Source organism: Salvia hispanica, chromosome 3 (genome assembly GCF_029641045.1).
Source record: "Salvia hispanica isolate PSC_SH4W2 chromosome 3, Shi_PSC_v1, whole genome shotgun sequence".
NCBI classification, from domain to species: domain Eukaryota; kingdom Viridiplantae; phylum Streptophyta; class Magnoliopsida; order Lamiales; family Lamiaceae; genus Salvia; species Salvia hispanica.
Window position 1 is genome coordinate 42,178,349 of NC_142694.1, and position 52,867 is coordinate 42,231,215.

A 52,867-nucleotide genomic window follows, 5' to 3' on the forward strand; every position below is an offset into this window, starting at 1 on the left:
TTTTTACAAAGTTATTTTACCTACCTTAGTCCTTATATAAATTGCATTAGTAGTGAATAATTATTCAAGTGCAGCCTTTTATTAAACAAAATAAAATTAGAAGAGCATCATAAACAACATATCTTTCTAGTCAAAGCTTGGGCTGTATTCAATATTCATATCTTTGAGTGTTGGAAAATGAATTTCGTGGAAAATTGGCAATTATTGAATACAATCAAGGCGTTGACTCGGAAGACTCGTATTTTTTGTGATTTTCTTTGAATTTGAACAAAATTTATGAGAGAATTTGTTTTGCCTTCTTATCTATATTAAATTTATGGGTTAGTTGTCAATACAATATCAAATTTGATCAAATTCTAATTTGTACTATCATGCCTATCAAATTTTGAATGATAAATAAGTAAGTTTCAAAATTTCAACGGTCTCATTTTGACCAAATTTGTTTTATTTTTTATTTTTAGCTTACTAAGATTAAAATGGAGTCGTTTGGTCGTCCATGGACACCCAAAATCAATTGGTTGATTCTTCCTAAAATGAATTGTGAAAACTTGTATGTTGAGTGGTTGGGTTGGATTGTGTTTTGAGTAGAGTAGTAGACCATGGATGCCTAGATAGACATAAGTGTTGGAATCAAATTAATGATTCACCTAAATCACACATGTCGAATACGATTGATAAACATAAAGCGAAAGCGTACACGGATTCGAATTCATGATGTTGTTGATGATTCTGAAGTATGAAAATTAGTCTTCCAAGTGACAACGCTCCCCACAGTCTCTGTAATCTGTAGAGTCTGGATATTACGTCTAATCAATAGAAATGAGAATCTATTGACCTATTTATAGAGTTGCACTTGGGGACCATAACCATGTATTTAGAGAATAAGTCCCTAACTTTATTATAACTTTAATTTCACCCATAAAAAAATTAAAGTTATCCAAAGTAGTATCTGCACAATAGTCCTCATACTTTTATAGATAATCGTTTGACCCCTATAAATTATATAACCTTAGTAGATCACGTAATCAGGTCAATCAATAAATAGTCATAAATATTATACAATCTTTAGACTATTATGTTGGACCATATTAAAATGTTCCAACAATAAGTCCATGGAAATAGTTGCATTGATCTACAAAACTCCTACTTATGAAATAACCTAATATTCGACTATTCGTAATATATGTCATATCTTAATAAAATATACGCACTTTCTCCGTCCCACAGAAGATGACCCATTTTTTTTTGTCCGAATCAAGATGACCTTTACTAATAGTAGAAAAGGAAAGCTTGGATACTCTATGACAGTGTTCAGTCATTGACTTGGAAGACTTATATTTTTTATTTTAATTACACCAAAAGAGGACTGCTGAATCTGATATGCAAACTAGAAAATATAAATGATGGATGTGGTTGCTGCTACCATCATTATCAGCATCAGCAAACGTCTCAAATATATATAGAGTGAAATTAGAGATATATGAGTGTTATGAAGAAGGATCATAGTGTTAATGCTATGATCATTTTGAGCATCAGCATATTGTTGATGAGTAATGTAGTTGCAGCGAATGCTTCAAACTCGAGCAGAGAATTGGAGGCGTTGATGGATTTTAGGTGGCCTTATATCAACTCCACTGCTCATCATTGTCACTGGAAAGGCATCACTTGTGATGATCACGGCCGTGTTGCAAAGATAAGCCTGCAAGGAGGAGCAAGCATTGGTGAGCCTGTTCTTCACTATCTTGGCTATTTGGATCCGCTTGTTTTTACATCACTCACTAGCATTCATCTGAGCTCGTGTGGTCTCTATGGAGTTATCCCACCACACATAGGTTACCTCTCCAACCTATCTTATCTCAATTTCTCCAATAATCTACTATATTCTGAGTTGCCTCTTTCATTGTCAAATCTGAGTGAGTTACGCGTTCTAGACATTTCTTATAACTATGGCATTTATGGTCGCATTCCACCTGACATAGGAAGCTTATCCAAACTTACTCATCTCTATTTGAGTTTCAATAACATCAATGGCTCTTTGCCCTCAACTATGAGCCAATTAACAAGATTGGAAATCTTGAAATTGGATGGCAATAGCTTGGAAGGTGTTTTCGAAGCAGGAATACACATGCTTCCTTGTATCAACACCATAGGGCTAAGGAGGAATTCAATCCAAGGAAGGATACCTTCTCAGTTGGGAAATGTTCCAAATGCTATGTTTCTCAATATCATTCTTTCTTCGAACTATCTTATTGGTGAAGTCCCTATATCTCTTTCAGGTTTGGAGGGTATTGATAGGAGCCCAACACCACAGCCCAACGAAGACAATGCAGATAGTCCAGAAGTCACCCTAACAAACCCAGCACATCAGCCCAACGAGATGAGTGCCGAAACCACTGAAGCAATCAGAGACCAAGCCCATAAAGGAAAGAAGAAGGCCGACGCAAAGAAGCCCAACATCGTCTCAAGGCAGCAGCCAAAGAGGAACCGTTCAAGACCAACTAAGTACAAGGATTTCGTATCCAAGTGATACTAGTTTAGTTGTTATCTGTTAAGATTTGTTTCCCATTTTGCGCTCAGTTGTTTAGATTAGATAGAGTCAAATCTTCTCGGGTTTTCTTCTTGATTCTTTCCCGAGTCGTAAGTCCGAATCAAGTAGGGGGAATTCTATAAATTATAGAATTCCCATAGATTGAGTCATCGAGAAACAAGGAATAAAATACTTCTTCTCGAAACCCTTGGCTACTTTACTTCCTTCATTTAGGTTGTTTATCTTTTCGTTCTTCCATATTTGCTCTAATTGATCGGATTGGGAACTTGGTTCATATTATCTGGTGCCTTCATTTCGATCTCTCCCTCCGCAAATCACACACCCGGACGCTATGTCCACGTCCAACGATGCATCGACCGACTATTCCATTCAGGAACTAGGTCAAATGATGTTCGACATGTCTTCTCGTATGGCCGGTTGTGAGAAGAAGAGCATGTCGGATCAGTTCAAGCACGAGGCTTTTGCCCGTCAGCAGGCGCTGGTGAACAAAAATCTTGACGATAACATGTCCAAACTCCTCATCGCCGTGGAGAAGTTGGGCTCTAGATCAACCGATGAGGTCCGGCAGCCCGCACCACCGACTCGAGGGTGGAAATTACCGCCCTCTCGAATCACCAAGCCAGCAACTTTCGATCCGGAGGCATGGCCTAAGTTGAAGTTCGACCCTCCAAGATTCGGCGGTGACAACGTCAACCTATGGATTAAACGAATCCAAAAGTTCTACAACCACACTTTCACTCCACTGTCAGACCGCTTATACCTTACTGAATTCTTGTTGGATGATGCGGCTGCGGAGTGGTTCGGCTACTGGGAAGCCAATAACGAGGATAAAACTTGGGATGACTTTCTCATGGACGTCAAACTGCGTTTCGATCCGGAGATCTATGAGGACTATGTGGGTCGTTTGGCATCCCTGCGTCAGACGGGCCATCTTGATGAGTATTTGGCGGAATTTGAGCCTATTCTCCAAAAGGCAGGCAAGATCGGAGACAGCACGCTGACTTCCTTATTCGTGGCGGGCCTATCGGCGAAGCTAAAGACGGAACTGTTAACTCGTCGTCCAGCATCTTTGAGCGATGCCATGGCCTTGGCACAGCAACTCTCTGCTTGTCACGCAGTGGCAATCTCCTCAGAACCTCCAGGACGGTCTGCGAACCTGTTGTACGACTCCAAATCGACGGCGAAATCAGTCCATCACCACACAAAAGTGTTGGAACATCCGCGTCCTACTAGCAACAGCGCCATCAGGCCAAACAGGGAGGGGCGACAACAGCGTGACTACCCGGTCCTTCGCATCAGTGCGGCAGAGAAGGCTGACAAAATGAAACGTAATGAGTGTTTTTGGTGCCCAGAGAAGTGGTCCCGCGCCCACGTCTGTGCTAAAAAGTTCTATGCATTCATGGGCGAGGACTCGGAGGAGGACGACTCTGAAATACCAGCGGAGAACACTTCGGAGGATGACGCAGAAAACATGGTGATAACTGGTGATATCTCCAGCATCCATGTTATTGGACCGAAGCTTCGCCCGCGCTCTATCCGCATCACGGGGAAAGTGCACGATAAGCCGGTGTCCGTACTGATTGACGGCGGCAGTACCCACAACTTCATCAAGCCCGCCGTCGCGGAACAGCTAAGTCTTCCTGTGCAATCTATTACTCCGTTTAGAGTCTTTGTTGGCAACGGTGCATCTTTACGTTGCAATTATGCGTGTTTGAGCACCCCTATTTCTCTGCAGGGTCACGTTTTCGACATCGATCTCTTCATCCTACAGGTGGAGGGCCCGGACATTATTTTGGGGGTCCAATGGTTACAAGATTTGGGGGACGTCACGAAAAACTTTCGGACACTGACTATGTGCTTTGATTGGAAAGACAAACAGGTTCACTTACAAGGCGAAGCTAAACCGCCGAAGTCCATCTCCTACAACAGTTTGTTCACACTCATTGGGACCAACCCGGATTCTGAAATTTTTGAGATCGTGCCCCTGCACCAGACATCAGGACCACCGCATCAGGCGACGGAAACTGATCCGTCACTATTGCCTGTTTTGGAGGAATTTAACGTGGTATTTGACATGCCGTCGGGCCTTCCTCCGTCCCGCCGCTGGGATCATAAAATTCACTTGCCAAGGGCCACAAAACCCATCAACGTTAGACCATATCGATATCCTTATTTCCAAAAGGCGGAAATCGAGCGGCAAATCCGCGACATGCTTCAACAAGGAGTAATCCAACCGAGCACGAGCCCTTTTTCATCACCGGTCTTGTTGGTCAGGAAGAAGGATGGATCCTTCCGGTTTTGTGTGGATTATCGTGCCCTGAACGCAGCAACAACCCCGGATCATTTCCCAATCCCAACGGCAGACGAGTTGTTTGACGAACTTCATGCAGCGACGGTATTCTCGAAACTGGACCTTCGTTCGGGATACCACCAAATTCGTATGCACGTGGATGATGTCCACAAGACGGCTTTCCGAACTCACGACGGCCACTTTGAGTTCCTTGTGATGCCATTCGGCCTAACGAACGCCCCGTCTACGTTCCAAGCCGCAATGAACGCCATTTTCCGGCCATTCTTACGTAAGTTCGTCATTGTTTTCTTTGACGACATCTTGGTTTATAGCTCGTCAGCAGAAGAACATGTTGCTCATCTAAGGGAAGTCCTCTCCACGCTGCAATCCAACTCTTTTTTTATAAAACGCTCAAAATGTGCGTTCGGTGTTTCCTCAATCGAGTACCTTGGTCACTTCATCACTGCCGGACAGTTGAAAGCCGACCCGTCAAAGATCGAGGCAATGCTTGCGTGGCCTCAACCTTCAACTATTAAACAATTGAGAGGTTTTCTTGGGCTCACCGGGTATTATCGTCGTTTTGTTCATCACTACTCTATTATCGCCGGGCCTCTAACAGAACTCCTCAAGAAAGATTCTTTTATTTGGAGTGCGGCAGCAACAAAGAGCTTTGAAGATTTAAAAACTGCCATGAGCTCAATGCCCGTTTTGCAATTACCCGACTTCTCCGAGCAATTTGTGGTGGAGACGGATGCATCAGACTTTGGAATTGGGGCTGTCTTGCTTCAAAAAGGACACCCCGTCGCCTACTTCAGCAAGAAGCTGGGCCCACGTCGCCGTTTGGCCTCCACATACCACAAAGAATTGTACGCAATTGTAGAAGCCGTGCAAAAATGGCGGCAATATTTGCTAGGTCGTGAGTTTGTGATTCGTAGTGACCAACGCAGCCTGAAGGAGCTTTTATCCCAAGTGATCCAAACGCCCGACCAACAGTTCTATGTCCGCAAATTGATGGGTTTTAAGTTCTCCATCGAGTACAAATCCGGTGCATCCAACAAGGTGGCGGATGCCCTCTCGCGCCGTGACGAGGAAGTCATGGATTGCGATCTGCTATCATTATATGCTCGCCCTGTCCCAGCAATCATGGAGGTGTTGCTGGCTGAAAATTCGACATTACCAGACCTCGTCGCACTCCATGAATCAGTAGCAGCGGGCTCAGCTCCAGCTCACATCACTGTGACGGGTGGGATGTTATTTTTCAAAAGACGGATCTTGATTAGTCGTGAATCAGCGGCTCGCTCGGCAATTTTGGATGAATGCCATGCAGCACGGACTGCTGGACACCCGGGAGAAGCTCGCACATTTGCTCGGGTTGCAGCGGTGTTCTACTGGCCCGGTTTGAGACGTGACGTCAAGGACTATGTAGCTGCCTGTTTCACTTGCCAATCGACTAAGTATATAAGGGACAAACCGAATGGGCTAATTCAACCTTTGCCTATTCCGGGCATGGTATGGGAAGCTGCCTCAATGGACTTCATTATTGGGTTGCCGCCGTCGCACGGATATACCGCCATAATGGTCGTCGTCGATCGCCTTTCCAAGTACGCCCACTTCGGGGCTCTCAAAGCTGGATTTGACGCCCAACGTGTGGCACGATTATTTGTTGATACGGTGGTGAAGCTCCATGGCTTTCCCGCGCGTCTGCTCTCCGATCGTGACTCCATTTTTATGAGTGACTTTTGGAATGAATTATTGGCGTTAAGTGGGACAAAGTTGCAATTCACCACGGCCTATCATCCTCAAACAGACGGACAGTCCGAAGTCACAAACCGCGCCTTGGAGCAATATTTAAGGGCTTTCACCTTTGACCGCCCAGCCAGGTGGTTCGACCTACTACCATGGGCTGAATTGGCAATGAACTGCACCACCAATTCCAGCATCGGCATGTCTCCGTTTCAAGCCTTGTATGGCCGGGAACCACCAAATTTGTTTGCCACATATTCTAGGCCATCTCACAATCCCACTGTAGCTGACCTCCTGGCAGAACGTGAAGAGATTCTGCGTTTATTAAGGGTCAGGATCGAGCGAGCTCAGCAGGCAATGGCGAAGTTTGCAAACCGCCATCGCAAGGATGTCGAATTCCAGGAGGGCGACCGGGTCTTGCTGCGTCTCCAACCATATCGGCAGATTTCGGTGGGGAAGCCTTTATCTAACAAGCTGGGACGCCGCTACTACGGCCCCTATGTGGTAACTGAACGAATAGGCAAGGTGGCCTATAGACTCCAGCTTCCCGTGGATAGTAGAATACATGACGTGTTCCATGTTTCCCTGTTGCGGCACTTTGTACCATCGTTGGATGCCTCGACAGACCTTCCTGCTGAATTTCGAAGAAGCAGCCCTATGGATACTCCGATTCGTGCCACTGACTCTCGCACAGTACTTGTTAATAGGATCCCAGAGGAGCAGTGGCTAACTCACTGGGCATCGGCTAAATCCTCTTCTCCGACTTGGGAATCAACTACATTACTTAAGCGTCACTTCCCTCACCTTCACCTTGAGGACAAGGTTGCTTCTATGGGGGAGGGAGTTGATAGGAGCCCAACACCACAGCCCAACGAAGACAATGCAGATAGTCCAGAAGTCACCCTAACAAACCCAGCACATCAGCCCAACGAGATGAGTGCCGAAACCACTGAAGCAATCAGAGACCAAGCCCATAAAGGAAAGAAGAAGGCCGACGCAAAGAAGCCCAACATCGTCTCAAGGCAGCAGCCAAAGAGGAACCGTTCAAGACCAACTAAGTACAAGGATTTCGTATCCAAGTGATACTAGTTTAGTTGTTATCTGTTAAGATTTGTTTCCCATTTTGCGCTCAGTTGTTTAGATTAGATAGAGTCAAATCTTCTCGGGTTTTCTTCTTGATTCTTTCCCGAGTCGTAAGTCCGAATCAAGTAGGGGGAATTCTATAAATTATAGAATTCCCATAGATTGAGTCATCGAGAAACAAGGAATAAAATACTTCTTCTCGAAACCCTTGGCTACTTTACTTCCTTCATTTAGGTTGTTTATCTTTTCGTTCTTCCATATTTGCTCTAATTGATCGGATTGGGAACTTGGTTCATATTATCGATTTGTCCAATAATAATTTAGAAGGTGAGATTCCAGCCAACATATGGCGTAAGTTTGGGATCGAATCGTTCCGCGGGAACCCCAATTTACATCTTCCAGAGGAATCCATGATTCAAGAAAAACGGGACAATTCAAAATTAATTCTTGCTGTGGTGATGGTATTTGTCTGTGTGTTTCTGTTTACAATTTTCTTGGGACTCTTTTTGTTGAGAGAAAAGGCAGTAGTTGCAGCCACACCTGAATTAGGACATGGAAACATATTCAAGATATGGAATTTCGATGGCAACATGGCATATCAAGACATCATCGAAGCAACACTAGACTTTGACTTCAGATACTGCATTGGAACTGGTGCTTACGGAAGCGTCTATAGAGCAGTATTGCCCACTAGAAAAGTTGTTGCAGTTAAAAAGCTTCACGGATTTGAAGGAGTTAATCCTTCTTTTGACTCCTCCTTTAGGAATGAAGCCGAGGTTCTCTCACAGATTCGCCATCGCCATATTGTCAAGCTTTTTGGTTTTTGTCTGCACCAACGGAGCATGTTTCTCATCTACGACTACATGGAAAGAGGAAGCCTCTTTAGCGTGTTGAAGTATGATGATGAAGCCGTGGAGCTGAACTGGAAGAAGAGGGTAAATGTGGTGAAGGGCATTGCCAGTGCCCTATCTTACATGCATCACGATTGCAGCCCTCCTATTCTACACAGAGACGTATCGAGCAGCAACATACTCTTGGATTCAGAGTTTGAAGGCTGTTTATCTGATTTTGGGACAGCTAGATTGTTGGATCCAGATTCTTCCAATCAGACTCTACTTGTGGGAACTCGGGGCTACATTGCACCAGGTGTGCATACCATAACATAGTTTCAAGTAATTTTTATTATGACGATGACATGTTTGTTGGATGCAGAGTTGGCCTTCACAATGGTTGTTACAGAAAAATGTGATGTGTACAGCTTTGGAGTTTTGGCATTGGAAGTCATGTTCGGAGATCATCCGGGGGATTTCGTTTCCTCCATGACGACGATTAAAAGATCCACACAGTTTGCTCAAAACATGATGGTGCAACAACTCTTGGACAAGAGGCTACCATCTCCGGACGAAGATGTAAGATTGTCGAGGGAAGTGGTTGGAGTGGTGAAAACAGCATTGAAATGCATCAGTTGTGATCCAAAGCTGCGGCCGTATATGAAGGAGGTGTCTCAGGAACTCGCTAAGCACCCACCACGGTTGACAATGCCATTCCGCTCCGTATCAGTGCTACATCTCATGCATTCAGATTGAACTCACAGCTGCCTTCTTCAAATTTACAGATGCTCAGTTGCCATATGAAAATGCCTCTGTTTTCCTCTGTTTCCTTAGTCTTTTCCTTCTTCCTGAACAATGCTGTGTTATTTTCCATAGTCATGATCAAATGTATGTTGGAATTATGTATATTATTGGGACTCTTAACATAATTTATGTGATTTAAAACTGTCACATTTTATAGCAGGGAACTTAACTAGCTCAACCATATGGAGTGTTGGTTCCACCAGATACATTCTTTTACTCTGTTACTCTACAAACCATTTATTTTACTTAGCTTAGTCCTATGTAAATTGCATTAATACTAAAAAATTATTATAGGTGCATGCTTCTAGAAAAAAATTTGTTAAAATTAGAAAATCTTTATAAACACAATATCTATCTTGCTACAAAATTTCCACACTTCCCTAAATCCATAACGTGGAGGTGTTTTATTTCAATTGGGATCACCTAAGAGCATCCGCAGCGGTGAGAAGGACGGTGTTCGTTCGTCCGTGCCGCTGGACAGAGCTCGTCCGTCCGTCGCTGGAGCTCGTCCGTCCGTGCCGCTGAGCAGCCCTACGTGGCACGTTCTGATTGGCCAACGGCATAGCCGTTGGCAAATTCGTTTTTTTATTTTTATTTTTTTAAAAATTCAAAATTTATTTAAAAAAATGTTTTTAAATAAAAAAAAATATTTTTCCACTTCCCAAAAAATTATATCTGTTTTCTACTCACTTTTAATTTATTTTTCAATTTTTTTCCCCCAAAATTCACATTTTCATCTATAAATACTCCCACTTCAAAAAAAAATCACATTCTCATCTATTCTATCATCATTCATCTACATTCTCTCATCTTTTTTCCTCATACTCTCTCATCTAAATTCCCACCACACTACACAATGTCCAGCTCCGGCGATCACCCCTCCGGCAATCGCGGTTGGAACCACGATTGGTTCGACTCCGAGGCCGGATATAGTCCGGAAACCCAATTTACGGCCCCTCCTCAAACCCAAGGTTCACAAGCTCCGGGTGGCTACCGTCCTTACCCGTTGCACGACCTAAACGCCCCCGGGTTTGGGTGGGCACCCGAACCCGGATCGGGAGGGAGTAGCAGCTCTACTCCTACTTCTGTTCCTACTCCTACTCCTCCTGTTCGTGGCACCCGCACCCCATACACTCCGGGTGAGATGATGGCGATGTTCTAAGCATACTTGGCAGTCTCCGAAGATCCGGACATCGGTACGAACCAAACCGGGGATACGTATTGGTGGCGCATCACTCGCCTCTACAATGAAACCCGGCCGGCGGGAACCATCTATCGCAATGATAGTATGGTTCACAATTGCATCTACAGATGCAACGAGACAATCGGGAAGTTTAAGGGGATTTACCTCCAGGAAGAGCGGTCGGCGGGGAGCGGCACGAACGAGCTCGAGTTCATCATTGCCGCCTTGGCGGCATACCAACGGGAGGAGTTCAAACCGTTCAAGTACCTTGATTGTTGGCAGGAGGGGCGCCTACATCCGAAATATAGGGGCGGCATAGTAGCATCCTCCTCCAGCTCCTCCAGCAAACGGTCCAGGTCGGTTGTCCTATCCGACGGCGCCTCCGATGATGTGGCTACCCAGCTTGCCGGAGCTAACTTGGGTAGCCCCGACGCTGGCCCGAGCAGTTCCCGCCCGCAAGGAATGAAGAAGGTGGCGGCCAACCGCCCCCGCCGTCGTGCCTCGACTCCATCCTCCCCCGCTCCCTTTGTGCCTCCTCCACCCCCGAACAACACGTTGTGGGCCATCTTGAGTCAACTCTATATGAACGATACGTCTCAGATGACTCCGGATCAACTTGCAACACATGAGCAAATGATCCGGGGTCTCAAGAGGCAATTGGAGTTAGAGGAGTAGTCTTCCATGCGTGTAATTTTTAATTTGTAGGATTTTAATTATGTATTTTTTTATTTTCTAGGATTTTAATTATGTACTTTTATTTTTTAGTATTTTAATTATGTAATTTTTATTTTTTAGGATTTTAATTATGTAATTTTTATTTTTTAATGTATTTTTATAATGTTGAAATGTTTTTAATAATTGGAGTATTTAAATTGAATAATAGAATGGTGGGACTCTTGAGCTTGTCCTTAGCTAAGAGCACGGATGTGGGTGTTGTGCTCTTAGCTAAGGACAAGGAGTAAAAGTGGGTCCGGGCCCACCTCCGTGCTATGGGGATGCTCTAATACTTTCCCTACTCCACCTCTCACAAACATAAAATATGATGGTGGCCCCTCACTTATGTTTGTGAGGGGTGGAATAGGAGATGGAGTAGGGAAAGGATTAGGTGATATCAAGTGGTTTTATTGTATTACAAGCACTAAGCCTATAGCTAAGTTGGTGGAGCACCTTGTTTACACGCGTGCCAATAATTCAAAATATGTATCTTATTCAAACATCGACGTCATACTCTATAATGTATGAGGTGCTGAGTTCGAGCCCTCTTGACCTCAGTTGTAACTTCCTCCTTCATATAGGAGTTAATTTATTTTTTTTTAAAGAACTAAGTAATTATTTGTATTTCTATTTTGGAAACTTTCTCGATCACTTTTTTTATTCTCATCTATTTTTTTATTTGCACTTTCTCTCATACTTTACCAGTCATGAAGTATAACTCATATCCTACACTAGTGGGACTATTTTTCGTATGGACAGAGAGATTTTAAGTAAGCTAATAATAACTCAATAAGTTGGACTTTTCTATTTAGGAAAAAATATTATCATTATAGAGAGTGATTCAATTTGAAAACTATCTTAAAATAAAGAGTGATTCTAATGTATTTTGTGAGAAAAAGACGTCGTTTTGAACATTTTGGCATGCCACTCTTTAGATTTTGTGGAAAATTGGCAACACGCCAAAAGTTCATACTACATTTAAAATTGATGGCCGGATTCCGCCTAAAACGCCTCTTAGATTATTGGTGTAATTTTCTACTACCAATGATAAAATTTATCAAAGCACCTAAATACAACTTAAATTTATTTTTATTAGTACTATTTCATTCCCTCACTTGAAATACAATCATCCATCTGAAGCCTCATCAAAACAACATACACCATGATGTTAAATTTGTTTACTTTCGATATACAATATACATGCAAAAGGACTTGAGATGATGTCTACTCTACTCCATAAAGTTGAGAAAACCCCATTAGATGAAAAACATTTAAATCATGGGGGACCCCATTTGAAAATTTGAACAAACATTTCGTACGATATATATGTCGTCTTCTTCATGAGAGAATTGTCGATGGGACTTATCTTTATTATAGTAGTAATAAAACAATTAGAAAATGGAGAAAAGCTGCAAAATGGATAATGGGCAATTGACTATAATCTGTGAAAAACTAGTAGGATACCATTTTGTCTATTGTCTATGAAAACGAGACTATTTTGCCGGTCACGGGATTTTTAATTAAATCATGAATATTGTGCATACACAAAAGCTAATCTTTTTTAGTGAAAACTTTTTATAATTAAACTCATCTACACGATTTGATTGTGTACATATGAAATTTTCGTCATATGTTTCAAGCACCTATTTTCAGTGAGAATCATAATTGAATATGTAATTTTTTTCATATATTATAAGCAACAATCATATATAATCAATTTCATATTTCAATTGTTTTAAATTATGTTTTTGATTGATTTATTTATTTTTTGTTTTGTATTTTGTCGTATTTGTATTTTACAAATTTTGCAATAGCATACAGTACTATTTTACTTACCTTTATTACAAGAATAAAAAAATATACTACTAACTCCATCCTACATAAAGGGAAATTGGTCTTAAAAATTATCAACTTTTCAAATTGTGTGAATCTCTCACACTAAAGTTTTCAGCATAAATTTTGTCTATGTTAAATGCCAAAAACCTACGTGTAATAGTTGGAGCTACATTCCATTTTGTACGGAAGATGAAACGAATGATGATATGAATACTCTAAAATTAGTATCGGTAATTCACGTAGGCAAAATTTATGCTGAAACTTTAGTGGGAGAAATTCGCACAATTTGAAAAGTTAATACTAATTTTAAGACCACTTTTAAAGATTGGGGGAAATATTGGAGTACTAAATTTTTGTTAAAATACATGATTTCTCTGTTTAATTCCCCTTACATAAATAGTCTCAAAATTTTCTTTTGTCAAAAGGCAAGGAACTCTCTCTTCAGTGTCTTCACATGACATTAGTTATAATAAATGATGAAAACAACAAAATAGTTCATGTAAATTGGCAGCTTGAGCTACTAGTAGTGTATATTTACCATTGTTAGAAAAGAACAAGAAAATATTGTTGTAAAATGATTGCCCAAAGCTTTAATTACTGCATTTAATATTGCAGAGCTATAATAAAAACGGTCACCAGCCCCACCAATTTGTTTGTGGCTGCAAAACTGCAATTATTTCTGCTACTCCAAATGGGCCTATTTTCTATCTACCTTTTCTTGGTTTTATTTTCAATTTCAACTATACAAAAATTGGCATTCAAAAATAAAAAAAAATTAAAAAATTTAATTATCTGAATGAATTTAATTTTCTTTGCATTGAATATTACTACTATTGACTTATAAAAATAAGACATTGGGACTAACAAAATGAAGAGTTTGAGTAACACTAGGACCTTATTTTCATTAACCAGTTTTCAAGAAATTGTACAGAGAAATCAATGTTCACGACTATTTAAACGGTTTTACTATACACTTTAATTGTTAAATAATATTAACACAGTCATATACGAGTACTATAATCTTCCTAGTTCCTAACGAGTGTTCTATATTAAAATAGTTTTGTTCTAGTTTTTTTAATTTAAATTTTCATTTTTTACCATAAATAAAGGGTGAAAAGAATAAATTAGTCCGCCTTCTTTGCATGTGAACGAAATCGAACCTCTTCTGCGAATCCATAAGAACCATTAGTAAACTTAATTTTTTAGCCAAATATATATGATTTGCATTATTTCAAATTTACAAATAGGAATATAATCAATTGCTAATTAATTATCAATCTCAAATTGAGATCAATTTTTAATTATTAAATTAGAAGATCTTGTTGTTAATATAATGCCAAGTGTAATATATTTTAAATTTAAATAATTATTAATTAAATTAAAATGGTATTAATGTCAAATCCTATATGTAGTAACTAACTACTTTCTCTCTCCTCAAAATCATCTCAAATCTTTAAATTTATGTAACTCTCTCAATTTAAATTATTTTTTCGCAAAAAATATATCAAATTAAAGATAATTTAATAAGGATTCCAACGAGATCTCAATTGCATATGTTCCGACGATGTTCGGGTGATGAAATTTGATAAATTATATTTCAATTTTCGTACATGTTGATAACAACTTTTATCAACAAATGCAACAAAAAATCTCAATATATTGTAGGCAAAATCTCAATATTATGCATGTTCAATCTCAATAAAAATGTGTTGATATTTTCTTGTCCTTGTATTGATATTCTAATGTCATATTGTTGATATTTGTATTACACAATATTGATATAAAAAAACACCCACGAAAATTATCATATGATAACATAATGACGATATTATCCTTTTGTTGATATTTTGTCTACTATTTATTGAGATTTGTGAGCTTTAATCTCACCCACTCATTTTAAAATCCAAGGGTGGAGATTTAATCTTAATTTTGGATTAGGGTGTTATAAGCATTAGAACAAGACCTTTACAAATAAACCAATCTCATAATTTGAGCCACGTCTCTACTTTTTTATTCATTATATTTCATCTATCTTCAGTTTTCATACTAGTTTTGATATTTGTAAATCGAAATAAATGCTAAAAAAGTTCAAAATTTACTTAATTAAAATAAAAAATAAAGTCATAATTTAAATCTAAAACTTCTCAACTAAAAAAGTATGTATTGATCAAAATTAATTTGATTTTATAAAAATTTACAAATTCTGATTAATTTAAATCCCTAAAATTACTTGAAGCGAAAATATAAATTCAATCAAATCGCCCCATCGGCCGCCCCCATCCGATACCCTACAAGACTGCCCCGTCTCGTCGCCCCGCCACAATAGTGGCTGCACACTCAGCATTCCCACTTACTAATTTCTCAAACTCTTGAGCCATTACTCTCTCATTGACCCAAATCTTCCACCATTTTTTAACTCTATAATAACTTTACTTTCAACACTTCATACATCCAACTTCCCACCCATCTCTTGCATTGTGTATTTGTGTTGCATAGTTTTGTGCATTTGCAATTTAGCCCACAAACAATATTAAATAGCATCCCATGTGGTTGAGGTTCTTTTGTTTAGGTAGAAGTGTAAAAAAAGAGCCAAAAAATTTCTTGACTTGACCTATTCAATGTGCTCTAGCAGTAGTTATAGCTTTTATTCCAACCCTTATCTCTCTTTCACTCTTCTTCTCCTGCAAACATACTTTTCCTACATTTCTTCCACTCTTTGTCTCCTTCTTTCTCTCAAGAAAATGACTAAAGATGAAGACTTTAATCTCCTCAAAATCCAGGTAATTTCTTTGTAATACTAACATTCAACTTTTCAAAAAGCAACTTATTTTAGTGTTAAAGCTTTGTGCCTTTTTTTTTTTTTTTAATATTACAGACATGTGTGCTTAGAGTGAACATACACTGTGAAGGATGTCAGCAGAAAGTGAAGAAAATTCTTCAGAGAATTGAAGGTTTTTGCTCTTTTTCTCATCTCATTTTTTTTTTTTTTAGAGTTAAAAATGTTGTGCTTAGTTACATCATTTTCTCCCAATTCTCCCTAAATTGTCTTTCATGTTTTAACGTTCGTTGTTGTTTGTAGTCACATGTCTTATTTCCTTACATTTTTTTATGAATAAAATATCTGCCTACTTCAAGTAAATTTTAAAAAATCCCCTATTGCATTCATTTTGCTAAATAGTGCAATTAACCTAAACAAGAGTTAATTGGTTGCAAATCCATAAACTACTCGTGAATTTCGTTATTTCGTAGTATGATAAAACCGCCTTTACAATTTCTTGGTCAATTCCGCAACTTTTACAAATGTTGATTATATCATTATTTTGACAATTTTCTCAATTGTATTAATAGCAAAAAAGTCCGTCATTTAATTACGCTTAGTTCGTTTTGAGCAATTTTTTTTTCAAAATACCCAAAGATAGAGTTTTAAAAGACAAGAAAATATTCTTAATTGGTCACTTATTCACCTCACACACCTCTTTTTCCCTCTATCACAATAGCAAAATCACACACACCCCCTTTTTAAAAATTGTACTATATCAAAATTTTAACATTTTTTTCAATTGTCCATAATTTCGGATTTGGGGGAGATTATGTATGATATACAACGAAAAAATGCTATATGGGCAAACATTCGACTACTTAATACATTTTAGTTACGCGTTACATTAATAAATTCAGACACGAAACAATGAAACAATATGTCCCATTTCAGGTGTGTACCAAGTAAAGATAGATGCAGAGCAACAGAAGGTGACTGTTTCCGGCAACGTCGATTCGGCAACTCTGGTGAAGAAACTGGTGAAAGCTGGCAAACACGCCGAGCTCTGCTCCCCAAAATCCAACCAAAACCAGAAACAGAGCAAAACCGCTCCCACCAAAGAAGACAACAACACCCCCAAATCAAAGAAACCGCACGTCCCCAAAAACAAACACAACAACAACGATGATCAACAGCAGCAGGAGGAAGACGAGATGCAGCTGATCAGAGACAAGATCAACCACCTCTCCCTCCTCAAGCAGCAGGCGGACGCTGCCGCGGTCAAGCGCAGCAATGCCGCCGATTCCGGTGCTAGGAAAATGAACAACGCTGTTGCCGGTGGTGCTAGTAATGGTAAGAAGGGGAATCAGACTACTAACATGAGCACAAACACGAACACGAACATGTCTGGGAATGAGTTGAGTGCGATGATGAATTTCGCGGGTTTTCATGGAAATGGGAGTGGGAATAATGGAATGTACGGGGCCCAGCGGCCGAGTAATTTTAATTATTCGGCCGTGCCAGGAGGGGAGTATGCGTACCATGTACCGGCCTCGGGGTTTGTGAACTTGCAAGGCCGGTATGGGGGTTTCCAGCACCAGCACCAGCAGCAACAGATGTTGTACAATCAGAGCGCGTTTGTGCCTCCGAGCACCAGTTATTACTATAACTATGGGCCGGAGGCGTACGTCGGCGGTGATTATGGTGGTGGTGGTGGTGATCGTGTGTTTGGTGATGGGAGTGAAGGGGGTTGTAGGGTTATGTAGTTTTGAATCATTGTTGGATTTAGTTTTTTTTTTTTTTTTTTTAATTTGAGTTTATTTATATGTTTGTTGTAGTGTGGACTATTTCTTGATTTTCTAGTATGTTTTGATTTTGAGTTTTGTTGGACTATTTGGGTTTCGATGTTATGATGGAGATGATAGTTGCTAAAAGAAGAATTTATTATTACCTGATTTTGTAACATCTTGTGTCGTGTTTAGGAGTAATCGATGAGTGTTGTAGAGTTGCATAGACTTGTCCGTCCTTAATATAGATTGGAGGTTCAACTCCAGACTTTTGTTGCTTTAGATCTTTGTTAAGATGTCTAAAAATCAACAAATGGATAGTTACTTGGTTTCCTAGTGTTGTCATGTTCTTGAACCAAAAAAAATTAAAGGTCACACCTAATTATATCATCAAATTATTTGGCCCTAGTAATAACCAATTTTAGATGTATTTGGGCTTTGCAAATTGCAAGGTGTGGAAATGGATAAGAGTTGTCATATTTGATGGGCTTTTTAGTTGTATTTTGGGGTTTGTTGGGCTTGGCGTCAAGGCCATCTTCAAGAATCCATATATGAGGTCTCAACCCAATATATGGTTCCATTGCTTGGAAATGTACCGGCAAAAGCTTATCTAATATTTATAGATACATACTTAGTATTTCTTTTTTATTTTATTTCTGTTCATAATACTTTCATGTCACACTCAATTATTCCGTAGTACTATAAATTTATTTTCAATTCCTTAAAAACACACACACACACACACATATATAGGCAGTGTTTCATGGAACTGAGGCTATGATATTGGAATTGGAGCATATAATTTCAATTCAGATATTTTGTACATACAAAATATTTGAATTTGACATTGAATTATAATTCTAATTCTTCAATTTAAATTCTATGTCAAAAGTGTATAATTAGAATTCCAAATAATTATAGAATTGGACACCTTCACACGTTACATAAATATAGCGCATATACACTATACACACAGTAATGACACACACACACACACACACACTATACACAATACACACCCGTTGTATACAAACACAACACAGCCACAATATCTGATTTAATTTCGTATCAATTGTGTAAATATCTAAGCCCAATTCAATTTTAATTACGTATACCGAATAGACCTTATACTAATTTCAACAACTAAGTTCAGGCTCAATGGTTATGCAGATATTTAACTTCAAACTCAATTTAGAATCAAGTCGATCTTGAGCAACCTATGCATCGGCGTGCCTCGTGTCCCTAACCTAACCTATTCCCCCTATATCGTTCAAGTTCAAGTCCCTCCATTTACAATATTTTTGTCACCTTTAGACTGCCACGAACTTTATTAATTTGATTGTCTTAATTAGTATGATATGTTGTAAATGAAATAAGGATTCTAAATCTAATCGAGTTTAAAATTTAAAAGCTTAGATATATATTAATGCGATAAATAAATTATGGATATTTAAAAAAGAAAATTGTGGCAAATAGTAATAATTATGGATGGAGAGAATATAGTTTGGCACGGAGACTTGAAGCGGATTTAAAACGTCAATACTGCAATTTTAATATCCAATTAATATTAATCAAAATTGAGTATTCTTTTTCCATTATTCAAAAAATTATGTTATCCCAATATAGTCAAAAGTTGCATTGTCAATTACAAGGGACCTTTTTGATCCTTGGAAATCATGAGCCAAATTTGTCTGGATTTGATTTGTCAAAATTCCATAAATTCATAGATAATTAAAAGATGTGGAAACCATTTAATTCGAAATCAAATGGAGTTAGAAAATCCACGTCATTCAAATTGCATAAGGCATAAAAATATCTTATAATAATGCCAGAAGAATTAATCCTTTCCGTAAATCATACTATTTCAAAAGGCAAATATATGTTATTCTTTTGAATAGTGACCAATCAATATAGGAAGTATTCCCATATTTTGATTAACTTAATTAGTGTGCGAAACTGTTGAAAATAAGCAAAAGTATTATATGAAACTATAATCAAATTTATTAGTGCCAAAATTTATCAATTTTGCTATTGATATATATAGAAAGAGCTAGACAGAGTTAGTGGACACAAAATAATTATGTGAAGCCACTTATCAAACCATAATTGATACTAATGCTATCTGACTTTGATACACAAACAACAACAGCAATACCCACACCATTGAACGAAATAAATTAGGTAATATAGTATAAATTAATTCAATTAAATAAAATAATAAAATTACCTTTGTGCGTGTTCTTTTCGTGAAGAAAATTATTCAATTTAAAACATTTGTAGGTCTAATTCTAACATTAGCATAAGTCATATAAGTCTTGTTTATGACTTATTTTTTAAATTTGTACATGCAAGTGTGAAAGCATAAGAAGTCTGAGAAATTTCTTTTTCTTTTACATGAAACCATTATTAATCACAGACGCTCTAAATAATTATCAGTATTCACTTAATAAAAATTAACGGTAAAAATACCTCAAATCAAATTAAGCAACAACCAAAGAACGGTCAAGTTTCTTAATATTGAGTGTATCATTTGGTATGAATGCAATCTCCATTTTCACAAGAATTAACATTTCATACTACTCCTTAATTAATGATATTAATTTAACACCATTTCCAACAAGTTTTTACGCGCCACACGTGCACATACGCAATACACGTACTTCGCGCACACGCTGCACACACACATTGTGCAGAATACACACAATGCACACCTACGTGCAGACACACACATGTACAGAATAGACGTGCATTTATGATTATGTATACAATATATTTATTGTGTGTATTTAGTAAGTATATGTACCGAACGGACCCTGATATTAGTTACACTACCTCAAAAAAGAAATAAGAAATAAGAATCCACTAATTATTAACTTTGAGATGGGGTAAGGACATGATTTTTATGAGAAGTAAAACTATATAGTAGTAATAAAAAGCCACCCCTATATATAAGTGGAGACACTTCCTATTTCTCAATCCTCTCTCTCTCTCACACACACAAACACACACTAAACTCCTTTTCTTATCTCCTCAAAGTTTCATGTGAAGCTTCACCAAAACATCTCATTCTTTGCTGTCTTCTCTCTCTCTCTCTCACACACACACACTAACACAAAAACCAACTAAAAATGGTGGGAAAAGAGAAATTGGTGATGATTTATTTCCTAATAAACATAATCCTAGTGAATTTTGCATGGGCTGAAGAAGATGAAGTGATAAATCCATCAAAATTGGAGATGTTTGTTGATGTACTTCCCGACATGCCTAGAATCAAAGGCTTCGATTTCGCCCACGATTCTCCAGTTCCGACCAACCTCAATATTGGAATGTATCAAAAACTTTGGGTATGTTTTTATTGTTTTTGCTCTAACAATTCTTTCAAATGTGTTCATAAACAGTAGCTCTATTTTAGATGATTCTTGATATAATCGATTACTTGTTACTGTTTCATTTTTTCAATTTATTTTATTAAGATAAATGTGTGACTTAATGTGACTTTTCCACTGATGATTCTTGATATAATCGATTACTTGTTACTGTTTCATTTTTTCAATTTATTTTATTAAGATAAATTTGTGACTTATTGTGACTTTTCCACTGATCCATTTTTCTTGTTGTTTTTGAAGTTGTAGAGCCCACTTTTGAACCAAGTGTTTTGCATTTATCTTTTTGCTATAACTGTTATAGCAAAAATAAAAGTATAGCTATTTATGAACCTATATGCAGATTTTCTTGTAATAAATGCTATTAAAACTATTTTACGGTTTATATGAAGTTGTAGATTAGTGTAACAGTATAACTAATAAATTTTTGGTATAAAGCAAAATAGTAAAAAATACTACTCCCTATATTTTCATAATTTTATCTATCTATTAAAAGACTAGAATGACCCATTAACTCTTTAATTTATTTTTGCCTACTTTATAAAGTAAAGCTGAGTTGGCCTTCTATTGTAGACCGAAATACTCAAGAAAGAATCTGATAAAGTTTCTCTTTTTTGTTGGAAATAAATACTTTTATTTAAATTTTTTTCCTCGTACGTTTTTTAGTAATGTGTTACTACATCTTTCCATACGTTTAGTGCTGTCTTTTTACATTTTTTAAGATTCATATTCACTAAAATAATATCTAATTCTTCTGAATAAAAAATACTTTTTTAATTAAAAAAGCTACTGGTGGGATTTATAGCAAAAGGTTTCTTTAAATAAAAAGAATAATCTTTTACGCAAAACAAAAGTTACACCAGGTATGTGAAAGAAGTAAATTTCCTAATGTAACGCAGAAAATATTCAAAATAGTGTGTTACTATATTAAGTAGTACTAGCATTTAAATAAATTCTGTCAATGTAGGAAATAAAGTTTTCCCACTAATCCACTATCACTTTACATTCAAATTTCTTTGACATTTTAGTACATATCAGCATCACTTTTTTGGTAGAAAGGAATAGTTTAAAACTACATTTTCACATAAAATAAATAAATAAATTTCAGACAAATGTAATTAATACACTCCACTTAGCAATCCCTATCAATTGTACCTTGTGACTCTGTCATTGACAAAAATTAATGCTGTTTCATTATTGTTCTTTCACATTTATTCATCCATAAATTTGATTTTTTTTATATGATGCAAATTTGTTTTTCTTTAATTGCAGAAATTTCATAGAGATTTACCTGCAACACCAGTTTTTGCATATGGCACAACAAAAGAAAATGCAACAGTTCCTGGGCCCACAATTGAAGCCCTTCATGGAATTCACACACACATAAAATGGATCAATTATCTCCCTTCAAAACACATACTACCATGGGACCCCACAATCCCAACAGCCACACCTCACAAGAGGAAGGGCATCCCCACCGTGGTGCACCTCCACGGCGGCGTCGACGAGCCCCAGAGCGACGGCCACTCGGGAGCATGGTTCACGGCCCGGTTCAAGGACCGGGGCCCGTCTTGGACGAGAAAAACCTACAACTACCACAACTTACAACACCCTGGGACACTATGGTACCACGACCACGCCATGGGGTTGACCAGGGTCAACCTCCTGGCTGGACTAGTTGGCGCCTACGTCATCCGCCAGCCAAGCCTTGAGCGGCCGCTTGGCCTCCCCTATGATGAGGAGTTTGACCGCCCGTTGGTCGTGTTTGACCGTAGCTTCAACAAGGACGGCTCGATCTACATGGACCCCAAGGGGAACAATCCAACCATCCATCCCCAGTGGCAGCCAGAGTACTTTGGCGACGCCATCGTGGTCAACGGGAAGGCGTGGCCTTACATGACCGTGCGACGAAGGAGATATAGGTTTAGAATCATCAACGCCAGTAACGCGAGGTTCTTCAACTTCTCCATCGACAACGGTCTGAAATTCGTCCACGTAGGATCCGACACAACGTACATTGAAAAGCCGATCACGACCAGTTCCTTTGTGCTAGCGCCGTCCGAGATTGCTGACGTGGTCGTTGACTTTTCAAAGTCAAAGTCAAAATCAGCAATATTGACCAACAGTGCAGCATATCCATACCCTTCAGGTGACCCGGTCAATGCAGCGAATAGCAAGGTCATGAAATTCATCATCAAATCCGAACACGAAGCTGACACCTCGACAATCCCAAAAAAACTGATCAAATATCCCCCACCAAGTCTATCTGCCACGGGGGCGCTGACAAGGCACATCGCTCTGTACGAGTACACGAGCCCCATCGATGAGCCCACACATCTCTACATCAATGGCTTGTCCTATGAGGCCCCGGCCACAGAGACGCCTAAAGTCGGCACCACAGAGATATGGAATGTGATCAATCTAACGGAGGACAACCATCCGTTGCACATACATTTGGGACTTTTCGTGGTTCTTGATCAGACGGAGCTGGTGGATGTGGACAAGTTTAAAGAGTGTATGTCGAAGTACAATGACGCTATCAAGTGTGGGGTCCACAAGTATGCTGTGGGCCGGAAAACAGAGGTTCCAGCCCACGAAAAGGGGTGGAAAAATGTGTTCAAGATGATGCCCGGACACATCACTAAGATACATGTGAGGTTTTCTTACATTCATTCGAACGAGTCGTATCCGTTCGACGCGACTGCTGAACCGGGTTATGTGTACCACTGTCACGTAAGTTCATTTCATTTCTATCTTTATTTCAGTTTTCGTACAAATTATTGCTTCGTGAGTATTGCATTTTTTATGATGATTCTTATTGAATTGGTTGCAGATTTTGGATCATGAGGATAATGCGATGATGAGGCCATTGAAGTTCACGCACTGATGGTGAAATGTGTTAATTTTGGTGTGGTGATTTGATATATAGTTTCAACTAAGGCAAAGTTTAAGAGTAATCTTGCAAATAGTGAGTGTGAAGATGTTGTGTAGCAATAGCTATATATATGATGTCTAATGTCCAAAATCAAGTATAAGTAGGAGGCATCACTATTCCTATTCGAACAACAATAATATACTACTCCATATTGATAAAGTGATTACTTTTAGTTTTTGAATTTTCAATATGAAGTTTTCTCTGGGCACGATTCTTTGAGTACTTCTATTAAATTAGATTTCAGCTTATTGACGATATTATTAAAGATACAATTAAGATGTTTCGACATTGCTGAAATAGTAAAACACAATTATTTTTTTTAAGGTTAATTAATGGCCAGATAATGTCAAATTTTGGTTCATCCCGCAATTTTAACAATCAAGCGGAAAAATCATTAAATTTAAATTTATCCTCATGATTATCCCATGACGAAGAATTTAAGTGAAATTGAATCCAATATGTAAGTCGATAGATCATACACAGATGTCTACAGTGATGGGTTAAATGTTGTCTTCAACTCATAAATAAAATGATAAGTTTAGTTGAAAAACATCATCAATATTATTACCCATAGACGACTATGTTTTTTTTTATTATAAGATAATTGATAACAAATCCAAATTTAATAAGACATTGCTAATGATAATTGATTGCTTACAACCTTGATTATTTCACTCCACTGATGCTCATCGCAGTCGATCTTGTAATCGCCGTGGTTGTTGAACCCCACACCACTTTTTTCCAGAATTGAGGTCACAGCAGAGTATTGCTTTTTCCATGTGTGAAGCTTCGATGTTATATGCGGGCTGGCTCTCAAACCAGAGTTCGGGAACTCGCGGCGCATGGATTCTTCCAACTTTGAAAGATATCCGACTCTGAAGCCGTTGTCGGCCTTCCATCCGGTCGCGACCAATTCCTTCAGAATAGCTATGAAGTGCATATCCTCCCTATCGCTCCATGCCCTATGAGAGCGGTCACCATGGTTCTGAACCCGCGAGGAACGCCCTCTTCCCAAAGCTGAAAACATTGACACGAATTAAATTTAAATAAAACGATGGCCGATTAACTTTTAAGTCAGATTAAATCAAATGAGGTGTACCTTGACGGCCACCGCCTCCTCCACGCCTGTGCTCGATGCGCATTGAATCCCCCATTGAATGACCTTCAATAAATGTGGTGGGTGTGCTGGATAATGGCTGGGACCCTGCTATTTATATATGAAACCTTCAATTTGACATATATATTTCATTTCCCGCTCCCATATTTGCAAAATTTGAGTTTAGCGCCTCCAGATTTAGATTGGCGGGGAATTATTTGAGACCATTTTCGAGTAGGGTTTCTAGAAGGGGCAAATCTGGTTTAACAACCAATAAGAGCATCCACAGTGGGACGGACTATAGCCCGCCCTAAGCGACGCCCTATGCACCGCCACATCAGCATTTTTATCCTCCTCTCATTCCACCTGCAGTGGAGCGAACTATAGCCCGCCCTAAGCGACGCCCTAAGCATATTACTTCTATTTTATATTTATATAATTTATGCAAATTTATCAAGCAAAATAAAAAAAATAAAAACAACACAATTAAGGCAAATCCTATATTTACTTAATTAAAAAAAAAGTTACACAATAAGAAATTTTAAAAAAAGTTACAAACTAAGAAATTAAAAAAAAAGCCCCATCAGCTCGTCTAGAGTAGTCCCAACCTCCGGCTAAGGCCATCGATCATCTGCTGGATGCCTTCTCTTTGAGTCGGGTTGGTCGCTTGCATGTGCGCGTCCAACAACGTCCTGTAGTCGGAGGAGGCCACCAAATCCGTATAGGCATGTGACGCAACCGAAGTCTCGCTCGGGGTCGCACTCAGGGTCGGGCTCGGGGGCTGGGGGGCTGGTCAGATGGCGCCGCGGCGGATGTGGTCGCCTTGCCCTTGGTCTTGGCAGCCTTGATGCCAGGGGGACGCCGGGAGGACATCGGTGTGCCGGAACTCTCATCGTCGAACACCGGATTGGTCGGTATTCGTCGGGTTCTATACCCGGCCATCGTGCACCACCGAACATCGGACTATTCGGATTTGGGTAATCTCCAGAATCCATTTTGCTTGAGAGTGAAGAGAGTGAAAAATGAAGTGAAAATGAGAGGTATATATAGGTTTTGAAAATTGAATAAAATTTTAAAAAAAAACCGAAAACGCGTCGCATCGTCCACAGTGGCTGACGATGGGGTATTATCCGCGCATCGTTCACGGACGATGTATCGGGCGCGGATGATGGTTAACCCATCGTCCGCGATGCTGCAGTGACGGACGATGCATCATCCGCCCCAATGCAAATGCTCTAAATGGGGAAAAAATTGACCAAATGAAGTTTATCCAAAAGTTTAAGGATTTCTACCAAATATGGGTTATGATAATGGGCTGACTTACCAATGCTGCAAAACTCGTGACGTGATATGATAGTATCCGCACTTGATCCACTTCATAATCCCTTCTATTTTCCTAACAGATGATATCCCAACCCCACTACAAAACGCGTGGGACGCCCTTAAATGATAAACCGGGATTCCTAAAATGGGACGGAGGGAGTATTGTTTTGTATTAAATGTCACCATTATCATAAATATATCTAAAACGATCGGATTTTATTATTATTTCATTTATTAATTTCAATCACATGATAATTATGAAATATTAAAAGTTCCACTTTATATTTTGGTTTTAGAAATTATGATGAGATCGAGTAGAAATGAAGAAAAAGTTATGATTCAAAAAATAGGAATGGGATAAAATCATAAAAGTGAATAAAGTAGTATAGGAAAACAGAAATAAAAGAGAAAAACTGAAAATATATAAACATCGTCTAAAAAAATAGTGATCATTATTTTATGTAATTTAATTTTTTCAGGCATTTAATAATTAAAAATGAAAGAGTATGAAAAAGAGAGAGATATAATCATTGTTGAGGCAGCAATGAAGGAGTTGTTGGAAGACAGACGGTCAACCGCCATGTCCACCGGCAACCCCTCCACCCGAATCCGACCCGCTCAAGCTCCACGAGAGCGACGTCGTCTGTGTTAGAGACCATTGCCAAGATGGCTCAGTCACTGCCAGCAATGCATCAGTGTCAAGCCTTGAGGAGCATTGTGTGAATGCTGTGTCCAGCGCACGAGAGAAAGTTGTCGATGGCTCCACACGAGCTGAGCTCGTGACTGTACCCAAGATCACAGCTAAGGTAGAGGACCACTCTTGTACTTGGAGAGACGTGGTGATCAAAGGGATAAAGAAGAAGGATGCTTTGCAGAGTTAGTTTTATTTAGTGGTATCATTATGGTTTGTCTTATACTTAACCTAGATTAGTTAAAGGTTCTAGATTGTTCCAACAATGGATATATGTATGAGCTCTTCGAGCATTTTGATTATGAAATGAAAAACAACAAATTTACACTCAAACTATTTTTGGTATTCTCTGCATTCACTTTCTTCTTCATGGATCCTACTGGATGTTTTCATGGTATCAGAGCAGGATCCTTTTGATCCTGTCTCTCCTACCCCTATAGTCTATTTTTCTTGTTTCTTTTCCAAAAATGGCCGAAGCTAATGAAGCAATACCAGTGGCAACACTACCACCTCTATCCTCTCAGTTACCTCCTATTTCAGTCAAACTAAGTGATGGAAATTTTCTTATGTGGCAACAACAGGTTGATGTTGTTGTTTATGGGTATGGTCTTGAAGGGTTTCTCACTGGAGAAACAGATCCACCTGAGCAGATGATTGCAGATCAGGATGGAGAAACTATGGTGCAAAATCCGACCTTTGTGTCATGGCAAAGGCAGGACAGGAGAGTAGCAGGATGGCTCTTGTCTTCTTTGTCTGAGAATGCCCTAACCTTGGTGGTGGGACTCAGATCTGCTAGAGACATTTGGAAGGCCCTAGAAACAAACTTTGCAAGCCGCTCTACAGCCAAAGTGATGCAATACAGACAGCAAATGCAAAACTTGAAGAAAGATGGACTCACTATGACAGAATATTTGGGTAAGATGAGGACTTATTTTGATCTACTTGGATCTGTTGGCTATAGAATTTCAGAAGGAGAGCAGGTGTTGCATATCATGGGAGGTCTTGGTCAAGACTATGATCCTGCAGTATGTGCAGTAACTTCAAGATCAGATCCTTCGAATGTTGCAGATGTCAGTGTATTTTTATTAAGTTTTGAGTCTAGGATGGAATCAACTAGAGCTCATTCTACCAGCTCAGATGGATCACAACCAACTCTAAATCTAGTTCAGCAACAACAGTCTGTGCAAAAGAGAGATCAACAAAATTTCAACAACAACAAGTTTGAGCAAGGCAGTGGAAGAGGTTTTGGAGGAAGAAATCAGAGAGGAGGTAGAGGTGGAAGAGGCTATGGCAGAGGAGGTAACAAGATTATTTGTCAGTTGTGTGAGAAGCCTGGTCACTCTACAGCAAAATGTTGCCATAGGTTTGAGCAAAATTACACTCCACCTCAACCCCAGTTCAGAGGAAATGCCCCTCAACAACAACAGCAAGGATTCTTCAATCCCTCAGCTCACTTGGTTCAGTCTGTGCCAAGATCTCCATCAGGTTCTTTCTCCATTGGAGCTCCATCAGAATTCAGTTATGGCTCCAATGCCTCTTCAAGTTGGTATCCAGATTCAGGAGCAACACACCACGTGTCAAATGATCTCAGCAATCTCAACATCAGCGCTGACTACACAGGAGGTAAGAATTTATTGCTTGGCAATGGGACTGCGGTTAATATTGCAAATATTGGAGAAAGTGCTTTTAAATCTCACTCAACTAGCTTTTCTGGAATTCTTTATCTTAAGAATCTCCTGCATGTTCCTAACATTACCAAAAATCTTCTAAGTGTTTCCAAGTTTGCTCAAGATAATTCTGTGTTCTTTGAGTTTCATCCCAGTTTCTGTTTTGTTAAGGATCTGAACACCAAGGAAATTGTGCTCAAAAGAACCCTTGATAGAGGCCTATATCATTTTCTAGTGGATCACACCCCAATCAAGAGAGACACTGTCTCCATTTCTGCTTCCAGTCCCGAGAGTCCAGCTGTTCATTCCCTGAGCTTGGCCAACTCAAAATCCAGCAGTAGTTCCAGTTCTGTTCCTAGCCTAGATTTGTCTTTGTGGCATAATAGATTAGGACATCCTACTCTTGATGTAGTTAGACTTGCTCTTAACAGTTGTAATGTTCCTTATGTTGCAATGAAAGACTCATTTCTTTGTCATCCTTGCTGTGTTTTCAAAGCTCATAAATTACCATATACTCTGTCCACTTCTCAATATAATTCTCCCCTTGAGCTTATTGATAGTGATCTTTGGGGACCATCTCCAGTAAAGTCTAGAAATGGATATTTATATTATGTTTCATTTGTTGACCATTTTTCTAGATTCACCTGGATATATTTGCTCAAAACCAAAAGTGATGTTACTTCAGTTTTCAAACAGTTCAAAGTAATGAGTGAGAACCTCTTAGGGACTAAAATTAAAATGTTGCAATCTGATTGGGGAGGTGAATATGAAGGTTTGGTTCCTTTCCTTAAAGAAAATGGGATCATCCATAAAGTCTCTTGTCCTTATACCCCAAAGCAAAACGGCCTAGCAGAGAGAAAACACAGACATATAGTTGAAACAGGTTTGGCCTTGTTAGCTCAATCTTCACTTCCTCAAAGATTTTGGGATGATGCCTTTGTTACTGCTGTTCATTTGATAAACCTCATGCCTTCTAAGGTAATCAAAAACATTTATCCTCATGAAAAACTCCTGCTCAAGAAGCCAAACTATTTTGGTTTAAGAGCTTTTAGGTGTCTATGTTTTCCCTTCACCAGACCATATAACAAACATAAACTACAATTTGTTCAGATCTGTGAAATGGACTTTCCTAAGATATAGTCACTGTCATAAAGGGTATAAGGTGCTTCTTCCTTATGGAAAATTGATCATTACTAGGGATGTCATTTTTGATGAATCGGTGTTTCCTTTTCAAGGTACTTCTGTTACATCTCCACATCATAACACATATCATTCTACTTCTGATAATTCAGCATCTTTACTCCCTCTCATTCATACCATTCCTCATACTGTTCCATCCTCTGATCAACCTGATAATCTCTCATCTTCAGCCTCAGAATCAAGTTCTGCTCTACACCATCTCATCATTCACATAGTTCACCATCATCAGCTACTCAATCTCTCCCTGCTGATCATTCAGTATATTCTCCATCATCAGCTCAGTTAGATTCTGCTCCTAATCCTGATCCACCAGCCAATACTTCCACTCACACCATGAGAACAAGGTCAAAATCTGGTATTGTTAAGCCTGAGGTCTTCACTATCGCTTTGTCTTCCTATCTTTTACCTAAATCTGCCTTAGAGGTCTTGCTTATTCCCATTTGGAAAGCTGTTATGCTGAGTGAATTTATTGCTCTTTTAAAGAATAAAACTTGGATATTAACAACTCTCCCACCAGGCAAGAACCTCATTGGTTGTACTTGGATTTTCAAAATCAAGTTTCATTTATATGGTGGCATTGCTAGACATAAGGCACGTTTGGTTGCTCAAGGTTTTTCTCAACAACCTGGTTTTGACTTCAATGAAACATTTAGTCCAGTTGTGAAGCCTACTACAATAAGAATTATTCTCAGCCTAGCAGTTTCTCTTGGCTGGACAGTGACTCACCTAGATGTGAACAATGCTTTCTTAAATGGTTAGTTGAAAGAAGATGTTTACATGAAGCAGCCTCTGGGTTTTGAGCAAGGTGGACCTCATCTTGTTTGTAAACTAAACAAGGCTATTTATGGCCTAAAACAAGCTTCTAGAGCTTGGTTCTTCACTGTCCACTCAGTACTTCTTAACCTTGGCTTTTCTCAGTCTAAGGCAGATGCTTCTATGTTCTTTAGGCAGCAAGGAAAGGATGTTATCTATCTACTTATCTATGTAGATGATATGCTAATCACTGGAAATTCTCAAACTTCAATCCAGAAAGTCATTGCTCAATTGAATTCCTTCTTTTCTTTAAAAGATCTTGGGGAGGTGAGCTTGTTCTTAGGTGTTGAAGTAGTCAAGGCTACTGATGGTGGACTTCATCTCTGTCAGTCTAATTACATCAAAGATCTTCTAAAGAAAGCAAATATGGTAGGTGCCAAAGGGTGTCCAACTCCTATGGTTACAAGCTCAGAGTTAAGTAAACATTCAGGCAACCAGTGTCTGACCCTAAACTTTATAGAAGCATAGTTGGAGCTCTTCAATATGCTTTCATTACCAGACCAGACATTAATTTTGCTATGAATAAGGTAAGTCAGTATATGGCAGAGCCATTGGATACACACTGGAAGGCAGTCAAGAGAATATTGAGGTATCTTTCAGGGACTCTAGATTATGGGATTCAAATTCGAAAATCAAATGGAGACATTTCAACCTTCTCTGACTCAGATTGGGCAGCAGATTTGGATGATAGAAGATCAACTACTGGAGTATGTGCCTACCATGGGAGAAATCTGATCTCTTGGTGTGTTAAGAAGCAAACTGTTGTAGCTAGATCAAGCACAGAAGCAGAGTACATAAGCTTGGCACAAGCAGCAGCAGAGGTGACATGGCTCACTTCATTACTTGGTGAACTTAGGATAAAGAAGAAGATCAGTCCTGTGATTTGGGTTGACAATACGAGTGCTATTGCTTTGGCATCGAATCATGTACTTCATGCAAGAACTAAACATATTGAATTGGATATGCATTTTGTCCGAGACAAGGTGTTGAATCAGGAAATAGAATTGAGGCATGTTCCTACAGCAGATCAGATCGCAGATATCTTTACTAAGCCCTTGAGTCATCAACCCTTCGTGAAGCTAAGAGAAAGATTGGATGTAGTCTCTTTAGCCTCCCTCGGATTGAGGGGGTGTGTTAGAGACCATTGCCAAGATGGCTCAGTCACTGCCAGCAATGCAACAGTGTCAAGCCTTGAGGAGCATTGTGTGAATGCTGTGTCCAGAGCACGAGAGAAAGTTGTCGATGGCTCCACACGAGCTGAGCTCGTGACTGTACCCAAGATCACAGCTAAGGTAGAGGACCACTCTTGTACTTGGAGAGACGTGGTGATCAAAGGGATAAAGAAGAAGGATGCTTTGCAGAGTTAGTTTTATTTAGTGGTATCATTATGGTTTGTCTTATACTTAACCTAGATTAGTTAAAGGTTCTAGATTGTTCCAACAATGGATATATGTATGAGCTCTTCGAGCATTTTGATTATGAAATGAAAAACAACAAATTTACACTCAAGCTATTTTTGGTATTCTCTGCATTCACTTTCTTCTTCATGGATCCTACTGGATGTTTTCAGTCTGGTCCTTCTCCTTCTCCTCCGCCGCAAATCCACCGTGATGCTCGCACCGGCGTCGAGGAAGGAGGAGATTCCCAATCCTCCGTCGAGGCTCCACCAATCGGCGCCGATGAACGTGTCGCAGATGCGTGAACGCCGATTTCGACGAGGCGGAGGACGACAGTGATGAAGAGGAGGAGATTGTGCCTCCGCACGTGATCATGGCGAGGTCGCACGTGACGTTCTCGGTGTTTGAAGGCGCCGGGAGGACGCTCAAGGGCGCGATCTGCGCCGCGTCCGCAACGCTATGTTTCAGGAAACAGGTTTTATCGATTGAAATTTGGGGGAAAAATTGAACGAAAATTTGGTTGCTATTCTTAGGTATGAAATAAGATGTTTTTCTAGTTTGATATCTTGAGTTTGACTCTAATTTGCCTTTTCCCATCACATCTTAGCCGCTCTTTGTCTCCTTTCCAACATGTATAAGAATATTAGGTTGAAAAAGACATTTATGGATATGCATGAATCTGAGATTCTCAGCGAAACAAAAGCAGATAACTAAAAAAGAACTTCATATTCTAAAATTTTCTTTTTATTTCACTCACTCTCATTTTGCAACTACAAAACTATCACCTAACAATCCTAAATAAGTCATGATGTTGTCCCAGGAAAGAAACTCGTACAAATTGGTGGATTAATCTTTGCCAAAGCAAGAATACAAGAAGGCAAAATCCATAACCCATCACCACAAATCAAACCTGATGCAACTGCAGGAACCATCAATCCAGCCTCCTTCCTATCTATTCTATTCCAAACATACACCCCCAAGCTCCCTATACATATGTCTATGGCGAAAGACGCCCCTACGAAGAACGGCACCGCCATGGCCATCGGGAGAGGCACGAATCTCCCGAGCCGCGCCGGTGCCGCGTCCCTCACCAGGTTCGCCAACACGGCGAACCCAAAAAACCCGTAGCATAGCCGCAAGCAATGGTGAGGCAAAGCGGAGAAGCCCTCCACGCCAAGAATTGCCATGTTTCGATACATGAGTGCGTAGGGCGCCTTGTAGATGCTATCCGGGCTCCCGACATCGAACGCCTTGTAGAAGAGGAAGAACGTGAGTGGCGCGATAATGCACCCGATGGCCGTGCCGACCGCCTGGCTAAGGAGCATCGCGCGCGGGGAGGTTAGCGTTAAATGCCCGGTTTTCATGTCTTGCATTAGGTCTGACGACATGGAGACCATCGACTTCACTAAACCGCACCCGATCAGCCCGGCAACGACGCCATTCTCCTCCCCGCCAAGAGCCGCAAGAACAAACAGGGCGACCTTGGCGTAATTAAACGACATGTTCATATCCGTTAGGCCGGTCCCGTAGGCGTTGCAGAAGCTCAAAGACGGCGCGAAGATGTACACGACGGCTATGTGGTACCACTTGAGCTGAGGGAACATGATTGGGATTATTATGACCGAGACGACCGAGAAAAAAATGTATCCGGAACAGGACACCCATAGCGGAATGCTCTCCCTCTTGAATACCTCGTTCCTTCGAACATCAGCCACGGATTGGTCCTTGTCGTTCGACTCTGTCATCACGGTCCGCATGCTACGGAATGTGAAGAACAGTGTCTTAACGAAGTTATAGAGGCCATCACCAAGAATCAGAGAGATTGAAGTGAAAACCTGTGAAATATGATAAGAACACACATTTTAGGCCGTCTTAGGTCAGATAACTCATAAATAAAACTATAAAAGAGTTATCTACCTTAGCAAACGGAAAAATAACAAGTTAGTACATAGATGCATACTTTGTAACCATTGAGACTCTTCATGCTACTTTCTTTGATGTCTTTGTGAAACCAATCCCCCTTGCGCCGGCCTATCAACGGCCACATTACGCCCCACGACAAGACTACTCCAAGAAGCAACGACACGTTCACTAGGTATGAACAGATCATTCCGGCCCCAACATAGGTCATGCTGAAGTCGAAGAAAAATCTGTCGAAATCTCAACGTTTCAAACTAGCTTCCAAACGTAAACTCATGAGACCGAAAAAGGTGTAGTTTGTACCGTACGTTTGCTTCCACGCTCTCAACCCGAACGTAGGGAAGTTGGCAAATCCGCAGTGCTCGCCACCCGAGTAGAACCACTGGAAGAAACTCCACATGAAACTGAACGAGGAGAACTTCACGAAGCCACGAACCTGTTTCCTGAGTGAAATCGAAAGCCATTTATCTAAAACACGCACACACACAAGGGTCGTAGTCTATGGCAAGAAAAGAGGAGAGAAGGCCTACTTGGCCATCTTGTCTCCTTTGGGAGTGTGGAATCCATTGATGAGAAGAGCAGTTGCAGTTCCACTTGGGTAGGGCAATTTGTAGTCTATGATCATCATCTGTCACAACATCAAAATGCCAAAATATTTAGATGAACATTATTTTTTCTTCCAATGTTAAAAAAATCAGCATACCTTTCTCAGAGGAACCAATGCTAATAGCCCAACAAAGCTAACCACAAACAAGAATCCCATCATCCAATCAAGCTCAGGTTCCTTCAAATTCGTAGGCGAATTCCCCTCTGTATCGACTCCCGCCTGCTCGTATATCTTCCTACTTAATGACAACAGGAAGGATGCACAGCCACCTGATGCCAAAAAAAGCATAGCATATGAATTAAACACAAAATCAAATGTTAAAAAAAAAAAAGGTTTTGTTCCAAGATGCTGCAAACCTCCGTAAGCGAGGCCATAACAAGCGACTGCACACGTCTGGATCACCGTGTTCTCCTGCCTAGTGAACGGTGTTGTGGTGAAATTGGATTTTTCGAGGAGTTTAGTCCATGTTCGCATGAAGACGAATGCAAGAAGCGCAGCTGAGATGTTGAGGTTTGGCACTATCCCGATTGTGAGATTGAGTTTCATCAACACGACACTGTAAATTGTTCCGATGAATAAACCAGCAATCATTCCTCGAATAGTGATCTGTTTCTTCCACGGCGGAATCCTCTTCATGTCATCCGGCAGCTCATCATTCTCATCCAAACTCAGAGTCTCAATCTCTGTGTTTTCACCATTCTCCATTTCTATATCGAATTCAACCACAATCACAATAAAAAACTAAACTAAGTTAAGTTTTTACTTTACAGCAAATGGCAATCAACATTAAATGAAGATTTATAGGAACAAAAATGGTTTTGGAAGAAAAAGACAGGTCTTTTTTCTTCTTCTGTCATAATCAAGAAGTCAAGAATTCAACATGAATGAATGCTAAAATGATCATTAATTGGTTTTGCAAGAAAAAGATTGTTTTCTTCTTCTGTCATAATCAAAAACCCAAGAATTCAACATGAATAAATACAAAAATGTAAAAATTGGTTTTGCAAGAAAAAGACTGCTTTTTTTCTTCTACTATAATCAAGAATTCAATGTGAATAAATACAAAAATGATCATTTTCATGTAAAAATTGTACAAATTGCCAGAAACCAACCTGAATTTGAAGCTTTCAAATTCAGTAGAAATAGTATATTAGATAGAGAGAATTGAGTTTGATGGATTCGATATTTAAGGATTATGTTGGTAATAATGTTGATTTGACTTGGTCATATGGAATAGTATTTCTTTTTTGATTTGCTAGTCAAAATGGTAATATATGTTGAAAGATCCTCTATCTAGTGCTTGATTAATGGAAAGACTAATTCTTGCCCTAAATATTGGATTTTGTGAAATTAAAGTGTAATCTATTGAAGGTCACTCCCTAGGTTTACGTGTGTAGTTTAGTCCATGTATGAATATGAGAAATAAAATGGAAATTGTAGATTGACCTGCTTTTGCTGAGGGTGTACATCATGTTTCTTTGAATTTTGTTTGAAGTCTTGAACAAGATTATATATTTTGTATCAAGTCATGCTTTATAGACATGGAATGTCTGGTGGTGTGCGGCCATAAATATCCAATTTATCTTGGTGTTGATTTATGTGATTTTTACATGGCTGTAAACGTTGTGTTCTCATTTTGGGTATATACTAGGATGCAAGATGAAGAGCCTTTGTTGCGACTTGGCTAGCTATTAGAGGAAAATTAGGATCGTCTTTGAATATACACCTTTAAATAGTACTCCGTGGAATTCGAATGTTGTGATTACTTGTGTTACCATTTTTGTTGTAATATCAGCTGACTAATAATTGTGGAACTTGATTATGTTATGCTTTTCATCTCAAAATTGCTACTAAGTTTTGCATTAATGGTACCAAACATGATGTTGTGACATGGGAAATAATATTAGTCTTTCGATTTAATTGACATTTTATCAAATGAATAAATAGTGGTATTGGTCCCGGAGAAAAAGGAAACATATACTCTCACCTCAGCAGTGGATGGAGTTAAATTCCTGAAGAAAGTTGGAAGCGATTTCATACAGCTGCAAATTCCCATTTTTCTTGTTTTACCTTTGAATTTTATTCCATCTTGTTCACCTTTGATCACTTTATTGTTGTATGCAGGGTGTTGATCCTAGGTTTGGCCATTTCTTCTTGGAGTGTAAGTTGAATATGTCAATATTTTTTCATTTCGAACACCCCCATCAATAGTTTAATTTATTAGATATAGCCTTACAGCTAGTGTTGTACAAAATCCATTTTGTGTTTGCTTGTAATAATCCCATTTTGGTTATTCATGTCTCTGAATATAAGTCGCCAGCTTCCACTTTTGGTCCAACAATGTTTCTGTCATCCGCTTAGATGCTATCCGGGCCAATGGGGATTGGATATCACAGGCCACGGTGACAGATGCAAAAGCCCGACGCGTCTGAAGGATTACGACCACCTTATTCCTATCGATGAAATCAATGTTGACATGGTATGTATATGTTTAATCAACTCATCAAACAATTTTTGTTGATTTTATGATTGAAATATTGCAGAAAAGCAAATCAAGGCAGTAATGACACACGTGTAGCATATTTGACTCTGGCTGTGAAAAAAGAAGCTGCAACTACTTCCACTCTCACTATCCCTGTCCCCGGCCTGGCCTTGACCCTTGGGACCTCCGCCACTGGATGGTTAAGCCTTCATTGTTCCAATTCTGCTACTATGAATATGTCTTGTTTTAACAAGTTTCATGTCGAACAAGTCTCATATCTAACTATTTCTATATTATTTGCCTTGATTGTTCCATTTCTTCTACTACTGTGCTTTTGTCCAATAATGCTACATATGTTGTTGAATTGGTTGTGTGCTTATAATCTGTATGGATTGACGGCATTCGGTTGGGGAGATTAGCTGAATATAATCTGGCTGACAACTTTAATTTTGTGTTCGGTAGCCAATGTTGGAAATTGTGTTGGCCCAATACTAAATAATGGCTCGTGGCTGGCCCGTCCACATCATATAATTTTCTGCATTGAAATACCAACTATTCATCGGAGCTCCAACCCTCCGATTTTGCTCCACATTATTTCTTTCCAATATTAATTTGGTCTTATAGAAAGCCCATTTCAACCAATCCAACTAGTACTAATTTATCCGAGCAACCGAACGTAGCCAATAGTTGACTAAATTAATTCTACTTTGTTATTTACACTAATCACCTTCGCTACGGTTCAGTTTAAAGATGTTTGCTCTCTCATTTGATATTTGGGCCTATAGCCCTTAAATCAAGAACTATATATAAGCCCAAAAGTATAATTAAGTTTTTTTTTTTTTTGTGTAGTACTACAATTTATATAGATTTTGTAATGTTCTTGCGACATGATAAGTATGATTAAAACTAATGGGAATGAAAAGATTTCCTATATAAAATAAAGGGAAAAAAAATTGCACTTCAATCAATGGCCGTCCAAACGTGTGTATGAATATATTGTCAGATTTAATGAATTTGGAAGGTATATGTATACAATAATAGTTAGCTGGTATGTTTATTTTTTTGTTTACTTGTCTGGAATAATGATTAGTGGATATACATAGTTAGGCCTACTTATTCGGCCGGTTCCGATTCTACCCGATCCGGTTGACCGGGTACCCGGTTGCAAAATCTCATGAATCTCGGAACCGGAACCGGATCCGGAACCGTCCGATTCCGGTTTGGAACCGACCGGGTAAGAACCGGCCGGTACCGGTTCCGAACCGGAACCGATTTGTAGTTTTAATTTTAATTTAAGTATACTAATTAACGAAAAGTTGTTTATTATTTACCTAATTTTAATCTGACATTAAACTAGATTTAACTTATATATAACAAAAAATTACATAATCTCCACTTAGTATCAAGAAATTTGATTCTCACGTTAGCCCACGAGTTGTCTGTGATGTCAAACCAGAGTCACGGTATATTCTTTCGCACGTTTCCTCGATTAGTAACCTCCACCCTTGACTCCTCTAAGAGCTTTCGTGATCTGTTAAAATTATTTTTGTTTAAGGCATTCAAAGTATAATGGTAAATAATGATCCAAACACATAAATTGGAAAATTATATAGTCAAACCAAGAGTAGCATTTATTTTAAGCAATAGCAAAGGAATACATTCAGTAAAACTAAAGAATCAAAACCAACCTTGATAATAATAAATGAATTACCGTTAATTACTATACTTCAATTTTAATAAAAAAAATTAAATTTAATATATATTATTCAGTTCCGAATAAGAACCGATCGGTTCCGGATAGAACCGAAACCGGAATTTATGAAAACATTAGAACCGGTACCGGAACCGGAACCGGATTCTCCGGGTCCGGTTCTTCGATTACCCGATCGGTTCCGGTTCCGATTCCGGGTACCCGAGAACCGGAGAACCGGTTAAGCAGGCTTGTATATAGTATTTCAAAATAGAGATTTTTTGGAGCGTATCTCTAATAATTATAATTTGACACCTACCTCACCGCTGCTTCTTCTGAAAATTAAAACATTCGCTTATATAATACTACTACTATTTATTATTTAAAAAAATATTATTATATTTATAAAATTAATATGTAAATAAGAGATACATATTTTATTAACTTATAACCTATATTGTTTATATATAAAGTTGTTTTTTCCTATCGTAAACTGCAATGTTGAAAATACAATAAAATTTTTAACTTGGTGGCGCTATTATACATAGATGCAGATAGGATCCAATTTTTTTTTTCCTTTTTAAAAAATAATCCGTATATGAAGGAGGAAATTACAATTAACGTCAAGAGGGTTTGAACTCGGAACCTCATACATTGATGTCTAAGCTCATTGCCATTAGAACAAAGGCTCTGAACAAATGCAAATAGGATCCAATTAAATAAGAAACATGTGCTCTCGTCTCATTTATATTTGTGATTAGTTGTGTATTTGTTTTCTAACAACTACTACCTCTATCCACCAAAATTTGTCCCATTTATCTATTTCCGTCCGTCCTCCAAAATTTGTCTTATTTCACTTTTACCATTTTTGGTAGTGGACCTCATCTTCCACTAACTTATTCTACTCATATTTTATTATAAAACTAATATATAAAAATATGACCCACAATCCACTAACTTTTTCAACTCACTTTCCATTACATTTCTTAAAACCTGTGTCGGGTCAAAGTGGGACAAATTTTGGTGGACGGAAGTAGTATTTACTTTTTTGATGAAAAAAAATACTCCCTTCGTCCCTGATTAATTGTCACTTTTTGACTGGTCACGAGTTTTAAGAAATGTAAAAAAAAGTTGGTTGAAAAAATTAGTGGATTGTGGGACCCCTTTTGTTATATAGATTTTATAATAAAATGTGAGTAAAGTGTGTTAGTGGAATGTGAGACCTACTTATCATTTGTGGTAAAAATGAAGTGTGACAATTATTAAGGAATGGACTGAAATAGAAAAAAGTGACAATTAATCGGGGACGAAGGAAGTAAACAATAATAAATAGATGAGTAGAGATAAAGAGCAAATGAGCTGTTTTGTATTATTCCTTAAAGCAAAAAAGTTTGGTTGCCTAATAAGTCCCTCAAAAGGGGGCCATTTTTCAACATAGAATTCGCACTACCGCATATAATTTCCCAATATGTTATGATGTGTTTGATAAATAAAAATATTAAATATTATTACAGCATATAGTTTCTTAACAACCATACATTATATTCTGTCAACTGTACTCGTTTTTTTTTGTTTTCTATAAAATATATTAACCAATTTCTCCTTTTTTTTAGCCCCAAAATCTACCCTATTTTTTTCTATATCTCTCTCTCAACAAAATACTTTCTTCCGATTTGGGCGTTGGTGCGAATTCATTATTGAAAATGTCGTACGTGTAAATTAAATCAATATAATATTTATTCTGTCTTGTAATAAGTGTTTTATTTATAATCGACATAGTATAAAAATGTGGATAAATATATGTAAAAAGTTACTACTATAATACTCCCTATAATTAAATGTCAAATTGAATGGAATCTAAAGTTTACAATTAAGATGTTTCGACCTCACGGAAATAGGAAAATACAATTATTTTTATAAGGTTAATTGCAATAAAAATTTTGAAGTTTTGATTAAATTTTGGTTCATTCCACAATTTTAACAAGCAGAAAAATCATTAAATTTAATTTTGTCCACATCATCCAATGATGAAGAATTGAAGTGAAATTGAATCTAATATGTAAATCGATAGAGCATACACCGATATCTACATTGATGGGTTAAATGTTGTCGTCAATTATTAGTTGAAAAGCACCATCAATATATTACACGTAGACGACTATGTTTTTATTATTATAAGATAATTGTGAACAAATCCAAATTTTATAGTACTAGTTTGTTTTTAAGGTGGATTTTTAAAATTATACGATGAAATAGAATTTGACCAAACTTTGAATTTTTTTTTTCAATAATTTGTAATTTATTAAATATAGGGTATTGGTTTTGACCAAACTTTGGAATAATCCATGTTAGCTTCTCAAGATCCATAAACCAATGTTAGAAATAAAGGTATATATGTAAAATAAAATTTTTCTTATTTAGGCCTATAGTGCTTAAATAAAGAACTATATATAAGCCCAAAAGTATAGTAGTATTTAAGCTTCTTTTTTTTTTGTAGTACTACAATTTATATTGATTTTCTCATGCTCTTGCGTCGGATTCATGACATGATGTGTAATTTTACGATTAAACTAATGGAAATGAAAAGATTTCCTAAATAAAATAAAAGAAAAAAAATTGCAATTCAATCAGTGGCCGTCCAAACGTGTGTATGAATATATTGTCAGATTTAATGAATTTGGAAGGTATATGTCTACAATAATTGTTAGCTGAATTTGGTATGTTTATTTTTTTGGTTACTTGTCTGGAATAATGATTAGTGGATATATATAGAATTTCGAAATTAAGATTATTTGGACCGTATCTCTAATCTCTAATAATTATAATTTGACACCTACCTCACCGCTGCTCCTGATGAAAATTAAAACATTCCTTTATATAATACTCTCTTTTGATATTTTAAAAAAAATATAAGTAATTAACAGTTTCAATCACATTTTTTCTATGATAAATAAATGAAATTCACACTTTATTGAATTATTATATTTATTGAATAAATAAGAGATATATGTATTATTAACTTTGTAAGTATTGTCTATATATAAAGTTGTTTTCTTATTGTAAAACTACACGTTCAAAATATAATAAAATCTTTAATGTGGTGGCGCCATTATAATGCAGATAGTATCTAACTAAGTAAATAATTAATGTGTTCGTTTCATTTATATCCATGATTATTTGTGTATTGTTCGCTGGGGCGTAGCGCAGTTAGCAACTGAGGGACGGATCCTGCAATGATTATTTGTGTATTTAATTTATTTTCAAACTAACTATTTATTTTTTGGTGGAAAAAAACACAATAAAGAGATGAGTAGAGATAAGAGCAAATGAGCTGTTTTGTATTATAGAAAAAAGAGGTTTGGTTGCCTAATAAGTCTCTCAAAAGAGGGCCATTCTTTCAACATAGAATTCGCACTATGGGTTTGATAAATAAAAATATTAAATATTACATATTACAGCATATAGTTTCTTAACAACCATACATTATATTCTGTCAAGTATCAACTGTACTCGTTTGTTTGTATGTCTTCCACAAAATAATATAAAACCAATTTCTCCTTTTTGTGGCCCCAAAATCTACCCTATTTTCTTCTCTCCGTGAATAAAATACTTTCTTCCGATTTGCGCGTTGGTGCGAATTCATTATTGAAAATGTTGTACGTGTAAATTAAATCAATATAATACTCCCTCTGTTCCTTTATAGTTGAGTCATTTTTTTATATCGGGAAGTTCCCTTATAGTTGAGTCATTTCCATATATAGTAACTTTTTCTTCTTTCTTACTTTACTCTCTTATACTTTATTCTCTCTACTTTATTCACTTTTTACTTAATTTTCTCTACTTTTTTCTCTTTCTTACTTTTTTATCTATTTATTTAACACATCCAACATTCATTTTTTTAACTCCGTGTCGAAAAGTTTCGCCTCAACTATGAGGGAACGAAGGGAATATTTATTGTCTCGTAATAACTAATAACTAATAAGTGTTTCATTTATAATCGACAGAATATGAAAATGTGGATAAATATATGTAAAAGTTACTACTAAATACTCCCTATAATTAAATGTCAAATTGAATGGAATCTAAAGTTTACCTGCCAAATATAACAAAAATGTAACGTGAATATAACAAAAAAATGGAATCTAAAGTTTACCTACCAAATATAACAAAAATGAACAAAACATATATTAAGAACAAACATTCTGAAGTTGTCCAGAACTTTTGTCCTAGCGGCAAGAAGTTTAGACATTAATGTATGAGGTGTTAATTTCGAGCCTCAGTTGTAATTTTCTCATTTCTTAGGAGTTTATATATAATATCCTTATAAAGAGATGTAATAGTGAACGAAGAGAATTTAGTAATTTAAAACAGGCTTAAGTAGAAATATTTCAACGGATAATTAGTGTTCAAATAAATTAAATTTTCGATGCTAATAGTGATTTTGAGATATAATGTTTCTGTGTAATTAGGATTTTATTAGCATTATATTGTACTATTATTTTCGGTTTTAATTAGTTCTGAAATTTAAATAATCAACACATTTTGCATAAAATTTTAAGATTCCATTAAATACAAATTAATTAAACAACTATGTATGCAAAAAATAAATCAATTTTAAATTTATATAGATAAATTTGATTCCATAATTCTAGAGATTAATTGTTAGTTGATCTCCATCAAATTACCACTAAAAAAAATGAATCGTAAAATTGGATATAGAAAATCTGTTAGTTTAAAATTAGAGGTTTTAACCTCATAGAAACGTGTTCCTTCTATCCCAGATAATTTGTCTTATTTTTCTATTTCGGACCGTTCCACATAATTTATTTCATTTTATTTTTTTACCATTTTCCTTTTATAGTGGATCATATATTTCACTAACTCATTTTTTACTTCCATTTTATTATAAAATTAATATAAAAGGGAGGACTCATATTTCACTAACTTTTTCAATCTAATTTTTATTATATTTCTTTAAATGCATGTCCAATCAAAATAGACGAATTATCCAAAATGAGACGAATTATCCAAAATGAAATTACCAAATTAGTATTCATATGCATTTTACATTCTGTAGTCGGATATGATAGGCGCATAGCCAACTGTATTAAAGCAAACCTTTATAATAACGTTGTCACATCCCATACCGCGATGTCGACATTCCGTTTGTGAAAATGCCAAACAGAAACCTCGCTTCTGCTGAAATGGCCGGCGAAGATACGACTCCGATGAATGGAGCCGTTCTTCTCCGCCTCGTCCGCGACGTCGCCCGTATCTCCGCCGCGGGCTTCTCCGGTTTCTTCAAGAGAGAATGCACGGAATTGGGGAGAAGAGTCTCGCTTTTAGCTCATTTCCTTGAAGAAATCGAAGATTCGGAGAGAATTCAACAATGTTGTCGAATGGGCTCTTCTTCTTTCCCTAATTCCGGCTTCGCTGATCTGAATTTAGCTCTTCTGGTTGCAAAAAGGCTCCTCTTTGCTGCTAACGGCTTCGATAACTCCGAGCTCAATTGTGTAAGTATGTTGCAAAAATGCTCCTTTTTTTGTAGAAATTGATTTATGAAGTTTATAGAAGCATTTTTGTGGATGTCAAATGTGATCTTTTGAGTTTATTGTAGAAATTGAAATGCTTTAACTGAGCAATTGTTCCAATTTATCTTATCTTGTTTGATTTCTGCATTATAGGATGATGCCACAATGAAAATTCTCTTCCAATTTCAATGTGTAACATGGAAATTGGAGAAAGCATTGGACAATCTGCCTTATGATGATCTCAACATTTCAGAAGAAGTGCTTGAACAGGTTGTTAGCATTAGCAATTAATCATCTTTTATACTGTTTTTTGGAGATGATTCATTCCTAAACATCACAATCCTTTCATTAGGTTGAGTTAGTGCGGTCGCAGTTGAGACGAGCTGGTGAGAGACACGGACGCCCTCTAAACCCGAGCTTATCTCAGCCTTTAGACAAGGAGATTGAAGGTCTGCATTTACACAATGTTGGCAACACTGTTAATGAAGCTAGCGCGAAAGTAGAGGGTGTGGGAGAGGGCGTTGAGGCCGTTGAGCATATCTTGAACGAGGATGTAAACGACCCTGTTAGCTTGTCGTGCAAAGCACTTGAGGAAAGCAAGAAGCCGGAATCTGTTTCCGTTCCTGATGATCTGCGCTGCCCTATCTCTCTCGAGCTCATGAGGGATCCAGTCATTGTGGCCACGGGACAGGTATAATGATGGTCCAATCAAGAGGCTTAATTCGAAATGTGGTTTGCTTTTACAGTTTTACTCACAATGTGGTTTGGTTTTTGCTGTTTCAGACGTATGAGAGATGTTATATACAGAGATGGTTGGACTGTGGCAACACTACATGCCCAAAAACGCGGCAGAAGCTGCAGAATCTCAGCCTCACTCCGAATTATGTCTTGAGAAGCCTAATATCTCAGTGGTGCGCGAAGCATGAGGTAGTTCAGCTGGCTTCGGTAGTGAACGGGAGGCTGAAAAGGAGCGATGGATCGTTTCGTGATGTCAAGGGAGACATGGCTGCAATCGAGGTTCTTGTCTGTAGGCTTGCAAGTCGGTGTGTCAAGGAAATCAGGGCTGCTGTTGCTGAAATCCGATCACTCTCTAAACGAAGCACGGATAACAGAATCTTGCTTGCAGCAGCTGGAGCTATCCCGATTTTGGTTAACCTCTTGGCATCCGATGATGGTGAGGTTCAAGATAATGCAGTGACCTCGATTCTCAATCTCTCCATCTACAACGAGAATAAAGAGCTCATCATGCTAGCCAACGCAGTCCCCTCCGTTGTGCAAGTCCTGAGAGAGGGAAGCGTGGAGGCGAAGGAGAACGCTGCAGCGACCCTCTTCACCCTGTCCGTCGCGGAGGAGAACAAGATAATCATCGGTGCATCCGGGGCAATACCTGCACTGGTGGAACTGCTCCAGAACGGGACATCGAGAGGGAAAAAGGACGCTGCCACGGCCTTGTTCAACCTCTGCATCTATCAAGGAAACAAGGGACGCGCTGTGAGGGCCGGCATCGTGCCAGTGCTGGTCAAGATGCTTACGGATTCAAGCAGTATGGCTGATGAGGCTCTCACCATTCTTGCCATTCTTGTCAGCCACCACGAGGCGAAGGCTGCCCTTGTTGGAGCGAGAGCAACGATTCATGTCTTGGCGGATCTTCTCGGGACGGGGCTGCCTCATTGCAGGGAGAATGCTGTGGTTATTCTGGCCTCGATTTGCAGGAGAAACAGCACGAATCTTGCATGCCTGAGCAGGCTCGGAGCAGCAAGGGCGCTGGCTGAGCTGGCAGAGTCGGGCACGGAGAGAGCCAAGAGGAAGGCTGCAGCTTTGTTGGAGCAGCTTAGGAGCTCTCAAGAGGTGTGATTTTGCACTCATTTGTTGCATTTGATTTTTTTTATACACGATTTTTTTACACAATACAGAATTGGGAATTGAGTAATAGAGAGGATTCCCATGGCTGCTATTGTATTTATTTGCTTCATTCTTGATTAATGATTAGTGTATAAATTTTGTGACATGATTATTTTGAAACTATTTGCTACAGATTGTAATTTATTCTTTCATACTTTGGTGCAATAACATTTAGTCAATATGCATTACTACTAATTTTACTAGGCCTTTGTAGCTTTACCCCACTTAAAATGGGCTAAGATTGAGATTAATGCAATTATTCTCACAAAATTGGGCCTTCATATGGAGCTTGAAATAGCTTCGTCATAAATTATGCTCCGATAACATTTTTTTAATAGAAGAAAAACGGGAGAGGATCTCCTACTCCAACAATGGTGTACCACTCCTACTTTAACAATCACGACAAAATAAAATAATCTTATAAATATGTAAGTGATGGTGGAATTATTTTATTTTGTTATAAGTGTGGAGTAGGAATGGTGTAGCATTGTTAGAATAAGAGATCCGCTTCGAAGAAAAACAATTAAACTATCTATAAATCAATAAAAAGTTTTTTTAAGTGAACTGAGACTTATTATTAAGTAAACAACAAAGATAAGTACAGTATATGATAGAAAGTAGACCAAAATTTGTAATATTTCTACATCATAAATCAGTTAGATTGAAATGTACATAATGCATTCGTGGCAAAGACTTGAATGAGGATTTTCCACATGGCTTAGCTCAACTATTCAAGTATGGATGCTGCCCTTTATACCGTTATTACATGTGATGAATGTGGAGAAGCACGTTGAGATTGGTGAATCTTAATTAAATTAAGGGTACAATTCAGTTGGTAAGATTAAGTATTCACAAATATAAATGTATTAAAAAAAAGAAGCTTATTTGAATTAGTAAGATGAAATTCTCTCGGCCAATAGATAGGAAGTTAAAATAATCATGGAATAGATAAGAAACTACTATTATTAAACTATATTATTTATATTTTTTAATAAAAGAATAATAGTAGTATAATTGTCAGCGCCAGACGCCATAAGTACAAAATTCAGAAAATGGTGGCTGAGATTTACGTATATATGATTTATTATATAAATGCAAATTGATTAGATACTTCTAGTATATATAACTTCAACAAAATCAATAAAAAAGTGACGAATTTTGAAACTTAAAAATTTATTTAATTTGTAAAATGAAAAAGAGCCGAACATCAGAATGGAACCCCCTTTTATGTGAGTCACGGTCAAACACTCCAACTCAATCTCCATACATGTTGATAACCACAAAACTCTATCCTATTATTATCATCATAGTGTTTGGCACTTTTTCATAATAACAGAAAATAAATACTAATGTGTTAGGCACTCTGTGATTACGTTTTCTTTATATTAAATTTGAAGCAATTAACATTTAACTACCTTTAATTTATTGTAGATTAAATAAATGATGTATAGATAGAATTTATTATTTTAATTAAAGGGAATTTAATTCTAATTAAATTATGGTAAACTATCACGTGTTCATATACTATATAAATTCAAAATTGAAATTAAGCGGCCGAATTTTACGATGTAGTCTTACTTTTCGCCATGTAGAATAAAGAAAAACACAACAACAATAATAATAGAAATAATATTTAATTTCACCAACCTGATTAACGACTATAATTTGGTGGTAAGCAAAATTTACACTTTTATTTATATAGAAATACCGTACATAATTTGGTCAAAATATTGACATTCAAATTTAAACTCAAGATTGTAAGTCACGTGCACGGGGCATCCAAGGGCGGGGTCAAAATTAGAACGGGATACATAAACAAATTTTGAAGAATTTAAAAAGTCACTTAAGAGGAGTTTTAAATGAATTTGTAAATTTGAAGAAAAAACAGTATTCAATGTGCATCACATATTCCTCGTGTCTAGATATGGTACAAAAATCATAATATCCAATAACTAAGATCAGAAGTCCGACATCCGATCATTATTCATGTCTAGATATGGTTAAAAAACAATAATATCCGATAGCTAAGATCGAAATTCCGACTTCCGGTCATTATATCACCCAATCTTTGTGTATCGTTGCATATTTTAAATATTATTGTTATTATTATTGTTACCGTTATTATTATCACAATCTTTTGTGATTATTTAGAATTATATACTATGATTATTTAAATATTTTATAATTACTTTTCAAACTACAAAAGCGGCTAAGTCATAAGACCAGTACTAACCAAGCTTGGGTCCACATGCACGCACGCCGTGATTAACGCAAGTCCATTTCATTGAACAAGTAATTAGTGATCCATTAACAATTAACAAAGATACCGTATTAATCATTTTTACCACTAAGGGCTCCTTTACTGAAGAAATTATTACTTAGATTAATCAATCATTTTTGCTCCCAACTTTTTGTCATTTTCAATTTGTTTTATTGACTTGTTACCAACTTTTATACCATCGTGTTCTCTTAAAAGTCGGTTTTTAATTTTGCTACGGAAGAAATTGGGAGTTCATGAAAAACAAAAATGAGGTTAGTTGTAACACCACTTTAGTAGTAAATTTTATTGGTCGTACAGTCGTACTTAAAAATTATCCGTATGTATGATTGGTTCAACCTAACTATGATACGTATGATGCTTCAATTTGATTGCAAATTTTGAAGACATTGGAGAATGGAGACTGGACGAGCCAAAGGATAGTCTATAATTGTGAATCCAACTTTTGGGAAGGTTCAGTTTGGTGGGTATACAATACTTCACTTTCTCTCGATATCACCAGTTGTAATTTGTTTTCGATTTTTTAGCTTTGGTTATGTCCAACTTTAGTCTAGGTTGGAGTTGTCTTGTTGTAACCTTATATATCTCTTATTCATTATGTTGATTTATCGACGATGTCCTCATGCCTTGTTACTATTGTGTTTTTCGCTTTTAGTTAGGTAGTATTGGTCGGGTGGTATTAGTATATTGCTCTACTATTGTATTTGGATTCGAGCATTTTCTTTGATGAAAAATAGCAGTACACTAACTATGCATAGTTACGATATTGCTATAAACTCGTGACGATTTGTAGTAATATCGTAATTCCAACATAAATTCGGCTTTAAAAAGAGTGGATTAGTGGCTATTAATACTCCACAATTCTACATCACGAGCTTCATATTATGCTTTACTCATTTAATCGACAAATATACAAATAAATTCCTTACCAATACATCGTCCCATCCTAACCTACCTAAATTATGTAGCATGGTTGTTGACTTTCAGATAAGCATGACAATTTTTTTAAAAACAAAAATATTTCATAAATTACATGCAAGACAACTCTCCTAACTAATTAGATCACAATTTAAAATGTTCAACATTGATACAATGGTAGTACTATAGAAGTGGAGACATAAAATTAGTCTTGAAAAACTAAAATTCCAAATTTCTAAAATTAGTTTTTTTTTGTTTAGCTATTGTGTAGCAATTTTATGGATTGGTGTGTCCCAATCTTGTATTAGGAGTATTTTTCAAAGGGCCTCCAAAATTTCAAATTTGTACACTTTTCTTGACCTCAAAAATTTCATGCAACAATAACCCCTTACATATAACCACCTCCATAAAAGCTAGCCAAATTCCCATCCATCAATCCCCCTTCCATAATTTATTTTTTCACATTCACACAAAATCAAAAAAATTAAGGCAAAAAATAAAATGGGAAATAGTTTGGGAGGAAGTAAAAGTGCAAAAGTAATGAAGATCAACGGTGAGAGCTTCAAGCTAAAGACCCCGATTCGGGCCGGTTCGGTCATGGAGGGCCACCCGGGCCACGTGCTGCTCGAATCGGAAGCCGTGAAGCACTACGGCGTGCGAGCCAAGCCGCTTGAGCCGCAGCAGGAGCTGAAGCCGAAGCGCCTCTATTTCTTAGTCGAGCTGCCGAAATTTCCCGAGGAAAAGGGCGCGCGGAGGGTAAAATCGGGAATTCACATGGGCGCGAAGGACCGGCTCGAGAGTTTGATGCTGGCGCGCCGCTCGGCTTCGGATTTGTCTATAATGAAGCCGCCGAGCATCGCGGCGGCCGAGGAGGAGAAGGCCGAGGCCTCGGAGGGGGGGAAGAGGGTGAGGATGAGGCTGCCGAGGGCGGAGGTGGAGAGGCTGATGGCGGAGAGCAAGGATAGCGGTGAGGTGGAGGAGAAGATCGTGAGGCTATGCATGGCGAAGAGGGCCGCCGCGGACGGCGGCGATGCGGCGGCGGAGAAGAATGTGCATCTTAACGGAGATCGTCGAATCAAGGTTAGTTATTCAAGTGTTAAAAATTATTGTTACATTTTTAATAGGTTAATTGCACGTAACTACGCCAATTATAGGCAAACGGTCGATTTTGTTCTGTTTGGGACGTTTAGTCGAAAATGTCCTAGTTAGGTAATTACTAGTACTCATCATTTTATTTTTGAGAAAAAAAATTTCAGCGATCAAAATATCAACTTGACAGCAAAAATTAAACATCAATTGAGTAATCGATAGTCTAAAAATAAAATGATGAATACTACTCCATCCGTCTCATAATAATTGTCACTCTTATTGTGGACACGGGTTTTAAGAAATGTAAAGAAAAGTTAGTTGGAAAAGTTAGTAGAATGTGAGACCCACTTTTTTATATTGGTTTTATAGTAAAATGTGAGTGAAGTGAGTTAGTGGAAAGTGGGGCCTACTTACTATTTATGGTAAAAATGAAGTGTGATAATTATTGTGGGACGATTGAAATGAAAAAGAGTGACAATTATTATAGGACTGAGGAGTAAATAATAAGTAAGTAATTACCTAAATTAAACAAGGACTTTTTCTTCCCCTTGTTTTACTATACAAATTAGAGTTTCTCCATTTTTCATGCCATGTTTAGCGGATTTTGTTTGTATTGGACAAAAACTTTCGTTGCATGTGATTTTGTTTGAAAATTCAGTAAAATCCAATAGATAATGTTAAATTATGAGAAAAGATACCTAAAAAGTAAATCATAGATTACGCAATAATAGTAAAATAATAGTTCCGTACGTGTTCTCAACTTAATTTCTGAAAATTCAATCTTCTTTTTTTCTATGGAAATTCTAAAAATTTGACAGTTTCAGATGTTCAAGGGAATAAGACAAATTTACAAAACTGTTTCAAACTTTTTGTGTATAAAATTAAGACCATGTCTTGTGTTAGTCAAACAAGGTTGGCTCTTGCATCCAACGTTTTCACATGTACAAAAATGCTAAAAATCGACTTCTATTAATTTTTTTTCCAAAAGCCTGCACTTGTTAATAATGAAACACAAAATGTATTAGAAAAATTCGAATAAGAAAGCTAGATAGTTTTGGGTCTAGCTAATTATTTCACTTTAGAATTTTTTTGATTACTTTTTTTTTAAGTTTTACAATATTGATAGATTATTAAAGAAATAATAAATTAGATTTTAGTCTTTCCTTTAAATAAGTTTGGTGGGAAGTATAGGGAAAATTAAATTATTAGTTATAATCTCCATTAAAAATTGATTAGGAGATGGTATGTTTATTGTATTTGAATATTAATTAAAATTATTAATGTATTATTTTTTATGAATATAAGCAAAAATAATATTGTTTGGCAAGCCATAATAGGGCTGCATAATTTTATTGATGGAAAAGATAACTACCAAATTAAATATGACAAGGATTAGATGGATTTACACAAACTAAAAAGTTGTGAACACAATAATGACTAAGATTTTGCTTTAGCAATATAATCAATTGGGCAACTAGATGACATGGACCCCAACCAAATAATCATTGATATTTTTCTCTTTTGATAAATACACATTTATTTATGATTTTTTTAAAAAAAATCTGATATAATAATTTGTATTGCAGAAACGAGTTGGATTTTTACCTATCCATGAAGGAGAGATCCAACATATTGTTATGGCTTCATAATTATTGGCAAAGGATATATAATGGGCATTCTCTTTTTGTTTTGTCTCTCCAAATTCCCATGTAACACTTCTCAGCAACAAAGTATAGCAGATTTATTTCTGTTATTTTTGTATGTGTAAATGGTCTGATTTTAGATCCTGAGAATAATGTCTAGAAATATATTCTAGCTAGGTGAATTATGAGAGAGTAGGTTGTATGATATGATTCTCTTCTCATATAGTACTACTAATTATTATTATAAATTTAAAATTTCTATATCTAGTTTCTTCTTGCTAGTAATTCAACTCATTAGGTTTAACAGAGCTTTAGATTTAAAAAAAAAAATTGTATTTTTCGTGAGAATGTAAGAAAACTGGATACTCACACTCTGTCTCGCAACAAGAGTCATATTTAGCTACAGCACGAATTTTTAAAAATTATAAAGAAAAGTAGGTTGAATAAATTAGTAGAATATGAGCTCGACTTATATATATTAGTTTTATAATAAATGTAAGTTAAATAAGTTGGTGTGGGACCTACTACCATTTATGATAGTGAAATATGACTCTTATTGTAAGACGGATCGAAATAGTAAAATATTACTCTTATTGTGGGACGGAGGGAATAATTGTTTAGTGTGATTGTCTTGTTTGTTTGTGTAAGCATTATTTGGATATAATATGTGCTATGAGTTCAATACATTAGGCAATGGAGATAGGTTTGTGAGTTTGTCTCATATTG

General features: G+C 37.5%; 7 protein-coding genes and 1 long non-coding RNA gene across 9 annotated transcripts; 6 read left to right on the plus strand and 2 right to left on the minus strand.

Annotated features, from left to right (window-relative positions):
- The first annotated feature begins 1,348 nt into the window (after nt 1-1,348).
- LOC125210070 (LRR receptor-like serine/threonine-protein kinase FEI 1) lies at nt 1,349-9,479 on the plus strand. Its single transcript, XM_089067729.1, has 3 exons — nt 1,349-2,286; nt 7,963-8,810; nt 8,877-9,479. The coding sequence occupies exons 1-3, from the start codon at nt 1,481-1,483 to the stop codon at nt 9,248-9,250; spliced, it is 2,028 nt and encodes a 675-aa protein (XP_088923855.1). The 5' UTR covers nt 1,349-1,480; the 3' UTR covers nt 9,251-9,479.
- A 6,026-nt stretch (nt 9,480-15,505) lies between these two features.
- On the plus strand, nt 15,506-17,752 carry LOC125212763 (uncharacterized). Its single transcript, XM_048113009.2, has 3 exons — nt 15,506-15,811; nt 15,907-15,982; nt 16,744-17,752. The coding sequence occupies exons 1-3, from the start codon at nt 15,650-15,652 to the stop codon at nt 17,553-17,555; spliced, it is 1,050 nt and encodes a 349-aa protein (XP_047968966.1). The 5' UTR covers nt 15,506-15,649; the 3' UTR covers nt 17,556-17,752.
- A 2,797-nt stretch (nt 17,753-20,549) lies between these two features.
- On the plus strand, nt 20,550-24,082 carry LOC125216696 (multicopper oxidase LPR2-like). The gene is made up of 3 exons (XM_048118456.2): nt 20,550-20,920; nt 22,232-23,692; nt 23,793-24,082. The coding sequence occupies exons 1-3, from the start codon at nt 20,705-20,707 to the stop codon at nt 23,844-23,846; spliced, it is 1,731 nt and encodes a 576-aa protein (XP_047974413.1). The 5' UTR covers nt 20,550-20,704; the 3' UTR covers nt 23,847-24,082.
- Nucleotides 24,083-24,431: 349 nt separating this feature from the next.
- LOC125216348 (uncharacterized) lies at nt 24,432-25,193 on the minus strand. Its single transcript, XM_048118038.2, has 2 exons — nt 24,994-25,193; nt 24,432-24,911 (listed from the first exon to the last, which is right to left on the minus strand). Exons 1-2 carry the CDS (start codon nt 25,046-25,048, stop codon nt 24,517-24,519), a joined length of 450 nt encoding a protein of 149 aa, XP_047973995.1. The 5' UTR covers nt 25,049-25,193; the 3' UTR covers nt 24,432-24,516.
- Nucleotides 25,194-32,836: 7,643 nt separating this feature from the next.
- On the minus strand, nt 32,837-35,442 carry LOC125210071 (metal-nicotianamine transporter YSL3-like). Its single transcript, XM_048109653.2, has 6 exons — nt 34,965-35,442; nt 34,705-34,877; nt 34,532-34,629; nt 34,310-34,444; nt 34,042-34,231; nt 32,837-33,916 (listed from the first exon to the last, which is right to left on the minus strand). Exons 1-6 carry the CDS (start codon nt 35,311-35,313, stop codon nt 32,885-32,887), a joined length of 1,977 nt encoding a protein of 658 aa, XP_047965610.1. The 5' UTR covers nt 35,314-35,442; the 3' UTR covers nt 32,837-32,884.
- Nucleotides 35,443-36,312: 870 nt separating this feature from the next.
- On the plus strand, nt 36,313-37,363 carry LOC148930852 (uncharacterized). Its single transcript, XR_016136460.1, has 3 exons — nt 36,313-36,769; nt 36,922-37,087; nt 37,152-37,363. It is a non-coding gene; the product is annotated as an uncharacterized LOC148930852 (long non-coding RNA).
- A 6,505-nt stretch (nt 37,364-43,868) lies between these two features.
- Nucleotides 43,869-46,392, plus strand: LOC125211915 (U-box domain-containing protein 11-like). Of its 2 annotated transcripts, none has more exons than XM_048111877.2 (4): nt 43,869-44,293; nt 44,465-44,581; nt 44,664-45,002; nt 45,095-46,392. In XM_048111877.2, the coding sequence occupies exons 1-4, from the start codon at nt 43,955-43,957 to the stop codon at nt 46,163-46,165; spliced, it is 1,866 nt and encodes a 621-aa protein (XP_047967834.1). In that variant the 5' UTR covers nt 43,869-43,954; the 3' UTR covers nt 46,166-46,392. The 2 variants fall into 2 exon arrangements, with proteins under 2 accessions (XP_047967834.1, XP_088925180.1); XM_089069054.1 differs by having other exon boundaries at nt 44,171-44,297.
- Nucleotides 46,393-49,793: 3,401 nt separating this feature from the next.
- AT17.1 (plastid movement impaired protein) lies at nt 49,794-52,408 on the plus strand. Its single transcript, XM_048112618.2, has 2 exons — nt 49,794-50,489; nt 52,085-52,408. The coding sequence occupies exons 1-2, from the start codon at nt 49,911-49,913 to the stop codon at nt 52,145-52,147; spliced, it is 642 nt and encodes a 213-aa protein (XP_047968575.1). The 5' UTR covers nt 49,794-49,910; the 3' UTR covers nt 52,148-52,408.
- The last annotated feature ends 459 nt before the right edge of the window (nt 52,409-52,867 follow it).

Excerpts from the sequence above, each read along its gene's own strand:
- LOC125210070 (XM_089067729.1), top strand. The coding sequence starts at position 1,481 with ATGAGTGTTATGAAGAAGGATCATAGTGTTAATGCTATGATCATTTTG. Across the intron at positions 2,287-7,962 it reads TCTCTTTCAGGTTTGGAGGG|TATCGATTTGTCCAATAATA; the intron begins TATTGATAGGAG and ends CTTGGTTCATAT. Across the intron at positions 8,811-8,876 it reads TCGGGGCTACATTGCACCAG|AGTTGGCCTTCACAATGGTT; the intron begins GTGTGCATACCA and ends TGTTGGATGCAG.
- LOC125212763 (XM_048113009.2), top strand. The coding sequence starts at position 15,650 with ATGTGCTCTAGCAGTAGTTATAGCTTTTATTCCAACCCTTATCTCTCT. Across the intron at positions 15,812-15,906 it reads TTAATCTCCTCAAAATCCAG|ACATGTGTGCTTAGAGTGAA; the intron begins GTAATTTCTTTG and ends TTAATATTACAG. Across the intron at positions 15,983-16,743 it reads AATTCTTCAGAGAATTGAAG|GTGTGTACCAAGTAAAGATA; the intron begins GTTTTTGCTCTT and ends GTCCCATTTCAG.
- LOC125216696 (XM_048118456.2), top strand. The coding sequence starts at position 20,705 with ATGGTGGGAAAAGAGAAATTGGTGATGATTTATTTCCTAATAAACATA. Across the intron at positions 20,921-22,231 it reads GAATGTATCAAAAACTTTGG|AAATTTCATAGAGATTTACC; the intron begins GTATGTTTTTAT and ends CTTTAATTGCAG. Across the intron at positions 23,693-23,792 it reads GTTATGTGTACCACTGTCAC|ATTTTGGATCATGAGGATAA; the intron begins GTAAGTTCATTT and ends AATTGGTTGCAG.
- LOC125216348 (XM_048118038.2), bottom strand. The coding sequence starts at position 25,048 with ATGGGGGATTCAATGCGCATCGAGCACAGGCGTGGAGGAGGCGGTGGC. Across the intron at positions 24,912-24,993 it reads AGGAGGCGGTGGCCGTCAAG|CTTTGGGAAGAGGGCGTTCC; the intron begins GTACACCTCATT and ends CAATGTTTTCAG.
- LOC125210071 (XM_048109653.2), bottom strand. The coding sequence starts at position 35,313 with ATGGAGAATGGTGAAAACACAGAGATTGAGACTCTGAGTTTGGATGAG. Across the intron at positions 34,878-34,964 it reads TTATGGCCTCGCTTACGGAG|GTGGCTGTGCATCCTTCCTG; the intron begins GTTTGCAGCATC and ends TTTTGGCATCAG. Across the intron at positions 34,232-34,309 it reads TTGAGAGCGTGGAAGCAAAC|ATTTTTCTTCGACTTCAGCA; the intron begins GTACGGTACAAA and ends AGATTTCGACAG.
- LOC125211915 (XM_048111877.2), top strand. The coding sequence starts at position 43,955 with ATGCCAAACAGAAACCTCGCTTCTGCTGAAATGGCCGGCGAAGATACG. Across the intron at positions 44,294-44,464 it reads ATAACTCCGAGCTCAATTGT|GATGATGCCACAATGAAAAT; the intron begins GTAAGTATGTTG and ends TCTGCATTATAG. Across the intron at positions 45,003-45,094 it reads TCATTGTGGCCACGGGACAG|ACGTATGAGAGATGTTATAT; the intron begins GTATAATGATGG and ends TTGCTGTTTCAG.
- AT17.1 (XM_048112618.2), top strand. The coding sequence starts at position 49,911 with ATGGGAAATAGTTTGGGAGGAAGTAAAAGTGCAAAAGTAATGAAGATC. Across the intron at positions 50,490-52,084 it reads ACGGAGATCGTCGAATCAAG|AAACGAGTTGGATTTTTACC; the intron begins GTTAGTTATTCA and ends TTTGTATTGCAG.